Here is a 72,089-nt window from a genome sequence, read left to right as displayed (position 1 = left end):
ATGACGAGATTGGGAGGTGCATAATAACCCTGTCTTTTGACCCAATAGAAACAGTAGGCAAAAAACATCCTGTCATCTGGATTTCAGTAAAGGCCCTCAAGACATGCCAGAGGTCCTACTGATTACAGAACACTGTGGCATTTATCTGTATGGTATTACTGCCAGGTTCTCCATGCTGAGCACAGACAGACTATGTAGCCTGGTCACCAGCCAGGTCTGTGTGCTTTAGCCAGTTCTCCTGGCTTTATTTTCAGGCCATACATGTTGTGACAGCGTACCAACAAGACAGAGTGGACAAGTAAAAAGATACACATAGCATCTATCCCAGCTGTCAAATTCACTTGCAGGAAGGTGCTGTAAATGGCCAGTGTACTGTATAGGCAAAGTGTGATATATGATCCTTTACTCTCTCAGTGACTTCCCAGTGACTTTCTCTTCTTGAGAAGGGCCGGTCTAAGCTCCTTCATCTGTGTTATTGTGGTAGTCATGCCCATTTGATGCCCATTTGTTGGAAACCTTTTAACCAAACCCCTCCTCCAACCACAGCACAGTGAATACACACATGTTTTCTATGATAATACCCAGAATGCCCTTATGACTGATTGTAAAGGCTACTGAAACATAATAGGTTTGACTTTGCCCATATTTTGTTACGTTACAGCCTTATACTTTCTTTCCTCATCAATCTACAAACAACAAAAAAGCTGGCCCTTTACTCAGTACTTTGCTGAAGAACCTTTGGCAGAGATTACAGCATCGAGTCTTCTTGGGCATGACGCTACAAGCTTGGCACACCAGTGTTTGGGGAGTTTCTCCCATTTTTCTATGCAAATCTAGTCAAGCTTTGTCAGGTTGGATGGGGTGTGTTGCTGCACAGCTATTTTCAGGTCTTTCCAGAGATGTTCGATCGGTGTCTTGGCTCTGTGCTTAGGGTCGTTGTACTGTTGGAAGGTGAACCTTTGCTCCAGTCTGAGGTCCTGAGTGCTCTGGAACAGGTTTTCATCAAGGACCTCTCTGTGCTCCGTTCATCTTTGCCTCGATCCTGACTAGTCTCCCTGCCACTGAAAAACATTCCCACAGCATGATGCTGCCACCACCATGCTTCAACGTAGGGATGGTGCCAGGTTTACTCCAGATGTGACGCTTTGCATTCAGGCCAAAGAGTTCAATCTTGGTTTCATAAGACCAGAGAATCTTGTTTCTCATGTTCGGAGAGTCTTTAGGTGCCTTTTGGCAAACTCCATGTGGGCTATCATGTGCCTTTTACTGAGGAGTGGCTTCCGTCTGGCCACTCTACCACAAAGGCCTGATTGGTGGGGTGCTGCAGAGATGGTTGTTCTTCTGGAAGGTTCTCCCGTCTCCACGGAGGAACTTTAGAGCTCTGTCAGAGTGACCATCAGATTCTTGGTCACCTACCTGACCAAGGACCTTCTCCCCCGATTGCAAAGTTTGGCTGAGCGGCTAGCTCTAGGAAGAGTCTTGGTGGGTCCAAACTTATTCCATTTAAAAATGATGGAGGCCACTGTGTTCTTGAGGACCTTCAATGCTGCAAAAATGTTTTGGTACCGTTCCCCAGATCTGTACCTCGACACAATCCTGTCTCGGAGCTCTATGGGCAATTCCTTCGACCTCATGGCTTGATTTTTGCTCTGACATGCACTGTCAATTGTGGGATCTTATATAGACAGGTGTGTGCCTTTCCAAATCATGTACAATCAATTTAATTTACCACAGGTGTACTCCAAATCAATCAAACATCAAACAAAATGTGGAAAAAGTCAAGGGGTCTGAATGTTTTCCGAATGCACTATATATATAAAAGTATGTGGACACCCCTTCAAATGAGTGGATTTAGCTATTTCAGCCACACCCATTGCTGACAGGTGTATAAAATGAAGCACACCCCCATGCAATCTCCATAGACAAACATTGGCAGTGGAATGGCCTTAATGAAGAGCTCAGTGACTTTCAATGTGACACCGTCATAGGATGCCACCTTTCCAACAAGTCAGTTTGTCAAATTTCTGCCCTGCTAGAGCTGCACCGGTCAACTGTAACTGGGGTTATTGTGAAGTGGAAACGTCTAAGAGCAACAACGGATCAGCCAAGAAGTAGTAGGCCACACAAGATCACAGAACGGGACCGCCAAGTGCTGAAGCACATAGCGCGTAAAAATCGTCTTTCCTCGGTTGCAACACTCACTACCGAGTTCCAAACTGCCTCTGGAAACAACATCAGTACAATAATAGTTCGCTGGGAACTTCATAAAATGAGTTTCCATGGCTGAGCAGCCACACACAAGCCTAGGATCACCATGCGCAATGCCAAGCGTTGGCTGGAGTGGTGTAAAGCTTGCCACCAGTGAAAATGCGTTCTCTGGAGTGATGAATCACACTTCACCATCTGGTAGTCCGATGGACAAATCTGGGTTTGGCGGATGCCAAGAGAACACTACCTGCTTGAATGCATAGTGCCAACTGTAAAGTTTGGTGGAGGTGGAATAATCATTTCTGGGGCTGTTTTTCATAGTTGGGGCCCCTTAGTTCCAGTGAAGGGAAATCTTAATACTACAGAATACAATGACATGCTTGACAATTCTGTGGTTCCAACTTTGTAGAAACAGTTTGGGGAAGGCCCTTTCCTATTTCAGCATAACAATGCCCCTGTGCACAAAGTGAGGTCCATACAGAAATGGTTTGTCGAGATCGGTGTGGAAGAACTTGATTGGCCTGCACAGAGCCTTGACCTCAACCCCATCGAACACATTTGGGATGAATTGGACTGCCAACTGCGAGCCAGGCCTAATCCCCCAACATCAGTGCCCGACCTCACTAATATTAAATGGAAGCAAGTCCCTGCAGCAATGTTCCAACACCTAGTGGAATGCCTTCCCAGAAAAGTGGAGGCTGTTATAGCAGCAAAGGGAGGACCAACTCCATATTTATGTCCATGATTTTGGAATGAGATGTTCGATATGAGATTTACTTATGGTATGGTTACATAAGACAGAAGGTTATTTAAGACAACAAATGAAAGGTGGGTGGGCATATAATGCAAACATCTAGCAACCCAAAGGTTGTATTTTCGAATCTCATAACTAACAACTTTTGCATTTTAGTTAATTAGTAACTTTTCAACTGATCACTACTTTTTGATACTTTGCAAATACTTAACATATTTGCTAACCCTTCCCCTAACCATTTTAGTTAACCCTTTAACCTAACTCGTAACCTTAACCCTAACTCAGCTAATGTTAGCCAGCTAGCTAATATTAGTGTTAGCCACGAAATGAACGGTAGTCACAGCAAATTGGAATTCTTAACATATCATATGTTTTGAAGACTCGTAACATTTTGTACATTTGCACATTCGTAACATACTGTAGGTTTTGCAAATTCGTAACACATCATACGAATTGTAATTAATAACATATCATGTGAAATGGTTGACGGATATCCACAAATGAATACATGCCATACCAAACATAACATATCATGTGAATGTGCTTGTATATAAAGTATAAAGAGTAACACAAATATTGTGTTATTCTCTTGACAGTATTGTATCTAATTGATTTTGTTGAAATTAAGGCATCAATACATGTTGAACTATGTTCCTCTCTGATTAAAAAAAACACGTTTAATCACTCATGGAAACTTGGCTAACATGAAATTAAATAGTGTATTACATGCACTGTAGGTGAATTACAAAAGTGAACCTCCTTTCTGAAGGTACAATTATAACAACATCAGCAAGAACAACCCATTGTAGAGAGAATATTTTTCAACTGAACTGACAATGCAATCGAAATTCACATACATGAAATACTTACAATTTATAACAGTGAAAAGGAAAGCGAGGAGAGTGAGAGTCCGTGTCATTTTGACAGTGCCACGATATCCATCCGTGTCCTCATTCAGGAAGCCTAATAAGAATAGGATCTAACTTGCTTACCGAGCATTCCCAACTCCTAAAAAGCTCCATACACGTGCGCCTGTCCGGCTCTACAAATAACGACACCCGCATTAGTTAGAACAAATGTTTACTGAAAACGGTGTGTCTGTATCAGATCGAGATTTGCAGGTGAGTTGGGATAGAAACGAGACCCTTTCCCCAACATACACCGTTCCACCTTCCCCACTCGTTACGTATCGCTCTCACACACAAAATGATCTCCTGAGCGCAAATCTTAGATAGACTAATTGCTATTTCCATCCTTCCATCAGTGTTGATATTTAGTCATATGAGCTGTTTTAGGTTGTAAGCAGGTGTCTATGATACTACTTAGGCTATAAACAATAACATTTATGACAATAAAAATGATTTGTTTTCTTGATTTATTAACCAACAACAAAATCTATAAAATCTATATTAATTTGACCATATGTTACCATAGTGACATGGGTTGAATCTAGGCCACTATATGCATGCCAAAACACCAATATGGGTCACATGATAATCTAAGTGACCCTACATGAGGATTTCTCACTTAAATGATAATCAAGTATACTGGAGCCTTTTATTAAATGTTTTATTAGTGTCCATATTGTGTTAGATGACCAGAAGAGTGTCTGTCCCCTGTCCACTCAGATGAATGAGTGTGATTATTTATCTCTCGCTCCCTCTCTCCCTCCCTATCCCTATCCCTCTCTCCCTCCCTATACAAGCCCTAACACACACTCTAATCCAACACTGACACAGAATCTGACATCTCAGTTCAGTTGCTTCTACATCTGAATGCTCTGACCAGATAACCACAACTAATTAAACTTGTTTGTTTCCTGCCACACATCTTCTCTGGCTATCATGGCAGATGTATAATGAGTTGGGTGATTCAGTAACGTCACAGGTTTGGTGAGGACGTTTGCAATGTCCAGTGATATGTTGGGTGATAAACAACCCTGTGTTTCTGGATGGGACAGATTTACAGTAGTGGTCCCAAGTCAGTCCAATGGCAGAGCAATTTCAGCCCAGCAGATTTACGATCTGCCCACTGCTTAACCCCTCATTATTATGCCCAATGAAGGAGCTGTATCGGACAGAGAGAGCAAGTCCTCATTGTAATGAACAACAAACACACTGCATCTAACTTTCTGGTGTTGTTTTCCTTTTAAGGTTGCCTTGATTGTATTACTGTTGATGATATCTGGAAATGTGCATGTACACCCTGTTGCTAGCCCCAATTCTAATGTGTGCTCTGATATCTGTTTCACTGATTTCTGCTCTCCTAAAAGCCAGAGTTTTCTGCACGTTAACACTAGAAGCTTATTACCTAAAATGGATCAATTGAAAGTGTGGGTTCACAGCTCCAATCCAGATGTGTTGGTCATTACTGAGAAGTGGTTAAGAAAGAGTGTTTTCAATACCGGCTATAACCTTTTTCGGCAAGACAGATCTTCCAAAGGTGGGGGAGTGGCAATCTTTACCAAGGATCACCTTCAGTGCTCAGTTGTCTCCACCAAGTCTGTCCCCAAACAATTTGATTTGCTGGCATTACACTTTCAAATAGCTATTTGTTGACTATTGCTGGGTGTTATCGTCCTCCATCAGCACCAGCCTGTACCCTACCTGCCCTAAACTCTCTCCTGGCCCCTTACACTAAGTCTGAATTTGTCCTGATAGGTGACCTAAACTGGGATATGCTTAAACCACCTGACCAAGTCCTAAAGCAATGGGACTCCCTAAATCTTTCTCAGATTATTACCAATCCCACAAGGTATGACTCCAAACACCCAGAAAATGCTACTCTCCTTTGTTATCCTCACAAATAATCCTAATAGGTACCAGTCTGGTGTTTTCTGTAATGACCTTAGTGATCACTGTTTTACAGCCTTTGTTTCTATTGGCTGCTCAGTGAAACGTCCTGTCCTGATTTGTCCTAGATGCTTGCTAAAAAACTGTAATAAGCAAGCCTTTGTTCATGACTTGGGGCCTCATTTATAAACGTTGCATAAGCACAAACGACGGCTTACGCCACTTTCTAAGCAAACTTTGGGATTTATAAAAAATAAAAACTTGATGGGAGAATGTGCGGTCCTCCTTGGACACTTTGACCCATACCTATGCACATAAACTGGAGAAATGAGAAACTGCGACTCAGATGGCAGAAGGATGAAACTCAAGAAACACTTTAAAATTGATACCATTGTGTAAAATAAATCAAAATATTACCTCTCACGTATTATATATGAAGAATTCCGGACATATGAAGAACAAACGGACATCTGCATTTTGCAAAATAACCCCTCAAATGTTGTACTGTTTAATCGGGAATCATATTTAATTGGATCTGTAATTATTAACCTGTTTGGTTTAGGGGGCAGCATTTTCACGTTTGGATGAAAAGCATGCCCAGAGTAAACTGCCTGCTACTCAGTCCCAGTTGCTAATATATGCATGTTATTAGTATGTTTGGATAGAAAACACTCTGAAGTTTCTAAAACTGTTTGAATGATGTCTGTGAGTATAACAGAACTCATATGGCAGGCAAAAACCTGAGAAAAATCCAACCAGAAAGTGGGAAAACTGAGGTTTGCAGTTTTTCAACTCTTGGCCTATCGAATACACAGTGTCTATAGGGTCATATTGCACTTCCTAAGGCTTCCACTAGATGTCAACAGTCTTTAGAACCTTGTTTGATGCTTCTACTGTGAAGTGGGGGCGAATGAGAGGGGAATGAGTCAGAGGTCTGCTAGAGAGCCACAAGCTGGCCAAGCGCATTCATGTGAGAGTTAGCTTGAGTTCCATTGCAATTCTGAAGACAAAGGAATTCTCCGGTTGGAACATTATTGAAGATTTATGCTAAAAACACCCTAAAGATTGATTCTATACTTCGTTTGACATGAATTTGGATTACTGGGCTAAACGCGCGAACAAAAAGGAGGTATTTGGACATAAAGATTAACTTTATCAAACAAATAAAACATTTATTGTGGAACTGGGATTCCTGGGAGTGAATTCTGATGAAGATAGTCAAAGGTAAATGAATATTTATAATGCTATTTCTGACTTCTGTTGACTCCAACATGGCGGATATCTGTTTGGCTTGATTTGTTGTCCGAGCGCCGTACTCAGATTATTCCATGCTTTGCTTTTTCCGTAAAGTTTTTTTGAAATCTGACACAGTGGTTGCATTAAGGAGAAGTATATCTGTAAATTCTGTGAATAACACTTGTATCTTTTATCAATGTTTATTATGAGTATTTCTGTAAATTGATGTGGCTCTCTGCAAAATCACCGGATGTTTTGGAAGCAAAACATTACTGAACGTAACGCGCAAATGTAAACTGAGATTTTTGGATATAAATATGCACTTTATCGAACAAAACATACATGTATTGTGTAACATGATGTCACGTTCTGACCTTAGTTCCTTTTTTATGTCTTTGTGTTAGGTTGGTCAGGGCGTGAGTTGGGGTGGGTAGTCTATGTCCTTTTTCTAGGTTGTTATATTTCTATGTGTTTGGTTCTCAATCAGAGGCAGGTGTCGTTCATTGTCTCTGATTGAGAATCATACTTAGGTAGCCTGTTTTCCCCATTTTGGTTGTGGGTGTTTAATTTCTGTTTAGTGTCTATTCACCTGGCAGAACTGTTTCGTTTTCTCTTCGTTATTATTTTGTGTAGTGTTCAGTTTGTTCAATTAAAATATGACGAACACTTACCACGCTGAATTTTGGTCCTCCTCTCCTTCCACCAACGAGAAGCGTTACACATGAAGTCCTATGAGTGTCATCTGATGAAGATCATCAAAGGTTAGTGATTCATTTTATCTATATTTCTGCATTTTGTGACTCCTCTCTTTGGCTGGAAAATGGCTGTGTGTTTTTGTGACTCGGCTCTGACCTAACATAATCATATGTTGTGCTTTCGCTGTAAAGACTTTTTGAAATCGGTTATGATGGGTAGATTAATAAGAAGTTTATCTTTAGATAAATTTTATCTTTAGATAAACTTCTTGTTAATCTACCCATCGTGTCCGATTTCAAAAAGTATTTACAGCGAAAGCACAACATATTGCACTTGTTAATGTATGAAAGTTATATATTTCTAGAAAAATATTTTTGAATTTCGCGCACTGCCTTTTCAGAGGAATGTTGTCCAGGGGTGCCGCTATCAAAAATAAGTTTTAAACAATACTTGCATGTTATGAAATGTATTCTCATAAATAATAAGGTGAACAGTTGGACAAATTACGTATAAACTGATGCCGTTTTCGATGCCTCAGGCAGGCAGATACGAGTGCACAGTTTCATATAATGTTATCACATGTTCGTTGCGCAGATCTGTCAATGTGATAATGGCCCTGTCATTGTCAGTTACAATCAGGGTAATTATCACACCTGAAGGTGTTACGCAATTGGGTAGCTTTGATGATCAAATGGGTGGGTATAAAAAGGCATGCAATTACAATGCGTAATGACGCACAATGGCTGCTTTGGCACTGTTGGAAGATTTGGCAAATTTTTGAGAGGGTCCGACCTTCTGAATTTTCAGAGACCAGCAACATTTACTGGCCAATGATGATGAGTGGCTTATGAGCGGTTCCGATTACCAAGACCTTTTGGCCTCCACTTTTATGTCAGACCACATTTTTTCTCTGAGAGGGTCCGACCTTCTGAGCCAGCAGCATTCACAGCGTCCGCATCATGCTGCCACTCTAACACCTATTTGGCATTTGTAATGTTCGCCAAACAATATCAGTGTTCTTGCTTCAACCGCCCGTACAAGAACTTCCACATTTCTTTTTTTTAGCTTTTCTGTCGGGATTTGCAGTCATTGTTGTCACACAGTGATTATGGATGAATATTAATTAGGGGCGTTTCACTGACTATTTATAGGCAACTATGGGCATTAAATGGGTGGGACAAGACGCTCGCTCACGTGCGCCAAATTTCGAGTTGATTGTTATTTATAAAGTTAAACCGGCGTGGGGCGTGCATGCACACTGTGTTATAAATCAGAATACGTCCATATGCGTGAATCCTCCACACAGCTTTATAAATGAGGCCCTTGGCCTCTGTAAATTGATATAGAATCAGCTTGATCCCTGTCAAAGAAGCTAGGACCTAATGTTTTGATATCTTCAGTGATATTGTTAACAAACACGCTTCCATAAAGAAAATGAGAATTAAAAACAGGTTCAGCCCCTGGTTCGACTGTGATCTTGCAGAGTTACTCCACCTCAAGAATTGCATTTGGCGAAAGGCTCCACACAAGCATACACAGTGAGTGCACTCAGGCTATCCGGAAGGACAAAGTTAGATCATTTAAGGAGCAGTTCTCTCTCTGGGTCTAAACCCAAGAAGTTCTGGAAAATGGTTAAAGACCTGGAGAATAAACCCTCCTCACAGCTGCCCATGTCCCTTAAAGTTGATGATGTGGTTGTTACTGACAAGAAGCACATGGCTGAGCTCTTTAATCACCACTTCATTAAGTCAGGAATCCTATTTGACTCAGCCATGCCTCCTTGCCCATCCAACATTTCCTCATCTCCCACACCTTCTAATGCGACTAGCCCCGATGCGCATCCCTCTTTTTCACCTGCCCCACTACAAAGTTTCTCCCTGCAGGTGGTCACTGAGTCCGAGGTGCTAAAGGAGCTCCTTAAATGTGACCCCAAAAAAACATCTGGGTCAGATGGTTTAGACCCTTTCTTCTTTAAGGTTGCTGCCCCTATAATTGCCAAGCCTATCTCTGACCTTTTTGACAAGTCTCTCCTCTCTGAGGAGTTTCCCATTGCTTGGAAGGCAGCCACGGTTTGTCCTTTATTTAAAGGGAGAGATCAAGCTGATCCTAACTGTTATAGGCCTATTTCTATTTTGCCCTGTTTATCAAAAGTGTTGGAAAAACTTTCTTGATGTCTACAGTATTCTCTCTGGTATGCAATCTGGTTTCCGCTCAGGTTATGGATGTGTCACTGCAACCTTAACGGTCCTTAATGTTAGCATTGCTCTTGATTCTAAGCAATGTTGTGCTGCTATTTTTATTGACTTGGTCAAAGGTTTGATACGGTAGACCATTCCATTCGTGTGGGCCGGCTAAGGAGTATTGGTGTCTGAGGGGTCTTTGGCCTGGTTTGCTAACTACCAATCTCAGAGTGCAGTGTATAAAGTCAGAACATCTGCTCTCAGCCACTGCCTGTCAACAATGGTGTACCCCAAGGCTCAATCCGAGGCCCCACGCTCTTCTCAATTTACATCAACAACATAGCTCAAGCAGTTGGAAGCTCTCTCATCCATTTATATGCAGATGATACACTTAAACTCAACTGGCCCCTCCCCGGATTTCGTGTTAAACGCTTTACAACAAAGCTTTCTTAGTGTCCAACAAGCTTTCTCTGCCCTTAACCTTGTTCTGAACACCACCAAAACAAAGATCAGGTGGTTTGGTAAGAAGAATGCTCATCTCACACCCCACAGGTGTGATTACTACCCCTGAGGGTTTAGAGCTTGAGGTAGTCACCTCATACAAGCACTTGGGTATGGCTAGACGGTACACTGTCCTTCTCTCAGCATATATCAAAGATGCATGCTAAAGTTAAATCTAGACTTAGTTTCCTCTATCGTAATCACCGCTCTTTCACCCCAGCTGCCAAACAAACCCTGATTCAGATGCACATTCTACTCATGCTAGATTATGGAGACGTAATTTATAGATCGGCAGGTAAGGGTGCTCTTGAGAACTAGATGTTCTTTACCATTCGGCCATCAGATTTGCCACCAATGCTCCTTATAGGACAGATCACTGCACTCTATACTCGTCTGTAAACTGGTCATCTCTGTATACCCGTCGCAAGACCCACTAGTTGTTGCTTATTTATAAAACTATCTTAGGCCTCACTCCCCCCTGTCTGAGATATCTATTGCAGCCCTCATCCTCCACATTCCCGTTCTGCCAGTCACATTCTGTTAAAGGTCCCCAAAACACACACATCCCTTGCCCTTTGTGCTGTTGTCTGTGCCCAACTAGGTTTGCAAGGAGCCGTCAGTCAGCCAGGCGATGCCAGGATCGCCCTTCACTCCGGTGCTGCCGGAGTCTCCCGCCTGTCCGGCGCTGCCAGAGTCTCCCGCATGGCCGGCGCATGGCTGGCGAGGGTCGCCGCTCGTAAGAGGCTGGGGGCGGTTGAGGAGGCGGACAAAAACTGTGGTGAAGTGGGGTCCACGTCACGTCCACGCCAGAGCCGCCACCGCGGACAGACGCCCACCCAGACCCCCTATAGGTTCAGGTTTTGCGGCCGGAGTCCGCACCTTTGGGGGGGTTACTGTCACGTTCTGACCTTTATTCCTTTGTTTTGTCTTTATTTAGTATGGTCAGGGCGTGAGTTGGGGTGGGCAGTCTATGTTAGTTTTTCTATTTCTATTTCTGTGTTTGGCCTGATATGGTTCTCAATCAGAGGCAGCTGTCTATCGTTGTCCCTGATTGAGAACCATATTTAGGTAGCCTGTTTTCCTGTGTGTTTTGTGGGTGGTTATTTTCAGTCTTTGTGTGTCTGCACCAGATAGAACTGTTTCGGTTGTCACTTTGTTGTTTTGTATTTTTGAAGTTTAACACAGCGCGCATCCAACCCGGAAGCCAGCCGCACCAATGTGTCAGAGGAAACACCGTGCACCTGGCAACCTTGGTCAGAGCGCACTGCGCCACAGGAGTCGCTGGTGCGCGATGTGACAAGGATATCCCTACCGACCAAGCCCTCCCTAACCCGGACGACGCTAGGCCAATTGTGCGTCACCCCACGGACCTCCCGGGCACGGCCGGTTACGACAGAGCATGGGCGCGAACCCAGAGTCTCCGGTGGCACAGCTGGCACTCCAGTACAGCGCCCATAACCACTGCGCCACCCGGGAGGCCCACGAGGACATTTCTAAGTGACCCCAAACTTTTGAATGGTAGTTTACGTGGGTTCACTCTGTATTTCCCACTCTTTATCTGTCCCCACACCTTTCTATTGTCTACCAAGCCATCAGGTTAGTCCACTTGGGTCCTTTCATTACATTATGTTAGTATTCAATACTATTATGTGTGTGTATGTATTTCTGCGTGATTATTTCATTACTTAGTAAATAAATAATTCATGTAAGCTGATTCATCATGTAGACTAGGGTTCGTGCAGATTTTAAAGATATTACAACGTTCAGAACGAGACTGATAATTATTGATTGATTGATGATGGGTAGTATACCGAAATATTCTTGAGTTAATTTGGGAAATGGTCATTCATTAAACAAACATTTTCCGTAGTGCCCCAGATTACTAACTAATTCATTGTTACATGATTCATTTAATCAAGCACTAATTAAACGTGTTATGTAATCATTCGATGGATAACCAGTCACCATATTAAACGATAGTCACGTCACGACACCGCCCGGCCAAACTGAGCAATTGGGGGAGAAGGAGCTTGGTCAGGGAGGTGACCAATAATCCAATGGTCACTCTGACAGAGCTGTAGAGTTCCTCTGTGCAGATGGGAGAACCTTTCAGATGGACAACCATCTCTTCAGCATTCCACCAATCAGGCCTTTATGGTAGAGGGACCAGATTGTAGCCACTCCTCAGTAAAATGCACATGACTGCCCACTTGGAGTTTGCCAAAAGGAATCTAAAGACGATCAGACCATGAGAAACAAGATACTCTGGTCTGATGAAACCAAGATTGAACTCTTTAGCCTGAATGCCAAGCGTCACGTTTGGAGTAAACCTGGCACCATCCCTACGTTGAAGCATGGTGGTGGCAGCATCATGCTGTGGGAATGTTTTTCAGCGGCAGGTACTGGGAGACTAGTCAGGATCGAGGCAAAGATGAACGCAGCAAAGTACAGAGAGATCCTTGATGAAAACCTGTTCCAGAGCGCTCAGGACCTCAGACTGGGGCGAAGGTTCACCTTCCAACAGGACAACAATCCTAAGCACAGAGCCAAGACAACAAAGGAATGGGACAAGTCTCTGAATGTCCTTCAGTGGCTCAGCCAGAGCCCGTGTGTAGATTGATGAGGGACAAAAACTATGTAATGCATTTTAGAATAAAGCTGTAACCTAACAAAATGTCGAAAAAGTCAATGGGTCTGAATACTTTCCGCACTGTATTTCCCTGGTTTGTCAGAATATACTGTCGTATATAAGACGTTTGAGCATTTAAGTGGGTAAGACAAAAAAGGAGAGCACTGTTAACCGATAGTTACACCTCAGCATTGTGTGAAGGCATTACGATGTTCCGCCAAATAGGTCTACCCCAAAACGAGTTCATTTTACAAACGGATCCATCGTTAATTATGTTAAAGCTAGAATCCTTAGTGGCTACATAGAATTTTGAGCATAAATTAATCATAAATACCTATGGATTATTGAAGAATATAACTTAGAAATGCCCCCTGAACTGTTATACCCCATCAGAACCCAAAATATAGAATTGTTTTGTAAACAAACACTGTATAGCCTCAAAACGTGGTTAAAACCATACATTTGATATGGATGGTCAGTCATCCATACCTCAATCTATCCAATTGAAAATGGTTAGATTTCTCCAGCCCCATCCTTTTATTTATATAGCAAAACAGGGGCGAGGAAGACATTTTGTTATTGTTTCACTTAAAGATTTTAGCTTTTTTAGACTGTTTTAATTTAGATAAATATTCTCTCTCAGCAATATTTCACCAGGGAGGGATAAAAACTATCTGGGTTAGAGCCAAGGTACCCATCCCTAATCAATGTCATCAACCAGGCTGTACGAGGGATAAAAAACTATCTGGGTTAGAGCCAAGGTACCCATCCCTAATCAATGTCATCAACCAGGCTGTACGAGGGATAAAAAACTATCTGGGTTAGAGCCAAGGTACCCATCCCTAATCAAAGTCATCCACCAGGCTGTACACCACTCTCTCTCTCTCTCTCTCTCTCCTCTTCCCCCTCTCCCTGTGACAGGGAAGTCTACTGCCCTCATTTCCACTGGGCACGTTCTTCCTCTCAGTAATAACCATGTTGTGCACACCTTGGTAGTCGCTGTGTGACAGTGCTTCTCTCACTCAATATCCCAATACTCCAGGGCCAAGAGAATGTGTTCAATCTGATTTGCTATGTTCGTAGTTCCTGGGTCTAATTTCCATAAGCTTCCTGGAAGACCACAGCCTGTTTCATCTCAAGATCTGAATGGTGTCCAGTCAGGAATTCTCCTTTACATTCAGTCTCTCTCCTTCCCATACTTTCTGTTTCTGTGTTCACCTTTTTCCTGGATACCTTACTGTGATGTCCAACATCTTGTGAAAGTAATCCTCTATGATGTTCATTATATGTGATTGATTTCAACTTGTGGAAAGGTACAAGAGTCTGCTGGTTGGAATACATCACTGTCAGAGGGTGTAGTCATGCATAACACATATTCCTGCTGATGGATCATATTTCCCACACACAAAATGGTACCCACTGAGCACACTGGTTGAATCAACGCTGTTTCCACATAATTTCAATGAAATTACGTTGAACCAATGTGGAATAGACGTCTGTGCCCAGTGGGTAGGATGTTATGGACATTTAGAGGCAGTGTTATCTCTAGGTGAATTATAGTTTAGCAAGACTGCTTGGGATTCTGTTTTTCAAACCGTAGTAACAAGGCCCTTGGGAGAAATATTCTCTGCTCTTTCTGAATTACGTAACAGGTTCTTATCAAACTGCCCCAATATTTTAAACGCTTGAGTGCTTGTGAATAATGGCCTGACCACAAAAGGAAAGCTTTGACCATTGCAGGTGCCATTGTGTGCTAATGCGTTGACACAAAGCAGAATGAAACCATCACAGCCCATAACAAAAACATATCCCAGCTGAATAATGTAGATGTATGAAATATTTGTGTAAAACATTTCAAAGCACAAATGGAAGGAAAACACACGCTGAATGGGTTTTCATCCAGCATGACCTCAAATTATACAGCTCCTAATCACATGTCTTATGTTTCAGTAAAACATCAAATGAAAAACAACATTTCCTGATCAGATTTGCCTTTTGACAAAGAACAGGCATGGAGTTAATGAGATATACTGCTGATTATAGGATCTCTCTCTAACCTAGCTAAAATCTCTCTCTCTCTTCCCCCTACCACTCTCTCTCTCCCTTTCTCTTTCCCTCTCCCTCTCTCTCCACCTTCTCTATCCCCCCCCTCTCAGTCTACATTTATAATGTAGATCTATCTCTGATTCTTTATTTAGACCACTGTGGTCCAGCTCCCGAAACGGTTTGGATGGTAAATATGTAGATGGCTAGCCACTGATAACCCAGCACTCTGGGTTATCAGTGGCTCTCATCCTTACACTCTTTTAATCAAGCCCATGCTGGAGAACAGCCAGCATGCTAGGCTATCAAGGCACTAGAGGAGAATGCAAAACCTCAAGAGCCCAGCTAAAAGCACACACTTACTGGAAGCTCTCCTATAGTGTGAGTCAATCAGTTGAACAGATTCTCATTGTGAGTCAGTCACCCAGCCAGACAGTTTATTAGGTACACCCATCTTGTACCGGGTCAGACACACCTTTGCCACCTTAGCAGCCTGAATTCTTCGGGGCATTCTTCAAATGTGTCGGAAACGTTCCACAGGAATGTTGGTCCATGATGACCCGATGGCATCATGCAGTTGCTACAGATTGGACGGCGATACAGTCATGCTGCGAACAGCCCGTTCAAACTCATCTCAAAGATGTTCTTTTGGGCTGAGGTCTGGGGACTGTGCAGGCCACTCAAGTAATCTGAACACGCTGTCATGTTCCAGGCAATGTTATTCAACTCTTCAATTGTCCAATGTTTGTGATCGCGTGCCCACTGGAGCCGCTTCATCTTGTTTTTAGCCGATAGGAGTGGGCCCGGTGTGGTCGTCTGCTGCAATAGCCCGTCCATGACAAGGATCGACGAGTTGTGCATTCCGAGATGCCGTTCTGAGCACCACTGTTGTACTCTCTCATCAAAGAGTTGTTTTCACCCTCAGAACTGCCGCTGACTGGATGTTTTTGGATTGTTGCACCCTTCTTGGTAATCCATAGACACTGTATTGCGTGAAAAGCCCAGGTGGACGTGCTGTATATAATAAACTGGTAACTCAACAACAACAAAAAATATTGTCATTTTTTTATACCTTTATTTAACTAGGCAAGTCAGTTAAGAACAAATTCTTATTTTCAATGACGGCCTAGGAACAGTGGGTTAACTGCCTTTGTATAGGGGCAGAACGACATTGACTCAGAGGAAAGTAAAGTTGGGGAAGTGGAAGAGGGTGATGGGATGTGTGGATGGAGGTACAGTGAGGACAGGTGATTTGTCAGTATTTGTCAGTATGACTAATCAAAGAATTGCTGCTGTAGCACTACCGTGTTGTGCTGCTGCAGTCCCACCCTGCAACCAGGCAGTTCATTACCTGAAGTGCTTGGTTCCTATAGTGGAGCGTCTCAGCTTCATGTGAAGGTATTGATTGCCCCTCGTCCATTGCCTGCAGATGGCCGATTTCATAGCTTTCCTGGGTGTTGTAATGTTGCTGGGATCAGTGAATCCATTGTTACAATGTGTGTGTTTGTGTGTGCAAGTATGTGCGTGTTGAGATCACCTGCTCTCATCAATGTCTGTCTGATGTGATGAACATGGTCTCACTACAGTGAAAAAAACCAAATTTGAAATGTGTGTATTTTTACTGCCACACTCATTAACACTAAATCACTCGCAGGAGGCTGCTAAAGGGAGGACGGCTCATAATAATGGCCAGAACGGAGCAAATGGAATGGCATCAACCACATGGAAAACATGTGTTTGATGTATTTGATACCATTCCACTGATTCCGGTCCAGCCATTACCACGAGTCCATCCTCTACCAATTAAGGTGGCACCAACCTCCTGTGGCATCATTGTCTGTTACTAATGGCACCATGAGTGGAACCTTGTATTCATGTTGACTCACTCACAGCTGGAGTGAGTAAGATTTAGAAATCTATTCATTTCACACAGCAAATAAACTTGAAACTCGACACATTCTGCCATACATCCAGGTAAGCAGTAATGAAGAAAAGAAGACAGACCCTAAAGAAGACAGATAGACCAGCCTCATCATTAATGTGCCATGGTCCTTGTTGATAGACAGGCAGGTGGCCTGTATTTCACCCAGGGAGAGTTGGATGGATGGTGGGGCTGAGCGGGCCTGGGGGACACCTGCAGGGGGGACTGAACTCTCCATAACCTGATGACTGGTGATCCGCAGGGCCCTTCTTTACCGCTCAGCCTCAGCCCATAGACATATAACTGCACCTGCCTAGATGCACAGCCCACAAATCCCCCTGGGATCGATGGGAGCAGTCCATCCCTGAGCCTCTGTCATCAGGGAACCTGATTTAGAGGAGGTAGCCTCCTTGGGGGCCGGAGCCTGTCTTACACAATGTACATGGACCATTGTCATCTAAGGAGAGAGCTTAGGTCCCATGCAGCCATCAAATGCAGTGAAGGTGAATTCTGGAAGTTCGCTGGATTTAAACATGTGTTACGTTCCCCAGTTTCTGTTTTGTGGTTTGTTAGGTGTGTGTTTCAGGAGATGGCTTCCTGAATTCTCCCCAAGCAGCTGATTGGTCAGCCCCGTTGATGATTGGAGCTGACCCTGCCCCCTCGTCAAGAAGCAGCTGTCTCCAATTACCAATGCCTTCTGAAGCTATATAAAAGCCAGTGTTCTGTTCAGGAGAGAAAGATCATTGCTGAGAGAGGAGGCTGATGGCTATGGGTTATATACTGTGTTGGTTGATTCTCAGAAAGAGATTTGGTATGTACTATGTTAGTTGTTGCTGAGGGAGCTGATTGGTTGTGTGTCAATAGGATGCAGTGTTCTGATTATTGAAATAGTTTATTATTCTGTTTAATTTGTTCCCAGGGGGGAAGGGGAAGGCGCCAAGGGAGTGCTTAGGCAAGAGGCCCGCGGGCATACATATACCCGTAGTATATTCACTGTCTAGGCACACTAGGTAAGACCTGGACGGACCACCCCCTGTATTTTTGTTAGGGCACCAGGTGGTGCTAAATTAGGTAAGTAGTGGATAGGCAGGTAAGGTAGGAGAGGGGGCTTTGAGATTTTCTTTGCTCTGGTTCCGTCCAGCCCCTGGACCCTTGTAAACGGTACTACTCTCTGACTTTGTCATCCTTACTCGCACCTACAGTCCCATACCTCTTTCACTTCACGGAGTTGAGTTGTAGCAGGGTGTTGCGTTCCCTCTTCAGAGGCGTGCGTAAGTAATTGTAAAATATTGTATGTTTTTTTTCCCCTCTAGCTAATTATACTTATGTCAATGACACCCTTAGGGTCTTTGCGTTTTATAATGGTAAAGGCAAAAAATAGAGTAGAGGAAGTTGAAACTCTTACAGGTAGACTCACCCTCAAATACATAGGCCACATCAGGCTGACAGGCCGAGGAGAGAAATTCATTAAACTCATTTGGGAAAGCCTGATGATGGTTCCTCATTCAGCAGATGCATTTCAAGGACATTGACATTGTCAATGCAGTCATGGGTAAGGACATTGAACACTAATCACTTACGCAGCATTTTTATGTTGAATAAAATATCTTATTGTTAACTGCGAGATACTACAGTAGTAAACTGATCAGTTGTGCCTGTAGCTATATCGTCATGTGGGATAGCCTATTTCCCTTAAGTTTCTCTCCAGATGAACTCATTGTTTTCTAAAGTTTGTTTATGCTGCTAGTCATGCTAAAACATTGCGCTTTGTATCACAAAACAACAAACACCAGAGTCTGGTTGTCATATCATTTATTTTTCTCTGGTTTAGGGGTGTTTTCAGATTCTCTTGGAAATGCTCATGTTTATGCATAAGTGTATATGTAAAAGTATTGGCCATTGTGTGAATTGAGCAATAGTACCATATCACTGTTTATGTGAATCAGTCTGAGGTGTTAATGCAGCCAGGTCTCCACCAGATCAATGCGGTATTCAAACGTTCGTCCAGGTCCCCAGAACGTTGGGAGATGCCTTCAATACAGGCCACTAGGGGCACCGGTGAGCACTACTACCATCAAGTAGGCTCACAGCTTGCTAGGGCATTGTGGACGGGGATGGCGGCCGGGCGTAAGCCTTGAGCTCCAGCTCAGAGGATCACAAGTTCAATCCCAGTGCTAGGTACTAGTTTTTGTTTGAACCCTAACCTTAAGCCAAACCTTAACCATTTGGAATGAATGCCTAAACTTAACCATCAAAACTCAACGTTTATGGACAAATGTTGAATACTGCAGTCAAACCGTACATGAGATCTTGTTGGTTTATGGCTTATGGAGGTCCAGGTAGGGCAGGTCTTTTTTAAGATGCCCGGTCTCCTCATTCATGAAGAGCTGTTTGTCTAGATAACATGCTGTTACTATGGCTCTGCCATATATTCAGGTGTGTGAGTTTATTGATACTTTGTCAATTAAAGATGCATTTTGCATTTTTTTCCCCCTGTACATCTTGCTATTGGCCAAGTATTATCACAATTGTAAAAAAAAAAAAAATCTTTCAAAAATAATTGTGTATAGACCTATTATGTAAATACAATTCTGAATCTTGTCTTCTCATCACCTGCACCTCCCTTTCTTTCTTGCACTGACCCGCCGACCCTCACTCAACTGTTGTTGCTTCAAACTTACTAGGATGCTGGGTCATCTATCTTAATATCATTGTACAGGTTTAAGGGATATTCATGAAGCTCAGGGCATTGTTTAAATAATTCCTGTTTGGAATACATACTTTACTGACATTTCTGGTATGTTATTGAGTTGAATATGTGCTTTACTACTGTTGTCACCCTCTGGCTGTCCATGCATATACAGCTGAATGGGACGAAGGCAGACACAGCTCTTCATTGCTTAACCTCAGCTGTCTGAGGACGAACACACTGTTTTGATGAAATAAGAAATTACAGGCTATTGGCCTACCCATAACATCACAAGTTCTACAGTTCATTAACTTAGTTTATCGAGACAATGTAAAGATGAAAGAATGGAGAAAATGAGAGAGATATCAGGAGGAAGGCCTTCACAGGGCATGTTGCTAATGATGTGTGATGGAGTTCAAAACCATGGTGTGAATCTGAGGGGAAAAAAGTTTAAATGAGGTATGAGCCTGGTGCCAGAGTGATGTCACACTTTTCCCCCTCCCCTAACAAATACACAAGTTGATTATTTGACTCAGGTTAGCCGTGGCTGGGGTAAAAGTGTGCATGGGGGTCGGGGCTCTGCAAATCGAATAAATGCTGGACATGGAAAGGACCTTGCAAGGTCCTGACCCAAATCAAATCAAATTTTATTTGTCACATACACATGGTTAGCAGATGTTAATGCGAGTGTAGCGAAATGCTTGTGCTTCTAGTTCCGACAATGCAGTAATAACGAACAAGTAATCTAACTAACAATTCCAAAAAACTACTGTCTTATACACAGTGTAAGGGGATAAAGAATATGTACATAAGGATATATGAATGAGTGATGGTACAGAGCAGCATAGGCAAGATACAGTAGATGATATCGAGTACAGTATAACATGAGATGAGTATGTAAACAAAGTGGCATAGTTAAAGTGGCTAGTGATACATGTATTACATAAGGATGCAGTCGATGATATAGAGTACAGTATCTACGTATGCATATGAGATGAATAATGTAGGGTAAGTAACATTATATAAGGTAGCATTGTTTAAAGTGGCTAGTGATATATTTACATCATTTCCCATCAATTCCCATTATTAAAGTGGCTGGAGTTGTGGGTGAAGGGGTAACCCGGGGGCCATGGGGTCCCAGTGGAAACGTCTGTCTGGGGGGGGACAGGGCAGATGCCAAACAGATAAGACACAACTGGAGGAAAACATATACTGTGACTCATACACTCCAGGAAAGGATGTATACTATTACTGAGGTGTTAGGTGGTCTGGAGAACCAACGTTGCCTGAAGAAATAAAGTGCAGCAGTGCATATCATCTACTACCACAGAGCTACATTTCATCACTGACACCGCATCCACAACTGAGAGGAATAGGAGTCATTATAATGTGGGAGGAATCTGGCCTCCACAGTGTGTTTGGGTGAACCTTGACAGAAAGCTTTAAAACACAAAGCCAAGGCTTGGCGGATCGTTGGTGTGCTTGGCAAAGGAATATTGCTTACGAAGATCAAGATTGGGTTTTATGAAGTGCTGCTATCCCTTAATTGCTTTTTGGTTGTATTTGCACTTTCTCACCCACCATTATTCATGTTCCTGTGATGGAGAGAGAACAAAGAGTTGCTTAGAACAGTATGGGACAGCTGCAACTGGAGTCAGCTCTGCATCCATTTCATGGGGATCTATGAAAATATTTTGAACTGAAAAAATATATTTTAATTATCCAGATTTCTTTCATTTTATATTTTACTGTAGCACAGAATAATAGAGGATCTCTTATAATTTTCTTCAGCTCATTTTAATCACAGCACCCAACTTCTAGGTAGCACTATACCAGCTTTGTCATTTCAATCACTGACAGAGAACTTATGATGAAGTTGGGTGAACAGGTCAAAGTCATTATCCCAGTGTTATCTTACAAACAGATGGGTCTGGGTCTTTCTATATCCACATAGGAACTCTGGACCACTGGACCAAGAATCTGGAGTAACACAAACCTGAACTGAACTGAAACACAGATTGTAATATTCCCCCTTGACTGACCCACAGCAGCTGTCCATGATGCAACAGTATCTTTTTACCCCCTTGTTTACAGTTAACAAGGGAGTGTGGTTAGTAGGAGTCTATCCCTGACATCATCTGGACAGTGTTTCATCATCTTCGTGATTCAATTTGGTGTCCATGTTACCCTTCCCCAGGGAGGTGTGATTGGAGAGGTGAGGCCCTCTGTAAGCCACAGTAAGGGGGAGACCGCAGGCAGATTGATTAAATAAATGTTTTTCCTCATAAATTTACACACAATACCCCATAATGACAAAGCGAAAACAGGTTTTTAGAAATGTTAGCAAATGTATAAATACTTCAAAACAGATACCTTAGTTACATAAGTATTCAGATCTTTTGCTATGAAACTCGAAATTGAGCTCAGGTGCATCCTGTTTCCATTGATCATCCTTGAGATGTTTCTACACCTTGATTGGAGTCCACCTGTGGTAAATTCAATTGATTGTACATGATTTGGAAAGGCACACACCTGTCTATATAAGGTCCCACAGTTGACAGCGCATGTCAGAGAAAAAAACAAACCATGAGGTTAAAGGAATTGCCCGTAGAGCTCTGAGACAGGATTGTGTCGAGGCACAGATCTGGGAAAGGGTACCAAAACATTTCTGCATTATTAAAATCCCCAAGAACACAGTGGCCTCCATCATCCTTGAATAGAAGAAGTTTGGAATCACCAAAACTCTTCCTGGAGCTGGCCGCCCGGCCAAACTGAGCAATATGGGGAAGAAGGACCTTGGTCGGGGATGTGACCAAGAACCCAATGGTCACTGACAGAGCTCTAGAGTTCCTCTGTGGAGCTGGGAGAACCTTCCAGAAGGACAACCATCTCTGCATCTCCCCACCAATCAGGCCTTTATGGTAGAGTGGCCAGATGGAGCCCACTCCTCAGTAATAGGCATATGACAGCCCACTTGGAGTTTGCCAAAAGGCACCTAAAAAGTATCAGACCATGAGAAACAAGATTCTCTGGTCTGATGAAACCAATAACTTTTTGGCCTGAATGACAAGCATTACATCTGGAGGAAACCTGGCACCATTCCTACGGTGAAGTATGGTGGTGGTAACATCTTGCTGTGGGGATGTTTTTCAGCGGCAGGGACTGGGAGACTAGTCAGGATCGAGGGAAAGATGAACGGCGCAAAGTATAGAAAGATCCTTGATGAAAACCTGCTCCAGAGCACTCAGAACCAGAGATGAGGGCGAAAGTTCACCGACAACCAGGACAACGACCCTAAGCACACATCCAAGACAATGCAGGAGTGGCTTTGGGACAAGTCTCTGAAGGTCCTTGAGTGGCCCAGCCAGAGCCCGGACTTGAACCCAATCGAACATCTCTGGAGAGACCTGAAAATAGCTGTGCAGCGACACTTTCCATCCAACCTGACAGAGTTGAGAGGATCTGCATAGAATGAAGAGAAACTCCCCCAAAACAGGTGTGCCAAGCTTGTAGCTTCATACCCAAGAAGTCTCGAGGCTGTAGTTACTGCCAAAGGTGCTTCAACAAAGTACTGAATAAAGGGTCTGAATACTTATGTAAATGTGATATTTCAGTTTTAATTTTTTATACATTTGCAAAAATGTATTTTGCTTTGTCATTAGGGGGTATTGTGTGCAGAAAAAGTCAAGGGGTCTGAATACTTTCCGAATGCACTGTATGTGAGTGATAGCTGTGGATCTGGACTGATCTGGACTGACCACTAATGATGTATGTCAGAGATAATCAACTAACCATACAAAGCATGTGTAAGATGGCGCAGACATTTTAAGTGCTCCCAACCGATTGTGTTTTTTTGTTCATTTATCTGCGTTGTTTGTTATTTTTTTACTATTGTTGTACATAATGTTGCCGCTACCGTCTCTTTTGGCTGAAAGGAACTTCTGTACATCAGGACTGCGATTATTCACCATGGACTAGCAGAATCCTTTTTCTTCTTTCATGACTCTGACGAACCTGAGACGGAGGATATACGGCTCCCTCGGGAACAGGCCCCGACCCCAGTGATCTGCGAGAAGAAAGAGAGGCCTGAGGGCGGGCTGCCTTCTGAGGAGTTGGAGGCGATTGAATAAACCCAGACTCCCCTCAATTCTACTAGCAAACATGCAATCTTTGGACAATAAAATGGACGAGTTATTGGGAAGATTAAACTACCAACGGGACATCCAAAACTGTAACATCTTATGCTTCACGGAGTCGTGGCTGAACGATGACAATATCAACATACAGCTGGCTGGCTATACGATGTACCGGCAGGATAGAACAGCGGCGTCTGGTAAGACAGCTTGGGTATGAAGCTACAAGCTTGGCACACCTGTTTTTGTGGAGTTTCTCTTGGTCTATGTATTTTTGTAAACAACAGCTAGTGCACGATATCTAAGGGAATCTCGAGCTATTGCTTGCCTGAGGTAGAGTTTCTCATGATAAGCTGCAGACCACATTACCTACCGAGAGAGTTTTCATCTGTATTTTTTGTATCTGTTTACATACCACCACAGTTAGAGGCTGGCACTAAGATAGCATTGAATGAGCTATATTCCGCCATAAGAAAACAAGACAACGCTCACCCAGAGGCGGTGCTACTAGTAACCAGGGACTTTAATGCAGGGAAACTTAAATCAGTTTTACCAAATTTCTATCAGCATGTTAAATGTGCAACCAGAGGGAAAAGAACTCTGGACCACCTATACTCCACACAGAGATGCATACAAAGCTCTACCTCGCCCTCCATTTGGCAAATCTGACCATAATTCCATCCTCCTGATTCCTGCTTACAAGCAAAATTTAAAGCAGGAAGCACCAGTGACTAGATCAATAACAAAGTGGTCAGAAGAAGCAGATGCTAAGCTACAGGACTGTTTTGCTATCACAGACTGGAGTATGTTCTGGGATTCCTCCAATGGCATTGAGGAGTACACCACATCTGTCATTGGCTTCATCAATAAGTGCATCGATGATGTCGTCCCCACAGTGACCGTACATACATACCCCAACTAGAAGCCATGGATTACAGGCAGCATCCGCACTGAGCTAAAGGCTAGAGCTGCCACTTTCAAGGAGCAGGACTCTAACCCGGAAGCTTATAACAAATCCCGCTATGCCCTCCGACGAACCATCAAACATGCAAAGCATCAATACAGGACTAAGATCGAGTCGTACTACACCAGCTCTGACGCTCGTCGGATGTGGCAGGGCCTGCAAACCATTACATACTACAAAGGGAAGCACAGCCGAGAGCTGCCCAGTGACAGGAGCCTACCGGATGAGCTAAACTACTTCTATGTTCGCTTCGAGGCAAATAACACTGAAACAGGCATGAGAGCACCAGCTGTACCAGAAGACCGTGTGATCACACTCTCCGCAGCCGATGTGAGTAAGATCTTAAGACAGGTCAACATTCACAATGCCGCAGGGCGAGACGGATTACCAGGATGTGTACAGCAAACAAACAACTGCGAGCATGCACTGACCAAGTGTCTTCACTGACATTTTCAACCTCTCCCTGTCCGAGTCTGTAATACCAACATGTTTCAAGCAGACCACCATAGTGCCTGTGCCCATGAACACTAAGGTAACCGGTCTAAGTGACTACCGACCGTAGCACTCACATCTGTAACCATCAAGTGCTTTGAAAGGCTGGTCATAGCTCACATCAACACCATCCCAGAAACCCTAGACCCACTCCAATTTGCATACCGCCCCAACAGATCCACAGATGATGCAGTCTCTGTTGCACTCCACACTGCCCTTTCCCACCTAGACAAAAGAAACCCTTATGTGAGAATGCTATTCATTGACTACAGCTGAGCGTTCAACACCATAGTGCCCTCAAAGGCCATCAATAAGCTAAGGACACTGGGACTAAACACCTACCTCTGCAACTGGATCCTGGACTTCCTGATGGGCCGCCCCCAGGAGGTAAGGGTAGGTAACAACACATCCACCACGCTGATCCTCAACACAGGGGCCCCTCAGGGGTGCGTGCTCAGCCCCTCCTGTACTCTGTGTTCACTCATGACTGCATGGCCAGGCACAACTCCAACACCATCATTAAATTTGCCGATGACACAACAGTGGTAGGCCTGATCACCGACAACAACGAGACAGCCATGATCAATACAAAGGAGATGATTGTGGACTACAGGAAAAAGAGGATTGAGCATGCCCCCATTCTCATCAACGGGGCTGCAGTGGAGCAGGTTGAGAGTTTCAAGTTCCTTGGTGTCCACATGACCAACAAACTAACAAGCGGGCACAACCAAACCTATTCCCCCTATTCCCCCATCACTGGGGCCAAGCCCATCACTGGGGCTACTGCGAACTGCCCAGTACATCACTGGGCCCCCCCCCTCCACACCACTGCCACTCTGTGCATAGTCCCTTTAATTAACTCTACCTACATGTACATACTACTTCAACTAACCGGTGCCCCCACACATTGACTCTGTACCGGCACCCCCCCTGTATATATTGTTATTTTTTACTGCTGCTTTTTAATTACTTGTTACTTTTCTCTTATTCTGATCTGAAACTGCACTGTCGGTTAGGGGCTCGTAAGTAAGCATTTCACTGTAAGGTCTACACCTGTTAAATAAAATAAGATTTTAATTTGTCATCATGGGGTTTGGTTTTCCCCTAAACAACCACAGTCAACAACAAATTAAACAGAATTATGGTGAGTTTCTCCTTCTCATTTCTCATTATTCCACGGCTTTATGCTAATGTTGGCTGTTTACTCTCAAGTGCAGGTGGAAGTCATTCTCTTTAAATTTAATTGTATATGGTACATGTCCATGTACCTCAATTTATTGCTTTGATTCACCTCCCCATTTAATTCAGCTCGCGGTTGATTCCGTTTTTTTTTATCAAGTCCTTTTTTATTGCATTAGCATCCATTTATTTTTCCAATATGGAGACATTTGCCTCAAAGAATACTCATTCTGCCATCCTCAACTCATTATAGGTTGGACACATTTCCTCTATAAAATCTGTTTTTAATGTTCTCTGATTCCTTGAAAGTTCTAATATTTTATCCTGTGCTCATTGATCTGGCTGTGACATGGAATACAAACAGCCCAGTGTTGGCTCTTGACCAGAGAGATGGGCCAGGGATTCAGTAGCAGTCTCCTTGGCTGGGGTCATAATGTGTTCGATTCCAGTCACCTCTTAACCTGGTATGTCCTCCTGCCAATCAAGAGGTGAATTACCTGCTGGTTTGCTGATGTGGAGGACATCCAAGTCTATGTGGTTGTCTAATGTAAATAACAATGGTCCATCGGGAAGCAATGGAGCCATTTGGCCAGACTTTACTCAAAATAATAATGTTAGGAAATACCTGATGGCTTGACTATGTTTTTATCCATGTTGTGGTTACCGAGCTCCAGACAAAAGTTACCATTTAACAAAATTGCCGCAATAAGAAGGTACTGTAAGGTAACAATGAATAACTTGGGTCTTAGGATGAAGCAAAGTTCCAGAGTACAAAATAACCATACAGTAGGCAATACATATCAGAGCACATGCTGTATGGATTCTGTACAATGAGAGGACAGTGAGAGGCCATAACCATGAATCCTCTGCAGTAACACTGCCGAATGTTCTCCAGTGAGAGACTTGTGGCCTGAGGTCACTAAATCTACTCTGTTCCACTTTGAGGATTTTTTGGGGCCAAACTGACGAGTCCGTCTTGTCCTTTTTGACAGTGTCCGTGTTCCATAGTCCTTGGCCCTGCCTGTGTGCTGGGTGGAGAGGTGGAGCAGTGTCATACTGCTACGCAGTAGAGGTAAATTGGATGTGTCACACAGCTCTCTGGGCTCCAGATGGTGGAGTGATGCCCCTGGGACTGGCCTCTCCTCCTCACACCCTCCACTGAGATCTGAATTATAGGTGGAAAATACTGTCTGCCACATATTGTTTCCCAGCACAGTCACCATATGTTCCTGTCGTCCCTGTTACAATGCACTCAACACCATCCCGACCCCCTTAGACACTCTCTCACGTAAATGCAATAGCACACTAACACTGACTTACAAATACTCACACAGCTTTGTTTTGAAAAAAGTCATTGACTTTTGGTTCAAGTCAATGGCTTTCTTTCGAATATTTGTCAGCAAGGCTGTTCACTTGGAAATGGAAATCCAAAACAAAAGTTAGCATGACTCTTTGTGCAGGCCTAATGATGCATTCATTTGGACTGCAACACAGGGGATTGCACTTCCCCCAAAGAACACGTTCCTTTCAGTTTTGAAACTGCAGTTAAAGTGCAGTAACTGCAGTCGACTGTGGTATTTTGGACTTCAATCGTTTTTCAGATGGGTGAAACACTGATGATCTGGATGTATAATGAAAAGTAAGGCTTAGCTTTGCAAAATACAGTATTGCAGCAACACCTCTCGTCAATCCCCTGCTATTTTATTGCTTATTACTATCCCTATTAAGCTGTACTGCAGCAGACTTTAACATCACCTTGATTGACAGAGGGAAAGGTTTACATGAAGTTTGATCTCAGGGTTGGCTCCTGTCTTGCTCTCTGGTCTCTGCTGTTGTGATTTTCGTGTGAGTAGGTGGAAAGGTGGCTGTGTTTTAAATGTCAGCGCCCCAGTCATAACTCTCTGGCCAGGCCTGAGTAAGCTGCCTGCTCTTTTTATTTGCAGATATACTGCCTGGGGCCTAGCTGGGCCATGCAGGCTATGATTTAGATGATATTTGTGCTCTTAGCTAATTGATTTAGGCTGGGCCTCCTTCCCCTATCCTTCCCCTATTGTCAGGCTGTCGGGTCCTCTGCCTGGCCCTGTAAAACTGCATTAGCATTATAACTGATAGATTGGCAACACCGTACACACTCCTCTCTGTGCACTCCTATCCAGCAGCAGCCCATCTCTATAGCCGGGCCCAGTCACCACTGCCCGGCAAGAGAGTAAATGGACTTTGGCGGGAATCTGATTAGGCAGCAGTTTACTTGGTTAGAGATAGAGGATAAGGAGCAGCAGAGAGAGCCCATTAAACAATGCTGATCCTTAGATAACCCTTATCCAATTAGAGCTACAGAACACAGTCCATTTATCCATTACACTGGTGGTGGTGTCATGAAAAATGCAATATGCATGTTTTAACCAGGGTTTATACTCCTAATATTTACTCTCTGACATTGTATCAGGTTGGATAACAATAATATGTACATACATTTTTGTTCTCTAGTTTTTCATAGGGTTTATCATCTTTATTTAGCCTACTAATGGACTCACCATACAGATTACTGATCTGTTTTTATTTACCATGTACAAATAAAAGTTGGCTTACCAGAGCTATAAGCTAGCTAGCTCACCAACAGCTCTCCTTCACCCCTGAAATGTTCAGCATGCATAAAACAGTCTAACTGCTGCTCTGAAGAGGTGCCTGGCGGTTGGCAACAGCTGTAGTGCCCCTGCAGTTCAAGGTGACATAGTCTTTGGTTATGTACTTTAACAGAGTAACGGTCCTCTGGGGGGCCATTTGAGGAAGCACTTAAGCCGACCGGGTGATACTTGGAATGATTAGTGGGTTTTTATTCTAATTGTATTTTTTTGTTGCAATGCTTATCAGCAGTTTGAGTCATCTCTTTAAAACGTTATTTACCATTTTAATGCAACGAGGATGATATTCTCAGTGCCAAATCACTGCAATAACCTCATAGAGAGATAGCATAGTACTTTATTTCTTGTGTATTTGTTGCCTGCGAGCACTTTGAATAGTTGGGATGTAGCTTTTCTCTCTGTAGCTAGGTCTAACCCGTGTTTACTTACCCAATAAGAAGAAAAAGGGGGATTCAGGTCAATGAACAATTACTTATGTAGACAGAAGGCATAACTTACTATCTCCTCCATGTCCTGTGCACCGAAGACATGGATGTTGATTATGGCAGCCCCCCGCACCTCTCTGATTAGGTATCCTCCTTTCCTATGTAGTGCTTCCAGACAGAGAAGGGCAAAGATGGCCACTCTTTGTTGTTGTTTCACATTGTGGAGAAAGAAGAAATGCCGTTGCAATTAAACTTTTAAAATATTTTCACTGGGGGGGGGGGTGTAAATAGTCTGGGTGGCCATTTGATTAATTGTTCAGCAGTCCTATGGCTCGATGGTAGTAGCTGTTAAGGAGCCTTTTGGTCCTAGACTTGGTGCTCCGGTACCGCTTGCCATGCGGTAGCAGAGAGAACAGTTTATGAGTTGGGTGACTGGTCTTTGAAACATTTTTGGGCCTACCTCTGACACGCCTAGTATATAGGTCTTGGATGGCAGGAAGCTTGGCCCCAGTGATGTACTGGGCCATACGCACTACATTCTGAAGTGCCTTACGGACAGATGCTGAGCAGTTGCCATACCAGGCGGTGATGCAACCGGTCAGGATGCTCTCGATGGTGCAGCAGTATAAATCCTTTTAAGGATCTGGGGACCCATGCCAAATATTTTCAGTCTCGTGAGGGGGAATAAGTTGTTGTAGTGCCCCCTTCACGACTGTCTTGGTGTGCTTGGACCATGATAGTTTGTTGGTGATGTTGACACCAAGGCACTTGAAACTCTCGACCGGCTGCACTACAGCCCCATCAATGTTAATGGGGGCCTGTTCTACCCACCTTTTCCTGTAGTCCATGATCAGCTCCTTTGTCTTGCTCACATTGAGGGAGAGGTTGTTGTCCTGGCACCACACCGCCAGGTCTCTGATGTCCTCCTTATAGGCTGTCTCATCATTGTCAGTGATCAGGCCACAACCACTGTTGTGTCGTCAGCAAACGAAATGATGGTGTTGGAGTTGTGTTTGACCATGCAGTTGTGGGTGAACAGGGAGTACAGAAGGGGACTAAGCACAGCACTCCTGAGGGGCCCCATTGTTGAGGGTCAGCATGGCAGATGTTGTTGCCTACTCTTACCACCTGGGGGTGGCCTGTCAGGAAGTCCAGGATCCAGTATTAGAGGGAGGTGTTTAGTGCCAGGGTCCTTAGCTTAGCTTTCCATCTTTTCTTCATTTAAATGACGGGGATTTAGTCCTGGTCTCAAGAAAGCAGTATATCCTTTGAGTCGGACTCGTTAAAGAAAAAATCTTCATCCAGTTCGAGGTGAGTAATCGCTGTTCTGATGTCCAGAAGCTCTTTTCGGTCATAAGAGACAGTAGCAGCAACATCATGGACACTGTGGCCCCATATCATCGGATGGGGCCACAGTGTCTCCTGACCCCTCCTGTCTCAGCCTCCAGTATTTATGCTGCAGTAGTTTATGTGTCGGGGGGCTAGGGTTAGTTTGTTGAATCTGGAGTACTTTTCCTGTCTTATCTTCTCCTGTCTTCTCTCTTTCTTTCTCTCTCTCGGAGGACCTGAGCCCTAGGACCATGCCTCAGGACTACCTGGCATGATGACTCCTTGCTGTCCCCAGTCCACCCGGCAGTGCTGCTACTCCAGTTTCAACTGTTCTGGCTGCGGCTATGGAACCCTGACCTGTTCACCGGATGTGCTACCTGTCCCACACCTGCTGTTTTCAACTCTCTAGAGCAGGAGCAGTAGAGATACTCTTAATGATCGGCTATGAAAAGCCAACTGACATTTACTCCTGAGGTGCTGACCTGTTGCATCCTCGACAACCACTGTGATTATTATTATTTGACCATGCTGGTCATCTATGAACATTTGAACATCTTGGCCATGTTCTGTTATAATCTCCACCCGGCACAGCCAGAAGAGGACTGGCCACCCCTCATAGCCTGGTTCCTCTAAGTTTCTTCCTAGGTTTTGGCCTTTCTAGGGAGTTTTTCCTAGCCACCGTGCTTCTACACCTGCCTTGCTTGCTGTTTGGGGTTTTAGACTGGGTTTCTGTACAGCACTTTGAGATATCAGCTGATGTAAGAAGGGCTATATAAATACATTTGATTTGATGTACAAAACGAGTTACAAACAATGTGGAAAAAACTAACAAAATAGCACAGTTGGTTAGGAGCCCGTAAAATGGCAGCCATTCCCTCTGGCACCATTAGGTATCAGGTGAAGTGGATCATGGTTCAGAAGGTCGGGTACTGTGCCGTTACAGCTGGCTCTATATCCGTCACTGTTGGCCAAGTGATCTGGGTGTTTTCCTGAGACATGCTGAAGGCCTGAAGATAATGGGTTGGTTGAGCTTCTCTATGACCACTGCTCTCTCACAAGCCTCTCTCATCCAGCTCTGGAGAGCTCATCACAAACACAGGGCCCTCCAAGGGACTGAATGATTGTCTATGAAAAGCCAACTGACATTTACTCCTGAGGTGCTGACCTGTTGCACCCTCGACAACCACTGTTTGAGTTAGAGTTTATTTTATTTGTACAGGGACAGTGCACATTAATCAACGTTTCAGTAAAAGTGCCGGTTTTAGCCAGCCGGCTAATTTTCAACCGCAGTCCCTGGGAAGGTTATTAAAAACAATTACAATATAGACAATAGCAACATAGGACAAGTAAGACATAGCATACAGACAGAGCAATATAGGACAAGCAAGACGTAGCATACAGACAGAGCAACATAGAACAAAAAGCAACAAGACAAAATTCATAAAAGCAAAGTGTTTCCACACCTCACAAGTTACAGACAACAGACATGGAAAGTGGCAACACACAGCTAGGGACCATGTTCACAGATCTGATTGACCTTTAGCCATGTCTTCAAGCATTTTGTGAAAGTGTAATATGTGGTGCAGTTATGTGTGTCTGATGGCAGTGTATTCCAGACATGGGAAGCTCTCACAGAGAAAACGGATTTACTAAAGGTGCTTTTCCTTAAGGGAACTATACAGTCACCTCTCATGGCAGACCTTGTGGATCTGCTGCCATATGTTTGGGTTTTCTGTTTAACAAAAATACTGAGTGGAGGGGGAGCCAGGCCATTTAGGATCTTGAATACAAGACATGTATTGCACATCGGTGTATTGCACAAGATTTTCCCAACTCAGGAGCTCATGCTTTCTGAGGATGTAACAGTGATGATGGCTATTGGGCTTCCTATCAAGCACTTTGAGAGCCTGTTTGTAGACAGACTGAATAGGTCTTAATGTTGTACAGCAAGCTTGGGCCCAACTAGTCAAGCAGTATGTTAAGTGGGGGAGTATCATAGATTTAGTACAGTTTTGCTACCTCTGTAGTCAAACAATTTCGTATAAAACGGTAATTAGCTAGGTTGAATTTGGTTATTTAAATTAACTTTTTCACATGCTTTTTAAAAGAGAGGTTGGAATCAAATATGATGCCACGGTACTTAAAAATCAGATACCACCTGGAGCTTCTCCCCTGACACATAGACATCTGGCTCAGTAGCATCTGTTGCCCTCTTTGTGAAGAACATGCAAACAGTTTTTTTCACATTGAGATGCAAACGCGAGTCACTGAGCCACTTTGTAACCTGGACCATTACAGTAGTGAGTTCTTGTGCAGCTTGTTGTTTGCTCTTTCCATGCACATATATCACTGTATCATCTGCATACGTTTGAACTTCAGACCCAGTACAGACAGAAGGCAGATCATTAATGTACAGGTTGAACAGGAGGGGCCCCAGTATAGACCCTTGGGGCACGCCCACATCATAGCTAAGAGTGGGCGACAGCTCATTGTGATTATTATTATTTGACCCTGCTGGTCATCTATGAACATTTGAACATCTTGGCCATGTTCTGTTCTAATCTCCACCCGGTACAGCCAGAAGAGGACTGGCCACCAGTCTAGGTTTCTCTAGGTTTCTTCCTAGGTTCTGGCCTTTCTAAGGAGTTTATCCTAGCCACTGTGCTTCTACACCTGCATTGCTTGCTGTTTGGGGTTTTAGGCTGGGTTTCTCTACAGCACTCTGAGATATCAGCTGATGTAAGAATGGCTTTATAAATACATTTGATTTGATTTGACCCTGAGTGGATTTTGAGTGAGATACTTTGTGCTTTGAGTATAAGGGGACATTGTGATACTCCCTGGAAAACAGTTGCAATTGTTACTGAGTGGACTATTCTGGCTAAATAAATAGAAAAACATACAGGGTACAAGAGGTAAGTTGTCGTTGCATGGACAAGCAGCAGGTCATCTGGAGTTCCACACTCCACAGAGGGACAGTTAGTGTTAGAATGTAGTCAAAGTAGAACTAACACGCTCAGGAGTCTACTATGTCAGGGCATGTCAGATCTCAGGAACAAAGACTTGTTCTGTATTTACAGGGGTAGGTGAAATACATTATCATGGTAAAAAAGGTGTCTGAAATGCCTGACAGTTCTGGGTCGTGTTAAACTATATTTCAAAATAATTTGAAGTCCCTGGCACAAGATATACAACAGAGGCTAAGGCAGTTAACCCACTGTTCCCCGGGCACCGAAGACGTAGACGTCGATTTAAGGCAGCCCCCCCGCACCTCTCTGATTCAGAGGAGTTGGGTTAAATGTGGAAGACACATTTCAGTTGAATGCATTCAGTTGTACAACTGACTAGGTATCCCCCTTTCCCTTTCTCTTACAACCTGCATTGCTGTATTCACATATAATCGCATTTACTGCGAGAAACCTTAACTCGTTCAAGGTCAGGTTTCTTGCAGAGTAACATGACAGCAAGACAGGCTGTGTCCATTCTGCCAATATGAGAGGCTGCATGCCTTCTCTCTAAATCTTGCTAGTTCATTTCCATCAATCTTATTGCCTAGTGATGTACAGCCCTAATGAAGCCAGACAGCGATGCCTGGTGGTCCTCCCGTACTGAGAGTGAGAGATTGAGAGCCTCTCTGTAAATGAGCTGCCATCTCTATCACCAGGCTGATGCACAGTGCAGGCAGCAGCACCACGCCAAGCCTGGGATACAGCAGGGGCGTGTGTCCTGGATGCCGCTGCGTGCTCTCTCTTGGTCTCTCCCTGGGAGATGTATTCTCACTGTTCCCCCAAAGAAAAGTGGATATTGCTCTTCCTTGTTGTTAGGAATGGGGCTGCCTCCTGTAACAAACTGCTCTAGAATATGCAGTCATCAGGACAGGCCACAGTAATTAAGACTGAAGTTTGAGGAATAGCCTTTGTGATCCACAGTCAGACCTCGAAACACCTCCGGTGATAGGAAATCATATCTTTCCCCACGGGTGTTTAACTTTGTGTGATAGAACAGATTTTTTGTCTGAATGATGATCTTTAATCCTTTAGATGTGGCAGATCCTGTTGATGAAAGTGGGCCATGGTAGACAAATGGCAATCAATACAGTATCCCGAGGGTTGCACTGTAGACTCAAAGTGCCAAATGGATGAACAGGGCAGTTTTTCCATGTTATCAATTCCACTTACTGAGACTGAGCCAGGTCATTAGCTATTAATCAAGAACGATGCTGGCACCTACTTCAAAAAGAGCATTTTAATTACTACACACAAATGAAGGGATTTTGTGGTACCAAAAAGAGTAGGCCAGCACTAACTGTGTTTTCATCCGTCTCTTACAGGCTGGTGGTGAGGAAAAGACCTAAGCAGGAATCGCAGACCCTCAATAACCATTTTTTTAAAGCAAGCAGTGCTGGGCTTTGTCGTAAAAAAATAATAAAGACTGTAAATGCTGTGGTTGTGATTTGCTCGGCCTGTCCAGGCCGAAATGAGGAGACGAGTGTTTGTGTTTTAATTAACTTTTCTCTCCTCCGGTACACACAGAGGACAAAAGTCCAGTATAAATCACCAGCGACAACACCAATCTGCCACTTTATTAGAGCACACCACGCACACCCTTTGACAAACTACACATCAGCTCCTCAATCATAAAGAAAGACAATCGTTTTTTTTGTCTGCACTTTGATGGTGACACAAGATATTTTTATATTTTCTGCTGGCTCGAATTGCCTAAAGATGATGTGCTGATCTGGAGATCTGCTCTTGTTGGGAAAGAGATGATAGCTTTATGTTAAACACCACAGGAAAAATAATACACAAACAGCATATAAACCAACACAGCCATACATATAAACTCAGCAAAAAAACAAATGTCCTCTCACTGTAAAATGTGTTATTTTCACAAACTTAACATGTGTAAATATTTGTATGAACATAACAAGATTCAACAACTGAGACATAAACTGAACAAGTTCCACAGACATGTGACTAACATAAATTGAATAATATGTCCATGAACAAAGGGGAGGTCAAAATCAAAAGTAACAGTCAGTGTCTGGTGTGCCCACCAGCTGCATTAAGTACTGCAGTGCATCTCCTCCTCATGGACTGCAACAGATTTGCCCGTTCTTGCTATGAGATGTTACCCCACTCTTCCACCAAGGCACCTGCAAGTTCCGGGACATTTCTGGGGGGAATGGCCCTAGCCCTCACCTTCTGATCGAACAGGTCCCGGACGTGAGATCCGGGCTCTTCGCTGGCCATGGCAGAACACTGATGCACAGAACGAGCAATATGGCTGGTGGCATTGTCATGCTGGAGGGTCCTGTCAGGATGAGCCTGCAGGAAGGGTACCACATGAGGGAGGAGGATGTCTTCCCTGTAACGCACAGCGTTGAGATTGCCTGCACTGACAACAAGCTCAGTCCGATGATGCTGTGACCCACCGCCCCAGACCATTACAGACCCTCCACCTCCAAATCGATCCCGCTCCAGAGTACAGGCCTCAATGTAACGCTCATTCCTTCGACGATAAACGCGAATCCGACCATCACCCCTGGTGAGACAAAACTGCGACTCGTCAATGAAGAGCACTTTTTGCCAGTCCTGTCTTGTCCAGCAACGGTGGGTTTGTGCCCATAGGCGACGTTGTTGCCGGTGATGTCTGGTGAGGACCTGCCTTACAATAGGCCTACAAGCCCTCAGTCCAGCCTCTCTCAGCCTATTGCGGACAGTCTGAGCACTGATGGAGGGATTGTGCGTTCCTGGTGTAACTCGGGCAGTTGTTGTTGCCATCCTGTACCTGTCCCGCAGGTGTGATGTTCGAATGTACCGATCCTGTGCAGGTGTTGTTACACGTGGTCTGCCACTGCGAGGACGATCAGCTGTGTGTCCTGTCTCCCTGTAGCACTGTCTTAGGTGTCTCACAGTACGGACATTGCAATTTATTGCCCTGGCCACATCTGCAGTCCTCATGCCTCCTTGCAGCATGCCTAAGGCACGTTCATGCAGATGAGCAGGGAACCTGGGCATCTTTCTTTTGGTGTTTTTCAGTCAGTAGAAAGGCCTCTTTAGTGTCCTAAGTTTTCATAACTGTGACCTTAATTACCTACCGCCTGTAAGCTGTTAGTGTTTTAACGACCTATTCCACAGGTGCATGTTCATGCATTGTTTATGGTTCATTGAACAAGCAGGGGAAACCGTGTTTAAACCCTTTACAATGAAGATCTGTGAAGTTATTTGGATTTTTACAAATTATCTTTGAAAGACAGGGTCCTGAAAAAGGGACGTTTCTTTTTTTGCTGAGTTTATTCTAACAATGAATTGTTCAGTGGTTTCATGGTGGTCACATGCAATTACGGTGTGCTCAAGAGAGGGAAATATATTACTATCATAAAAGCTGTCTTTTAGTATAGGCTGGGTGGTGGTATACTCAGTGTATAACGATTGCCTTTTCTATAAAAGAGGATAAGGTCAGGATCATAATTTAGTTTTTGTGGTTAATAATACTTGGCATTATCCTCTCGGTTGATGGTACTGTTATTGGGGTCTGGGCCAATCCTTAGAATGTCACGAGGAGTGACTTTAGCTCCGTTCTCACTCATTTAAAGTGAGAAATGTGATGACCTTAAATACCACCAAAAGAGTACATATTTTTGTAACCTTTTCTGACATCAATGATGCCTTGCAGTACTGTATATTGTGTCATAATATCAGGGTTCAGATGGACCTAAAAACTGTATTGTTCGGTGATCTGAAAACCCACGATCAGTCAATGGAAAATATCATTATACTCTTGGGTAATGTATTTATTTTTAGGGCAATATCGGTAATGTTACAAATAGGGAGGTTCAAGACAATCGTAAGAAATTACAGTAAAACGGAGGGATGTATTGAGAAAATAGCAAATGGCATTATACTAGGAAAGGTGGGTTCATCTGTGGACATCGGAGGGTTGGATTTAAAATGAGAATGAATGGTGGATTGGCCACTGTAGGTGAAAATCCATCACTTGCAGAAAGAGGAAATTAGGAATATATGTATAATTTGTTATTACATGTACAAGTGAGTGAAAATAGCTGTAAGTAGCAGCAGAAGTTTTGCTGTTAATTAGTTTACTCCAATCAGGGAAGGGTGGTAGGGTTGGGCAAATACAAAAAATAAGGGGGATTAGAAATTATGCAAACTATTAAATTGATAAAACCACAAATCTACCTGCAATAATAAATCTGAGATTCTCTTGAAATGCATCAATATTATTTTGTGAATAGAGATTAAACTAAAGGAAAATACAAACCCTTACTTCAACTGACCGATAAGCCAATGTATAATTCTGGGACCTACTCAAAATGAATTATTATTTAGCCCGTTCATCTCTCTCTCTCACACACACACACACACACACACACAGCTTTTTTATGTGAATTTTCTGGACTTTTTGGGGAATAAAAATGAATTCCCATTCAAAATCCTATTTTCCCCTAACCCCTAAACCTAACCTTTAAGTCTAAAATATAATTTTAACAAATTCTTGTTTTCCTACCTTTTCAGGACATTCTGGTGATCTGTCATGACATTCTGTTCCTAATAATGTAGGAAAACATGTACACACACGACAAGGACCACTACCAGCCCCATTCCCTGCCCAAAGCCACAAAAATAAATGACCCTGTGCACAGGGCTGGAACCCTGGCTTTTGCAGAGCCTCCCGAGTGACCTGCCAGATGGGTTGTGGAGTTCAGGCAACCTTTACATACCTTCTATTGACCCTACTTGGTGTTCTGTGGTATAAGAATTGGGGCCTTATGTGGCTTTTGGATCCACAGACTTACCCACACGTTACCTAATGTCAACACAATCAAAAGTCTTACCATGATTGGGTTAATGCACAGGTACAAAGTGTTAGTTAGAAAGGTTAACAGAGAGATGTTAATCACAAAAGTGTAATGGCCAATTCAAAAATTGCTATTCCGATCAATAGGAAAGCACCAATTGAGTAGTAGGTAATGAAATGTAGGAATGGGACCAAGTGTATTCATGCTAATTCTCATCCCCTGCCAGCCACATCCACTCCAGTCCCATTCAGTCCCTCTCCAAATGAATCAAGAGCAATTCAATCTGTCCAGTGATTCAGGAAGTGTGACTTTGGACACGATATAACATATTTACGATAGGGTTGATTTGTCTCTATGGATGGAAGTAACTTTGTAAATACATTACACACAAAGTCACTAATGAACATACAGTGGTAGCGGTTCAAACACTTAAGAGACACACCCTTGTCCACTTATCCTGGCCTTATGCCCTTGGGGGAATCCCCGTCGCCATCTAGGTGAGCGGTACAAATGATTAGCCAAGCAAGGGAAGTTTGCAACGTAAGCACTTGTTTTAAGTCGACTTTGCAAGTGTACAATTATGTTCAATCCGGGACCTGAAACTCCCCATAATTAAATTTGTGACGATTGTTCATCCGCTAAGAAAAGTCCGCCAAAACTTAAAAACAACATCAACGGAGAAGTCAACAACGTAAGTTAAGACGAATGTAAAAAGTTTAATTGTGCTACTAATGCACATGACGGCACAAACACGTCCTGTAAAAGTAATGATGTTTTTGTTTGGTTATCTTTTCGAAATGGTAGAAATAGAACATTTTCCTTCTTTAGAAGTTCCGGCTTTTTAGCTAATTAATTCGCTAGCTATCATACAGTAGGCGTATATTAAAAATTATATAGTTAACGTAAGTAGACATGCAATCATAATTGAATGTAGCGCATATAAAGCATACACATGCTTCTGGTGGCTGAAAACACAATAATTACGGGATGAACGAGTGATGAATTTCCGGGCAAGTGCGGTCCATTGAAAAATCATTCCTTTCTCCCTTGCGCCTTTTTAAAATGATTTTTATTAATTTTTTATTTTATTTAGGAATGATTTGTTTATTCATAATACAAAAATGTACTTACATTGCTACATCAAACATGTCTAACAAAACACAGGTATTAACAAGAAAATACTCAAACATACAAAAAATATCAATAAAATAATACAAAAAATAAACAATTTTAGTGCAATTGTATTCACTCTGAAAAAATCTTATTATAATGATTCAGGAAGATGTTATTCTTTTTGTTATTCACCAGGGCTAATGTTTTAATAAGATAGTTGAATTCAATCAAAAAAATTGGTAATTTTGGTATAGAATTTTGGAATTTCTGTTTGTGTATCAAGTATTTGCCCCGCAAGCGTATACTCATCAGACGTCATGATACATCATCAGAAGTGTCCACTTAATTTGAGGGATGAGGGGCTAGGGTGTGTCTTTGAAGTGTTTGGACCACTACCAGTATGTCAGCACAAGCCAGTATGTCAGCACACTCGCACACAACCGAAGCCTATGATTCTCAATGACCATGGGTGACAAATGACGCAGCACCAGTTCAGAGCACACATGGGAGGTGCTACAGTGACAGATGTTTTTAATAATGCTTGCATGCATTCAAGCCACTATTTATATGAATGATGCAACTGCAGAGTTGCCACAACCCCAATCACACAGCCATCCCTCACTGGCAGACATGAGGTTGTAGCTATTTCTAAAAATGCAATCTCCCTAAATCCCAATCTGCATCTGAGGATGAAGATGGATCATGGTGTCAATGAGCACTGACTCCAGACAGAAGAGGAGCCACAACAGGCTGGGGATAGTGGCATGTGGAGAACAACAATTCAGACAGCCTCTCCTCGGGGTCACCTCCATCCACTCCTGCCTCTCTGGAGAGAAAAAGAGGACGTGTCATCGTCCCCTTAAGCTGCTAATGACTAAAGCAGTGTGGACTGCCTTAGTTTTGTAGGCTTCCTGTGCATGTGATTTGGCAGGTATTTGGCAGAGAGCCTGCTCCTTCTCTAGTGATGGCCATTTGCCTTTCCTATTACAGCATCTTGAAAAATACAATTGGTCAATTTGAGGTTTATGGAATATAATGTTGGTGTCTACTACCATCTGGTGGCCAATATACTCTAGTTTGGTAGTGGCAAAATGAATGCCGACGTACACTGTGTGTACAAAACATTAAGAACACTTGAATCCTGCACTGCAGTGCTCATGTACTCACACGTTCTGCCTGGGTTGTTGTTTGGGGTTTGAAGAAGGGCCACAGGGAAGTTTCTTTCTCTTGAGCTGCAGGGCAGGCCTTGTGATGGTGTGATTGGAGCTGACAGCACTGCATTCTCCTCGTTCAGTCAGCTGCACTCACTCATCTCTCGGTAACAGGCTTACCCCTCAGGGGTTGCCTTGATTGTTTACTTTTAACGTTTGGCATGCTCAATGAATCCCATTCTGGTTGTCCAGTTGAATTTGAGGCCTTTCTCATCTTCCTCTCCTCTGACTGGACCCCCCTCTGTTCAGCCTCATCTCCCCACACAGCTGCCATTCTTAGATGAACTGAGAGGGGCTCGCTGCATCGTGATAGTTCCAAAGATTCCATCCATTAGAAAGACATTTTTTTTTAGTAATTTAGCAGACACTCTTATCCAGAGCAACTTACAGCATCAATTAGGGTTAAGTGCCTTGCTCAAGGGCACATTGAATGATTTGTCACCTAGTTGACTTGGGGAATCCAACCAGCAACCTTTCAGTTACTGGCCAAATGCTCTTAACCGCTAGGCTACCTGCCGCCCCATCCAAATCTTCAGTAGACAATTCACATATCATATAACTTGTGAACTTGCACCTGTCACAAGCATATTTACTATTATATTGACTGTAAGACATAATTAGCTGATGATCAGACTACCATCACCCAATGATTAAGTCCTGGTTCATCATTCTTTCACTGTCCATTTAAGTGAGGAGTTGGTGTGACTAAATGGAGAATTACAATGCAGAGAGTGCTGTGTAATGATCATCATCACATCATGATTCTTTGTTAAGTTGAGAAGCTACTGTTTGAGTTCAGTTTTTTTTATAAAACATTTAACAGAAAAAAGAGTAGTACACTGACATCTTCTGGTGCAAGGGCATATAGCTACAATAATGTAGGACAGACATCTGTAGTGTGTTCTCAACAAGTCAGTCTTCAACAAAAATGATGGCTAAAGGTGAATTAAAGACCCCCTAAAAAGTCAGACAGCTCTCTCATCAGCAAGCCAATCCAATTAGATTAGTTTGCCTTGTCATCAATTAAATTATAAATATTGTTTTATTGGCATACACTTCCACCTGGAAAATGACTACCTTTGGCCAGCTACACGTTTATAATTTTAGTAACAATATGCTCCAAGTAAGGACGGTTTACTTCACTCAGTCACCACACAAAAAGACTGCGGTGACAAAATGTTTCAAAGTTGTCTAAGTGATTTATATATTTCTATATTTTGGTGTTCTAACCTCCGCCCCTCAACTGAGCACGCACTGGATGCTGGGATTCTGCAGGCTCGGGAAAACGCCATCTTTAAACCCCAGACGAAATCACAATTGAGCGCCGGGGATCAATGACACACTGTGACTGCGTTGGGTTACAATTTTGCGGGCATTATCATGATCAGTTTGTTGACCGGCGAAACAAATACGCAACTAATTGAAAGAACTGTGAATACTCAACCAAGTCACATTGTATGGTCTTGAAATTGTACTATCAGAAGGCTAACATCAACAACAATACTAGCTAAACGGAAAGACAACGGACGAGTAATCACGGCGTTGTTATTGAGCTAGCGAACCTGTGTTGAAGGCGCTTTGACTTTACGTTGTTTTAAAAGGCTTGATTTGGGACTCGACTGTGTGGCAGCAGTTTTAGTCCCGACTTCACTCCTCCCCAGCAGCCCAGCCGGAGATGCGTGGAAGATGTCGGTTTCGGGGCTGAAGGCCGAACTGAAGTTTCTGGAGTCCATTTTTGATCCAAACCACGAACGATTCAGAATTATTGACTGGAAACCCGATGAGCTAAACTGTCAGTTTAATGTGACTGGAGAAAAACTGTTGATTATACATTGCAACATTACGGTAAGCAGGGAAACGAGGCGACATGTCTAACGCGGTAACTAGTTACAGTAGATTAGCTCAGAACACGCAGTTATTTTGCCTGGCGGTGCGGGACAGGCGAACGGACAGATGGTTAAAGAAACACTCAGCAAATTGTGGCCAGTCGAACGTTAGCCAGCTATCATTTAGCTACTTTAGCCATGCAATGTTTTTGTTTGACTTGTTTCTACTTCCAGTGGGAGTCTAAATATTTGCATGTTAGCAAGCTAGCTAACGGTAGCTGACTTGTTTCTAGTATAGTGACTTGGTATGAGTAAAAATACTTGCATATTACTATTGTAGGCTACGTACTTAACGTTAGCAAGCTAAAATACTGAAATACAAGCAAGTCTGTTGATTTTAGCCTAAGAGTTATCCTGAAACTGGCATGACATTATGCTAGGGCCTAGGCTAGGCACGCTTTCTGCGTCACTGATGAACATTGTTAACGTTAGCTATCTACACTTCAGTATTTTCTAACGTTAACTTGTTTGACAATCAACTAACTAGCTAGCTAACGTAGTGGTGGTTATATTTTCATGGTCATGATCAACACAGTAAGTACTAAGTTAGCTATACTAATTACGTCAGTAAATAATTGCTAGCTAGCATGATTCAAAAGCATCACTTGTAAAATAAACAGCTTCTGGTGTTGTGAACAGACGGTGATCTGCTAGCTGTAACGTTATGCTATTGGTTTGTATTTTCCAATTTGCTACGTTCGTTTGACCAGCATACTGATTGAATTCAGTGCTCTTAACGTTTACTTGGCTTGTTAACATTCTATAAGGAATGTGAAATGGCCACCATCACACAACACATAAATTTAGCTTCAGGTAATGTAAAGTAGTAATAAGATATTTTTTCTGTTTAAAATGACTTGAGATTTCCCAGGTTTGATTGACACGTCAATGTCACACGTTTAATTTCAATGTTCCAAACAATTATCAAATTTCCCAGTCGTATAATGCTGATTTATTTGTTTGCTTCGCTCATCCTCATTGAAACCCATGTCTTACAGGAGTCGTACCCCTCCACACCTCCAATCTGGTTTGTGGACTCTGATGACCCGAGCCTGACACAAGTGTTGGAACGCCTGGAGGATGTCAGAAAGGGCAGCACCCTGGTAAGATCCATTTCAATCCCAGCCTTTGATCTAGTATGTGGATGATTAGGAAGGAGATTTCCCAGTGTTTAAATAATGAAACTGGATTACGACAATATATTTGAAGTATTTGTTTACAATTACAATTTTGTTGTTTAGCAGATGCTTGTATCCAAACTTAAACAACCATATTATACAACATGAATATTAATCGAATCAACTTCAACTGTGTTATGCGGAGCAATTAAAAATAGGTTGATTTTCGAACCATCGCATCTCTTATGACTAATTAACCATACCTGTTTTGGTGTTGTTGGGTAAAGCATTTCTGATAGCCTAGCTGTCACCCAACTCCACTATTTCATACTGCTGTTCCAACTGGTATTGGAGGTTAAAGGGAGATGCATGTCAGACCAATTCAGGGCTGTTCTCTGCCTCTTTCTTCTTGTCTTAGTTCTAGCTGTTAGACAGAGGAGGCTTTTGAAATCACCCTCATGTCACTCAAACATCATAGAACAGCCCTCTGTCATGTTTGGTGTGAGTGTCGAGAGTGCCTCTGATGTGGAATCAGAGGGATGGGTCTTTTTGACAGGCACACTGCCACAGTGACAGTTTCAGCAGGCCAAAGGGCCTTGTCATGTGAATATTTGAGATCAAATCATTTGTTACCTGCACTGAATACAACACCTGTTGGCCTTACTGTGAAATGCTTACTTACAAGCCCTTAACCAACAGTGCAGTTCCAGAAAGAGTTAAGAAAATATTTGCCAAATAAAGTAAAACAAAAAATGAATAAAATAACACAATAAAATTACAATAATGAGGCTATATACAGGGGGTACCGGTACAGAGTCAATGTGCGGGGTTACATGTTCGTCGAGGAAATTTGTACATGTAGGTAGGGGTGAAGTGACTATGAACAGATGATAAACTGCGAGTAGCAGCAGTGTAAAAAACAAAAACAAATGGAGGGGTGGGGGTGTCAATGTAAATAATCCGGTGGCCAGTTTTATGGCTTGGTTGTTAAAGGTGCCTTTGGGTACTAGACTTGATGCTCTGGTACCGCTTGCAGTGCGGGGAGCAGAGAAAAGTCAATGACTTGGGTGACTGTAGTCTTTGACAATTTTGAGACTTTCCACTGACACCGCATAGTATATAGGTCCTGGATGGCAGGAAGCTTGGCCCCAGTGATGTACTGGGCCTTACGCACTACCCTCTGTAGCGCCTTACGGTCAGATGCCGAGCAGTTACTATACCAGGCGGTGATGCAACCGGTCAGGATTCTCTCGATGGTGCAGCTGTAGAACCTTTTGGGGATGTTGAGGATCTGTTGTCATGCCCCTTCACGACTGTCTTGGTGTGTTTGGACCATGATAGAAACTCTCGACCCGCTCCGCTACAGCCCCGCGATGTTAATGGGGTTCTGTTCGGCCGCCTTTTCCTGTAGTCCACGATCAGCTCCTTTGTCTTGCTCAATTTGAGGGAGAGGTTGTTGTCCTGGCACCACACTGCCAGGTTTCTGACCACCTCTCTATAGGCATAGGCGGTCTTATCGTTGTCGGTGACCAGGCCTACCACTGTTGTGTCATCAGCAAACTTAATGATGGTGTTTGAGTCGTGTATGGCCACACACTTGTGGGTGAACAGGGAGTACAGGAGGGGACTAAGCACACACCCCCGAGGGGCCCCAGTGTTGAGGATCAGCATAGCAGAAGTTTTGTTGCCTACCTTTACCACCTGGGGGTGGTCTGTCAAGGATCCAGTTGCAGAGGGAGGTGTTTAGGTCCAGGGTCCTTAGCTTAGTGATGAGCTTTGTGGGCACTATGGTGTTGAATGCTGAGCTGTAGTTAATGAGCAGCATTCTCACAGGTTTTCCATTTGTCCAGGTGGGAAAGGGCAGTGTCCAGTGCGATTGATATTGTGTCATCTGTGGATTTTCGGGGTGATGGTGTTGATGTGAGCCATGACCAGTCTTTCAAAGCACTTAATGGCTTACGACGTGAGTGCTACGGGGCAGTAGTCATTTAGGCAGTTTACCTTCACTTTCTTGGGCACAGGGACTATGGTGGTCTGCTTGAAACATGTAGCTATTACGGACTCGGTCAGGGAGAGGTTGAAAATGTCAGTGAAGACACTTGCCAGTTGGTCCACACATGCTTTGGGTGCATGTCCTGGTAATCCGTTTGCCCCTGCGGCTTTGTGAATGTTGACCTGTTTAAAGGTCTTGCTCACATCGGCTACCGAGGAGTGTTATCACACAGTCATCCAGAACAGCTGGTGCTCTTATGCATGCTCTCATGCAGTGTTGCTTGACTCGAAGCGTGCATAAAAGGCATTTAGCTTGTCTGGGAGGCTCGCGTCACTGGGCAGCTCGCGGCTGTTTTTTCATCTGTAGTCTAATAGTTTTCATGCCCTGCCACTTCCGACGAGCATCAGAGCCAGTGTAATAGGATTCAATATTAGTCCTGTATTGACGCTTTGCTTGTTTGATGGTTCGTCTGAGGTCTTTCGGGATTTCTTATTAGCGTCCGGATTAGTGTCCCGCTTCTTGAAAGCAGTAGCTCTATCCTTTAGCTCGACGCGGATGTTGCCTGTAATCCATGGCTTCTGGTTGGGATATGTACGTACACTCACTGTGGGGACGATGTCGTCAATGCACTTATTGATGAAGCCGAACATATTCCAGTCTCTGCTAGCAAAACAAAATTACCTTTGAAATTACAGTTTTTGTGCCAAGCACTGTTTCCCCTATATTTATTTAGCAGCGGAGACTTGGCAATTAAGCCCTTTTCTACATACCCAGAGTCGGATGAGTTCATGGATACCATTTTTTTTTTTTTGTATCTCTACATGCAGTTTGAAGGAAGTTGCCAACTTGTGTTAGTGCAAATGCTAGTTAGCAGTGGTTTGCGACACTACCTTCAAACTGCACATGAGTTCATCTGACTCTGGGTAAGTAGAAAAGTGCAAGATTCGGCAATTAAGCCCTGTCCCGTTAAAGACCCGCTCTGATTAGCCTACTAAGTAATTTTTTATAACTCTCTGGGCTAGATGTGTCAATGTGCAGTTCATACATGCATAATTTGAGAGAAATTACTGTCTTACCTCAATTAGCCTACATTTTGTGTGTTGCTGGGATGGAGGTATCTTTGGGCTAGTTTTGCGAGCACGGGGTAGCCTAGTCTTTTTTTTAAATTTTTTTTATTTTTTTTTACTTGCAATAGGCTCACTATCCTTTATCGATAACCCTTTTCAGACATACTGGAATGTGGTCGCTTGAAAGCGCTATGGCTGGTTTGTCTGTCTATTAGGGTAGGCTACACCACGTATTTTTAAATGCCGACACGAAACCTTCTCTGGAGATATGATCGGGTGTTTTACTTAAAGGAATGAGGCTTCTGAAGCGGTACTAACGTCCATTACTAGACAACCGGAACTCTCAATCAAACTATTTTGAGCTGCTGCCAGCACGGAGACCAATCTCTCCTAAAAAAAAAAAGTACTTTAAGGTGAAGGGAAAAAATACAGAACATTTTATGCCGGAGCAGAATTCTGGCGCTTTTTTTCAAATTTTCTTAAAAGTTACCAATTGTCACTATTTATGTGTTACTGAAGCTGCGTTATAATTCTGTAAAGGGTTGTGGTACGCAACTTTCAGGAACCGCTTGTGGCTTGGTAGTGCTACTTTGTGTATTCAAAAGTACTGGAGAATCCCTTTTAAGATCAGCATTACAAGGTATATTTGTAGCAAATGGAGTGAGCAGTGGTGCGAATGAGAGCCAGGAGCACACAGCCACTGCCTGCTCCTCATCTCCCTACAATGCAGTGGCACAATCCCTTCTATTTCAAATAGTGTCAACATTTTCATTTATTTTGGAATATAATGTATTTTTAAAGTCATCACAAGTGACCTTTTTATTTGGGTATGCAAGTCAGTTAAGAACAACTTCTTATTTTACAATGACGGCCAAACCCTCACCTAACCCGTGATACAGCCTGGGATTGAACCAGGGTCTGTAGTGACGCCTCTAGCACTGAGATGCAGTGCTTCAGACCGCTGCGCCACTCAGGAGCCCTTCTCAGTTGTTCTACCAAAAAAAATCTCTCGGGGGGACAAGCCCTCACCCCCTATCTTTTGCTGCTGCTGAAAGAAATCCAAGGGGAAACGCTGAGTTCTCTGTAGGCTATATCTTGCTTATGTAGCTACATTCTTTGACTTGGCCTACTTACTCACACTGCATGCTCTGATTGTAGCCCACCAGATCTGCATTTTATAGCACTCTTATTAAAGTTATCTGTGGTGATTATATTTTCTCTGTTGCACCATGCATTATACAATATTTTCACCATGTATTGGCCAGGCCTACATTCAGTAGAATACACTTCTTCTATAGCAATACTGAAACGTTTGAGGTACACATTTCTGCACTAAGTTACTGTTGCTAAGGTGTCTGACATTCCCTGACGTAATCTTACCTTTCACGTGGTCTCTGAGGGTGTGCTGTGGTGGAGGTACAATGCAGTGAAAAAGTATATGCCCCCTTTCTAATGTTCTGTTTTTGCATATTTTCTTACTGAATGTTATCAGATCTTCAACCAAAACCTAATATAAGATCAAGGGAAGTTGAGTGTACAAATAAAAACATATGTAATAAAGTTATTCCACATCCAATGGAAAAGTTCATTTTCTCCTTCCACAAAGTACCTGGTTGTTCCACCTGCAATGACTGTAACCAACAACTACAGGAAGCAGTTGATCAGAACTGCTTTAACTCAGAGACTTTCGTGGGTTTAGGTCTGAACTATGACTAGGCCATTCCAAAATTGACAATTTGTTGCTAATGGACAATTTGTCAGCAATTCTGATGTAGACTTTATTTTTCTGGTGAAAACCAGATACTGTGTTCCACATTAAGAATGTCATACCAATGGTCAAGTGTGGTGGTAGTGTGATGGTTTGGGGATACTTTGCTGCATCAGGACCTGGATGACTTGCATTCATTGAAGTGAATTTTACTGTGTATCAGCAAATTCTACTTGAGAATATCAGGCTGTCTGAGCTTAAGCTGAAGTGCTGCTGGTTCATGCAGGAAGACTGATGGAAAAAACGCAATCAAGTCTACATCGGAACGGCTGAAAAACACACTGTTTTGGAACGGCCTAGTCAAAGTCCAGATCTGATTTTGAGATGTTGTGGCAAGTCCTGAAACGAGCAGTTCATGCTCGAAAACCCACATGTGGCTAAGTTAAATCAGTTTTGCATGGTGGAGTGGGTGAAAACTGATCAACAACGACTACAGGAAGTGTTCGGTTGCAGTCAATGCAGCTAAATGTGGCACAACCAGTTGAGCGTAAGCGGTTAATTACTTTTTCACAAAGCGTCATTGGGTGTTGCATAACTTTTTTGATTAAATAAATGAAACAAGTTTTATCATTTTTATTTGTTTGCTCAGGTTCCCTTTATCTAATATTAGATATTGGTTGAAGATCTGATAGCATTTGTTGTAAAATATCCCTTTTCACGGCAATGTATCTGTGACATGTCTGTGCTGTGTTATCTAGTGCTGCCTGACCTCCCTAACTCTTAACTGTCCCCCAGCTCCTGCAGCAGCTAAAGCGGCTCATCTGTGACCTCTGTCGGCTGTACAACCTGCCCCAGCACCCAGATGTAGAGATGCTGGACCAGCCCCTCCCTGCTGGCCCTGTAGGACAAGACCGAAAGGTAAGGACGGCTAATGACCGCTCAAAATGTTTTCTGGTTTTCAAATACTACTAGGCCTATATATTTTCCATTGGATGGCATTGAAGTATGGGTCTCCCGAGTGGCGCAGCGGTCTAAGGTTCAGTGCAAGAGGTGTCACTATAGTACCTGGTTCGAATCCAGGCTGTATCACACCCGGCCGTGATTGGGAGTCCTATAGGGCGGCGCACAATTGGCCCAGTGTTGTCCGGATTTGGCCGGAGCAGGCCGTCAATGTAAATAAGAATTTGTTCTTATCTGACTTTCCTAGTTAAATAAAAATATTTGTTAAAAATAAAAAAAGAGGCTTTTTCATGAAGACCATCTCCTTTCACATACATAAAGTGAGTCATGTGCCTAATCCTTTTGTTTAGTTTTATTGTCAAAGCTACCAAGGAGATTGAAGACACTTAACTAATGAAAGGGTTTAAAAACCTGCATGAAGAACCTAATACTGTCCTGAAACCATCCATCAGCACAGACATGAATGATTATTCCAGAGTCCTGGAGATGGAATCAATAGACTCTTCCTGTGCTCGTGGTCAGTGGGAGGTGCTAGCATATTTTACCTCGAAACCAATGAAGACAACCTTAGCCTCATATAGTCTACTTGAGAAATTAGAATGACCGAAGAAGAGGATGAATGTTAAGCAGTAGCAGCCTGTGCAGCTGTGCTTTAAACGCAAACATTGATTCTTGGGCTGAAAGAAAGGGGACGGGAGGCGCTGTTGTGCTATGCAAGACGAGGAATGTTGTTTCTGACAACCCAGAAACTTGCTTACTGGTTTTTGCACATTTCAGAGCATTCCTACAAATATCTGTTTTTTTGTTACCAGACTTCAGATGTGACAGTGGCATGTTAGGAATGAGATTGAACTGTCTATGAACTCACCTTTCTCTGTTTTTTATCTTTAGCATGGGGTCACAGACGAGGTCACGTCCGAAGAGGAGGAAGAAGAGGAAATGGGAGAGGTCCTTTTCAAATAAATGTCATTCCATGTAGCACTGCACATTACCATGCTGATATGAGCTGAGCTATGCTGGATGTCAAGCTCGACTAGATAGTCAATACCAATCACACATATTTGCAAGTGTTAACTTGAAGTAAAATGTCTTCTAATGCTCTTTATCTTGTTGTGTGTTGTGCCAGCAGGACATTGAAGACCTGGACCACTATGAGATGAAAGAGGAGGAGCCAGTGGATGGGAAGAAGTCTGAGGATGACGGCATCGAGAAGGAGAACCTGGCCATCCTGGAGAAGATCCGCAAGAACCAGAGGCAGGACCACTTGAACGTAAGTGCTCATTCGGTAAGGTGACATTTTATACGCTTTTGGGGGATGCATGGGGAATATCTGTCAGGCTTAGAACAGTTTACTGGACCCAGCACTGTTACACTGGGATGTCTAGTGACCTTTTATGATATAGCCAATATGCATGCATCTAACCAGTTTCAGGTGGTTCTGAATGCATGTGTTTTTCGATCAGTGTTTTAATGATGGAATTTCTTACCATTGCAATACACCGAGATTATGCTGTTTAGGACTCCAATTTGTAAACAAGGATATAATCAACATGGATTGCGTAGGCTAAATTACAGTACTTATTCATTCTGATAGTAATCATATGATCTAACATTTACACACAGCTTTCTTAATTGTTGCTTTGGAATACAGCCGTTTCCCCTAAGGTCTGTGAGCAGCTCTGAGAGACTTAGAACTGAGACTCTTCTTTCATCCTCCACAGTCCCTACTGCATTCAATGGCTCAGCTCTTCAAATCTATCATTATCACAGATGAGAGCGTTGCTATGGAACCTGTGAAATTCTCCCCATATACTGTAGCGAACTGTATACTGCCAGTTAGTTCTGAAGCCATTTGTCTCTATGCTGATCAATAACTGTTCATTTATAGGAGTTTGTAGATGTTTTATCTAAATGCAGAGCTTTTAGCATATTTGAACTGAGCCTGTAAACATTTGATTTAATCGTGGTAGAGTCTCAGTGCATTATTATCATTGAATGTGCTGCATGTTTGTGTGTCGGTGTATTACCCTGTGTGTTGTGTGTTGCAGGGTGCAGTGTCTGGTTCAGTGCAGGCTTCAGACCGCCTCATGAAGGAGCTCCGGGAGATATACCGGTCCCAGAGTTACAAGATGGGTACGTACTTCACTGCAGCAGCACTAGAAAGCTCTAAGAATACGGCGCAAAAAATAAATACAAAAATGACAGTTTGATTCAGAATGTCACTTACCAGACTATGCATTCTCTTCCAGGTATCTATTCAGTGGAGCTGGTCAATGACAGCTTGTATGAATGGCATGTCAAGCTGAGGACGTAAGTAACTGTTTACCATAGGAGTTGACAGTACTGTATAATTCTAGCATGTGATGTATTATATGACGTATTATGATGCGTTCCATTTGCTCAACAGCGTAGATCCAGACAGTCCCCTACACAGTGACCTGCAGGTTTTAAAGGAAAAGGAGGGAATGGATTACATTCTGCTCAACTTCTCATATAAAGTAAGTACCAATGCTGATACTAGAAAGCAGAGACCGTTTGTTAGCGTTGACTGTTCTCGTTTTAATGCTATTTTGTGCTCTACCTGCAGGATAATTTCCCCTTTGATCCACCATTTGTACGGGTGGCTTCTCCTGTGCTGTCTGGAGGGTGAGTTCAGTTCACTGCGTATGAGTGGAATGGCTTTGTATTTCTGCAGTGTTTCCGCTGTGACTGAGTTGCTCCCCTCACTTAACCGTGAAGGAAGGGTGGGCTCTTCTGGTCTAAACTAATTGTCAACAGCCAGTGAAAGGCTAGCAGTTTAGCTAAAAGGAGATCATCTGTGCTTGTGGATAAGAGATTTATTGTGGTCTTTTGATCACTTAATGTCTACATATTCTAATGTTTTCCTTTCACCTGCTGTCTTCTAAGTTATGTTCTTGGAGGGGGTGCCCTGTGCATGGAGCTTCTCACAAAACAGGTATGTTTTTATGCCTCTGAATGTCAGTTAACTTATGTTATTTCACAGTGGAGGTAAATGCTAGTGCATTGATGTATCGCCACTTGATTTCAGGGCTGGAGCAGTGCCTATTCCATAGAGTCTGTAATCATGCAGATCAACGCCACTTTAGTCAAGGGAAAAGCCAGAGTGCAGTTTGGAGCCAATAAGGTAAGCATTGTTTAAGGGGGCAGAGAGCTTTTAAATGTGTTAACATGGTGTATACTACAGGGTGTATTGACACTGTTCTGACATGGATAAAGGGGTGAGCTGTGTGTGTGGCCAGCTGGTCCATGCTGCTCTATGGAAATGAGGTGTCTAAGCCCCCAGCACTTCATTTAAACAGGACGTTGTTACTTAGCGCCGCTGGGACAGTGCGATGCTGCTGATCTCTTAATGCTGACGCTTCACACGGGTCCACTTCATGCTGTCATTTCTCTCTTCTCTCAGCACAGTCACACTAATCTGGCTCTGGGATCCCAGTAGACTTCGGAGCAAACCAAATGACAGGGATATTTATAGACGAGCTGTAGTTTCAAGGAATCTTGGGCCCTCTTGCTTGATAACCTCTGTTCTTTAAAAGTTAGGATCTAACTATGTACACCAAAGAAAGACTTGATACTTAGCTATATTGTCATATCCTGTCTAATGAAAGTGTTAATCATATTTGTCCTGAGGTTACTAATGTTGGGTAGGTAAAATGGTTAATAGAATGCCAGAAATGTACCTAATTAATCAAAAACATAAGAATACCAATGTTTCTGTCACTGGGTTGATAGGACTCTGGCCTTATAAGAGCCAGTTCCTCTTATGCTGAATTTTAATAAACCCGCATCGGAGGGTGCGAACGCAGCATGATATCAGTACGAGTGGCCAAATTCTTTCGGGGAAGCTGATAGAAAGGCCTCCACCGTACGGTCAGACTTCACCAAACTAATTTACTTGTACGTGATGATGCTTAGCCCTGTGTCTCCCCAATATATAAATGAACCTTTACACTTCTTGGGGCATTCATAAGCACAAGTTCAATAGATGTGCTGTTTTTGTTTCAGAACCAATACAATCTTGCCAGAGCACAGCAGTCATACAAATCCCTGGTCCAGATCCATGAAAAGAACGGTGAGTGTTACCATGTTCACTTACACATCTTGTATCGTATTTGACCTTGAGATTACATCCCTCCATACATCAGTCAGTGGTTGTGAAAATACAGTGTGTGTATGTACAGTTGAAGTCGGAACGTTACATACACCACTCCACAAATTTCTTGTTAACAAACTAGTTTTGGCAAGTTGGTTAGGACATCTACTTTGTGCATGACACACACAATTTTTCCAGCAATTGTTTACAGACAGATTATTTCACTTATAATTAATTCACTGTATCACAATTCCAGCGGGTCAGAAGTTTACATGCACTAAGTTGACAGTGCCTTTAAACGGCTTGGACAATTCCAGAAAATGATGTCATGGCTTTAGAAGCTTCTGACAGGCTAATTGACATAATTGGAGGTGTACCTGTGGATGTATTTCAAGGCCTACCTTCAAACTCAGTGCCTCTTTGCTTGACATCATGGGAAAATCAAAAGAAACCAGCAAAGACCTCAAACATTGTAGACCTCCAAGTCTGGTTCATCCTTGGGAGCAAATTCCAAACGCCTGAAGGTACCACGTTCATCTGTAATAACAATAGTATGTCCTTTTTGGAGAAATGTCCTCTGGTCTGATGAAACAAAGAACTGTTTTGCCATAGTGAGCATCGTTGTGTTTGGAGGAAAAAGGGTGAGGCTTGCAAGCTGAAGAAAACCATCCCAAGCTGCCACCACCGTGCATCATGTTGTGGGGGTGCTTTGCTGCAGGAGGGACTGGTGCCCTTAACATAATAGATGGCATCATGTGGTAGGATAATTATGTGGATATATTGAAGCAACATCTCAAGCTTGATCAAAAATGGGTCTTCCAAATGGACAATGACCCCAAGCATACTTCCAAAGTTGTGGCAAAATGGCTGAAGGACAACAAAGTCAAGGTATTGGAGTGGCCATCACAAAGCCCTGACCTCAATCCCACAGAATTTGTGGGCAGAACTGAAAAAGCGTGTGCGAGCAAGGAGGCCTACAAACTTGACTCAGTTACACCAGCTCTGTCAGAAGGAATGGGCCCCAATTTATCGTGGGAAGCTTGTGGTAGGCTACCTGAAATGTTTGACCCAAGTTAAACAATTTAAAGGCAATGCTACCAAATACAAATTGAGTGCATGTAAACTTCTGACCCACTGGGAATGTGATGAAAGAAATAAAAGATCTCTACTATTATTCTGACATTTCACATTCTTAAAATAAAGTGGTGATCCTAACTTACCTAAAACGGAATTTTTACTAAGATGTCTGGAATTGTGAAAAACTGAGTTTAAATGTATTTGGCCATGGTGTATGTAAACTTCTGACTTCAACTAATATATATATATATATATCTCCTCACACACACCAAAGTATGTTGACACCCCTTCAAATTAGTGGATTCAGCTAGTTCAGCCACACCCGTTGCTGACAGGTGTGTAAAATAAAGCACACAGCCAAGCAATCACCATAGACCAACATTGTTACTGAAAAGCTTTGTGACTTTCAACGTGGCACTGTTACAGGATGCCAGTTTGTCAAATTTCTCCCCTGTTAGAGCTGCCCCAGGCCAACTGTATGTGCTGTTATTTTGAAGTGGAATCATCTAGCAGCAACAACGGCACAGCTGCCAAGTGGTATGCCACACAAACAGAACGAGACCACCGAGTGCTGAAGCGCGTAACGTCTTTCCTCGGTTGCAACACACTACCCAGTTCCAAACTGTCTCTGGAAGCAACGTTGGCACAAGAACTGTTCGTCGGGAGCTTCATGAAATGGATTACCATAGCCGAGCACCCACACACAATCCTAAGATCACCATGTGCAATGCCAAGCGTCGACTGGCGTGGTGTAAACCTAACCACAATTGAACTCTGGAGCAGTGGAAATGCGTTCTCTGGAGTGATAAGTCACACTTAACCATCTGGCAGTCCAATGGACGAATCTGGGTATGGCGGATGCCAGAAGAACGCTGCCTGCCGAATGCATATAGCCAACTTAAGTTTGGTGGAGATATAATGGTCTCTCTTTTTCATGGTTTGGGCTAGGCCCCTTTGGTTACAGTGAAGGGAAATCTTAACGATACAGCATACAATGACATTCTAGACGATTCTGTGCTTTGAACTTTGGCAACAGTTTGGGGAAGGCCCTTTACTGTTTCAGCATGACAATGCCCCTGAGCGAGGTCCATACAGAAATGGTTTGTCGAGATTGGTGTGGAAGAATTTGACTGGCCTTCACCGAGCACTGACCTCATCAAACACCTTTTGGGATTAATTGGAACGCCGACTGCAAGCCAGGCAGCATCGCCCAACACCAGTGCCCGACCCCACTAATGCTTTTGTGGCTGAATGAAAGCAAGTCCACGCAGCAATGTTCCAAAGCCTTCCCAGAAGAGTGGAGGCTGTTATCGTAGCAAAGAGGGGACCTACTTCATATTAATGCTCAATATTTTGTAATGAGATGTTCAACGAGCAGGTGTCTACATACTTTTGGTAGTGTATTACCAGCACCAAGAGGGTTTCATATGGCAGCTATAGTGATTGTTCTTAGGTCAAGATAAAATACAGCTAACTCTTTGCTCATTCTTACTGTCTAGGATGAACTGACTGTTTTGTCCAGTATAACTGAGTGCACTGTCTCTTGTCTGATCCTTGTAGGCTGGTACACTCCCCCTAAGGAGGATGGGTAAGAGGACTGTTGCCATGCCTCCACTGGGACCACATGTCTTAGGGTCAACACCTTTCCCTCCCCATACTTTTCTTTTCCCTCTAACTGGAGTTGTTTTCATTGGGAGTTTGTTCCCCAGCCAGTTCCACCCATTCTGTTAAAACCCCCCCACTGACCAACCACCTCACTGACCATATCCACTTCTCAATAGTGGATTCACCCTCTAGCTATTTATCTTTCTCACACTTGTGCAATCGCTTCCTTTGTTACAATCTCACCCCTAATCCCTTGAGCATTGAATGAACTCCATATCTTGTGCAACTCCCTTAAATCCTACTCTGGGCAAGCAAAGAAGAGCTTACTTACTGCCTGTGATTTCTGGTTGAGGCATGGCTTTTGCTAGTGACTGAAGCTGTCTGTTACGTGACTGGGGTTGATATTCTCCGGCCACAGACTGGAACAGAGAATGACGGTTGACATTCCCCTTGTGACATTGGAGGCTGGGATAGACAATGAAACACTGGTAGTGGGAATGAGCACCACCTCACTCGCCATTGATGGCCTCTTATGTCTGTGCTTGTGTATCTGTATATTGCCAAGATTCCTCCTTCTGGAATAACATGTCCTCCTGAGGCTTATTTCCTTAAAAATGCCTGGTCTACAAAAGCCAAAGGCCCTGAATGGAGAAAGGAGAGCTATAGACTCCTTACCAAAAGTGGGACTGAGACAGCTTAATGGAGGCTATCCTGTTGAGCACAAGAGGTGTTTGCTGCCTCCACCACCCAGCCCAATCTCCTCTCAGGCTGCTTTTGGAAATATGACCAGGCTTAGCAAAGGCAGGTTGGATTTAATCACTGTAATGTAGTTGAATTTAACTCCATGTAAAACTTGTAAAGTTGTATTTCTGAGAATTGATTTAATTGTTTTTAATGTAACCATGTGTGGGTCTTGGGGTTCGAGATGGCCGAGACTGCGTTACTATACCCTTGGCTATAGCAGGGGCATCAATCAAGGTGCATTTTCAGGCGTAGGATAACAAAGCATTTGCTTCATGGATACTCTTGCAGAATTTAAAAGGAACACCTTTAAACCATGTTTTTATGTAAGCATAATGACTACTATTGTTTTCCTGTATAAATTGAAATACTTGTATTTTTTTGTTAGTGGTTTGATATGTTCAAAAGTGACACCATTCCTTTTACGCAATGCGACAGTGGTGCTTTTTGGGCATTCCAGATATGCTGGCTAATTTCCCCGGTGACACAAACTTGATGAACCTTTCAGTAAGGCTATGCACACAATCGTTAGGAAGTTATCTGTACACGCAATAATTTGAAAACGGCTCAGTGCCGTCCCCTGCTTCATTTGAATCCATGGTCTAACTAGCTTGTTCACACACTCAGATCGCCCATCCATGGTCTAACTAGCTTGTTCACACACTCAGATCGCCCATCCATGGTCTAACTAGCTTGTTCACACACTCAGATCGCCCATCCATGGTCTAACTAGCTTGTTCACACACTCAGATCGCCCATCCATGGTCTAACTAGCTTGTTCACACACTCAGATCGCCCATCCATGGTCTAACTAGCTTGTTCACACACTCAGATCGCCCATCCATGGTCTAACTAGCTTGTTCACACACTCAGATCGCCCATCCATGGTCTAACTAGCTTGTTCACACACTCAGATCGCCCATCCATGCCCCTCATTGCTACAGTGGACTTCACTTCATACCACATGCTCAATAATAAAATATTTGTTGATTTTTAAAGATATTTTCAGGTCTGACTATAAGGTGTGTGTGTGTGTGTGTGTGTGTGTGTAGTAATGCCTTCAACAAAAGACTGAGCACCAGTGATTTCCATCCTTTGCCTCCCCTCTCTAGTACCTTATTTTGTATCTGATTATTCACTTATGACCTGACCACCTCATGATCTTGGTTGTCAGTGATGGAAGGAACCTTTTCAGTGGGGTCATGAACCCCTAACTCATGACCATCCTCAGCACTGTCAAACCTGGAGCATGCCAAGTCTTAGCTATATGAATAATATGCAGAATATTGTGTGACTCATTTGATTTAATGTTATTACACACATTAAAAGGTGTTTTTTTTTGTGTGGGTGTTATCCACTTTGTTAGACATCTGTCTCAAAAACCAGCATAGGAACCAACTTGTTCCTAGTAAATATTCCTATTTTTTTGTTTGTTCAACGCTGTTGGTCAGCCCAGCACACTAACCTCATCCATAACTATGTCGCCTTTGTAAAAAATACTAATGGGCATCTAATGTATAATTAAGCTCCATCTACCTTGTATTTGTTGTAATGTCAGCCACCCCACCTGTATAACACAATGCATCACGTTCTGTAAAAATGGTGGCACTGAAGACTCATTTAGAGGTTTATTACTATTCAACCCAATATGGTGATTGACTACATTACCAAATATGTCTACTACACATAGATAACCGATGATCAGTGTCATAGACTTTACGTATTGGTACCAAGTGTGCCACTGCTTTCTCACATGGCTGACCTCATCGTAAACATGCCCTGGCTAGAAACTCCCTCCCTGTGTTCTCTGGAGAAGCAAACTCAGGGATACATGGCTACTGCACACTTGACTTAGCAAGGGATTGCTTCACAAATGTCACGATGCAATTATTTTTGTTACTATTTTTTTCTTCCAAATTGTTTTCCCCTCCTATAATTGCAGTAACCATTGGCCTGCTCACTCTCCATTTGGCTTGTCTGAATATCTTTAAAGTAGTGACTGGTAAGACTGTAGTGGTAAGCAGGGTGTGGTGGAGTGATGAGGGAGGGGCATGTTTGCGCTCTCTCATATTCAATACCTCCAGATCAATTTTGTGACACTGAAAGGTGAACCAATGCTTTACCTCACCCATTTAACCTCATTGTCTTGGGTCTTTGTTTTTCTAGTCTAGGACCTCTTCCTCGTGATCCTGTACCTCCTGGTTTTGTAGTCTTTTGCATGTAGATATCTCATCAAGTACTTTCCCTCTAGGGACTAAGGTGTGTGTGTGGACTAGAGTTTTGGTTTATCTGGTTGGATCATCTATATTAGTTTTCACAGGTCGGTAGATGCGGTCTCTGTAAACCCCATTTCTGGGAACGGATTCCTTTTTTTTTTTATCGATTCGTGTAGGTCTGACACCAGATCAGGTTAGTTCTAAAGGATAAAAATTGCAAAACGTCTGTCTCCAACACTTATGGGCGTCCCACCCGTGTCTTAAAGTATGAGATTGGAAACGAATGACCTATACTATTCTGTCCAGAGCGGGACTCCACCTCTTACTATTTTAAAGCCCTGTGTCATCAGAGCAGACGTCAAATGGGCATTTAACGCCGTGGAAGGCCCCATGTCTGTTCTAATGTCAGGTGTGCAGTGAATTACAGCTCTTATACAGATCCAGACCAGTTGTCTAACAACCCAGTGCTTTGGGAGATTTTGGTTTGAGACCTGAAACTAATTATTGGTTCCTTTTCTGGCTTAATTTTGTGATTGGCGACTGAGCGGGCTATAACGTTATGCACTGTTCGCATGTGATTGGCGACTGAGCGGGCTATAACGTTATGCACTGTTCGCATGTGATTGGCGACTGAGCGGGCTATAACGTTATGCACTGTTCGCATGTGATTGGCGACTGAGCGGGCTATAACGTTATGCACTGTTCGCATGTGATTGGCGACTGAGCGGGCTATAACGTTATGCACTGTTCGCATGTGATTGGCGACTGAGCGGGCTATAACGTTATGCACTGTTCGCATGTGATTGGCGACTGAGCGGGCTATAACGTTATGCACTGTTCGCATGTGATTGGCGACTGAGCGGGCTATAACGTTATGCACTGTTCGCATGCTTTGCTTTTATTGTGTGTTTTTTCCATTGCAAGGGTTATTTTGACCATGTACAGTAATTTGTAAACTTGCATCAAGTTTATGAATAAAGAATTTTCTTAAATACTCCTGTGTACTATTTGAGATGTGATACAGAGCTGTATTAGTATTTTATATAGGACCCTCTGCTTAAGGCTGAAACCATGAATGGTGATAAATATGCCCTTGTAGTGGACACTAATGGAAGAGCAATGCAATCACACTGGATCTGGAACACTGAGTTGAGCTTGAATGGCTAGTATGGTGATACCACTTCAATAGATGGTTTGACTTCTTCAATACATATCAGGGATATTTTGGGCAGAAAATCCATACAAATAGTTTATCTCTGGTTGCAGCAGATTCCACTAGAGGGTGCTGGAACATTGTTACAGAAATGTATTGAAATGGTTCATTTGGAAAATAGAGGAATCTTAGAACTCTTGTTACGGGTTCTTGGTCACCTCCCTGACCAAGACCCTTCTTCGCCGAATGCTCAGTTTGGCCCGGGCGGCCAGCTCTAGGAAGAGTCTCGGTGGTTCCAAACCTTTTCCATTTAAGAATGGAGGCCACTGTGTTCTTGGAACTTCAATGCTGTATTTTGTCCATACCATACATTTGGAACCTTCTCCCTCAGTAGCTGTTTTCATGAGTATCACAAGTCAAGTCTGGTCGCCTCATATTCCCTCATCAATACTTTGGAGCCACAGTGGTGGAGTGAGTTTTCAGGGTTTGAGCAATCCCATAGATGACGTCTGATGTAAAAGCCAAATTAATACCTGGGTTATTACAAGGAGCATTGCTGTAGTCGTAAACACACAGTTCCTTTTCAGACAGTCAAACAACATGTCCTCCTTCAAATCCCTCTATACTGGTCGCTGTTCTCATCTCTGCATGAACAGTTATGGTTATAAACCAATCAAATCAAGTACAGACATTGTGCATTTGGAAAGCCTTTTGAAGTCCACTGGCCAATCACAAGGTAGAGTGGACCCAGTCAAACATTGCAACCTCTAACTTAAAAGGTCTGCCCACAACGGTCTCAGGGCATGCCAAAGACAAACTACATTTTCCATTGTAAAACATTCATCGCTTTAATCATATTTCTGGATAATTTGTATGCAGGGCAAGCAGTTCTCTGACTGAAAGGATGAGGGAGGAAAGAGAGCGAGACAGGCGGGAAGTGGAGCTCCACGGTTAGCAAGGCTAATTGCCTATTATTTAAATGTATTTTTATTTCAGTATTTTTTTTGTTGATCTGAAGTCTTGGCTGACTGACCTCTGGCTGCAGGGGACCAAACCTCATTACCTGGCTCTGGCCATAATCTGTGGCTCCTCAGCCTGTCTCCTGACTGCCTGCCCGGCTCCAGGTCTGACAGGCCAGTCTGGAGAGTGACAGCGAGGATGGCTTCGGGGGGGTGGAAGGAGAGCGTGTCACTGTGATTACCTCTACAGAGCCCATAGTGAGACTGGGATCATGCTGGCTATTCCTTCAACCCAAGGCCAGATCCTAGTACACGCTGCAGTTTGCGTTGCACACAGAATCAGCTGAAGTTGATTGATAGCCTGAAGCTTAACAGTCGTTGTCCATCAGAACTCGACATGCACCAGCAGCCTTCCATCAGCCAAATACACAAGCATCACCCAGAGTCAGGGACTACATCAAAGCCATAGTGAGGATTTCATCTGACATACTTTTACGTGTTCTCTGATAACTTTAGTCTACTCGCTGTTCAGCATCCTAACTATACAGATTGGGCTGTCAACATGTTCCTCTAAATAGAGTCTGGAAAGAGATGCCTTCACAGGTTCTCTGACATCAGAAGCTGCCTGTGTTGAGCATTAATCATAATACATTCTCCTCCTAGTATCATGCCCATGCTAATCTTTAAAAAAAATAAAAAATTATTGAGCCTTTAGGCAAGTCTGTTAAGAACAAATTCTTATTTACAATGACGGCCTGGCAAAAGGCCTCCTGCGGGGATGGGGGCTGGGATTAAAAATAGAAATATAGGACAAAACACACAGCACGACGAGGCACCACAACACTACATAGAGACATAAGACAACACAGCATAGTAGCAACACAATCGTCTGGTTTGATGAACTATGAACCTGCTACAGAATATTGTGCACTAATTTGCAGTGGTCTTGTGGTATGTACGAATGTCTCACTGTTCGAGTAAATTGGGGAGGAAAGCAGACCAAATGCCAGTTGTAATAACCTCTTCCTCTAAGGTGAAGCAACAGGGTCAAGGAGCCAATCACAGTGGCCCTGAGTGACCTGCTTCTGCAGTGGAAGAGCTGAGCACCAATCAGACACAGACAGGTGTCACGATCAGCCCCAGTTAACTGGACACATGTTCTAGTGTAAAAGCCTGAGGTACCTATAAAACAATTGTAACATTTCTTGACTAAACCATCCCTGTCACATAAACAGGGGATGGAGGAGAAAACGAGACAAGTGATGAGTTTAAGATGGCTAATTGAAGTAAACTTTATCAGAGATTATTTGGTCATTTTGTCTTTATTCTCTGAATACCGATGTCCCTGCAAGGTGGACATCTATAATCATTCACAGCCTAGAGATATACTGTATATTAGTGTCTTTTAATACTGCTAGTTGACAAAGATGATGCATTCCTATGTATATCTATGTGCAGAATGCATATTGTATTTCTAGGGACAAGCACTTGAATCGTTGCGTTGGATGGCATAAACTCATGTTTAGTCTGGTACATTTGTCATGAGAGAACGGATCAGATTGTTTAAATACATTTAAAGTCAGGTCAGCCTGACCTAACCGGGGGGGTGGTCTCTGCTTCTTTCTGTCACCAGGAGCACTGTCCTAGTGACTGAATGTCTCAATGCACTGCTGATGACAGACCCCCCCCCAAGGGCTTGGAAATAAATCCCAAGAGAATATTGGACAGATGCCTGGGGCACAACGCTGAATTTCAATTGAATTGTAAAGCATGTCCTTTCTCTCTTTCACTCTCAAACAGCATAGGCTGTTTATATTCTCTATAATGCTGATTATTTGGCCTGGAGAACACAGTGGGGCTGCTTATTTTCAGTGATGAGAGGCAGTACTACACAATGTACGAGATGTATATTCATATTACATGCTTTCACACTACAAAGGAAGAGAGCTCATTTTACTTCATTACAAGTATCCAAATCAGCATTTTAGGGGCATGTAATTGCAGGCAGCGCCACGGTGAGAATGACCTTCACAAGCGTTTTCCATGTTGCTTTTCATAAATGTACTTCAAATGTATTCACGGTCTGCCTTTCAGACTACCACAGTCACAATCAGGAGATAGGATGCATATATTACAGTAAAAGGCCAGCCTGAAAATCCAATTCTTTCCGGCTTGAAGTCATTGGTAAATGTTAACGGTGCATCCACCTGCATTTCACTCTGCCTTCTGGAAGTTTCAAAGTTATCATTACCGACCAGTTAACCCTTTCAGGGAATGTATCCAGCCAGAGACATATTGGTCCATTCTCTTTCCACTTCCCTTCCACAGAACAGAATGCAATGTGTCTTGCTAATAATGAACCACTTGCCTCTTTTTAACTGTCTAGCAATGCAAATGTTTCACGTCAAGACCATGCGACATTTCCAGAAAGATCTGAAATAAAATGAACCGAAATATCAAAGATTGTTTACACTGCTGTAGTTACCCAGATGACCGCACCATCATCTTGGGTGATATTTGGTTTCTCTGAGGTGGTCTTGCATGTCAGATCAGAGATAGAAAGCAGTTTGTCACAGTGATGATGTGCCTCCCTGCACAGGCTTATATGGACCCTAAACTAAATGGATATCCATTATAGGGGGTTATGATTCATTCTAGAAGCTTACTCAATATTGTGGGGTGGACATTGTAGCAGAATGTCCCCCTCAGACAGAACAAACTAATGGACAGTAATAATGTACATCCCTTCAGGTTTGGGTCCAACGTATCTTTGGGATTTAGAGGAAGCACAATATAAATCTCATGTATCCTGTGTGGCTCAGTTAGTAGCGCATGTTGCTTGCAATGCCAGGGTTGTGTTTTCGATTCCCGTGGGGGATTAGTATGAAAATATATGAATTCATTACTGTAAGATGCTCTGGAAATAAGAGTGTCTGCTAAAAAACATTTTTTATCCCCGAACACTAAGTTACTGGCCGCACCATTGTTTGTATAAGAGAGCAGAATTCAACTAGTGGTGAGTGAAGGTTATTTACGTCTGCTATGATGAATCAGTGCCCTGCCTGGACTCGGACTACAATTGAACTAGCAGATCAATGAGGAAAGCAGTGATCTCACTGAAACAGACCATCTATCGTATTGTGATTCTTAATGTGCCTAAACTACAGAGCAGGGCGATGGAACTGACTTATCGTCCTGACATTGATTTTAACTGGAGATACGGTCTCCTATTCTCTTACACAAAGCGTCTTGTCGTGATAATTTGTAAGAGACGAGCAGTAACGAAACCCTTCTTTCCTTCCAGATTAACACTAGAATTGTGTGCCATTTTTTCCTAAGGAACAGTTATTTAATGTTGTTTTTGTCTTCTTTTATTGACTTTTCTATCCATGTTTAGTGATGATAAGGTTTTTAAAGAAGTACATTGATGGAACAGCCTGGTCCTAAGGGAGCACCGTCCCTGTGTTTCCCTAATGAAGCACAGCATCTGGACCCTGGGCTGCTTGATGGCTCTATCAGGCGGAGGTAACATAGGAGGGGAGCAGAAGGAGGAAGCAGGTGAAGGTTGGAGGGAGAGTAGGGGTAGATGGAGCCCATGGGTTCATTTTCTTCCCTGGGCTGCTTGATGGCTCTATCAGGCAGAGGTAACATAGGAGGGGAGCAGAAGGAGGAAGCAGGTGGAGAGATGAGGAGCAGGAGAGAGATGAGGAGCAGGAGAGAGATGAGGAGCAGGAGAGAGATGAGGAGCAGGAGAGAGATGAGGAGGAGCAGGAGAGAGATGAGGAGGAGCAGGAGAGAGATGAGGAGGAGCAGGAGAGAGATGAGGAGGAGCAGGAGAGAGATGAGGAGGAGCAGGAGAGAGATGAGGAGGAGCAGGAGAGAGATGAGGAGTAGCAGGAGAGAGATGAGGAGTAGCAGGAGAGAGATGAGGAGCAGCAGGAGAGAGATGAGGAGCAGCAGGAGAGAGATGAGCAGCAGGAGAGAGATGAGCAGCAGGAGAGAGATGAGGAGCAGGAGAGATGTTCAGGTCTGCTGACAGATTGCCTGCAGTGAGGTGCACTTCCAGGGCTGATGAATGGGATGGCTACATTGGTTAAATTGCCTCTGTAACACCACCAGAGGGAAGAAGGTATAAAAAAAAATAGGAGTGCAGTATTCTCCATCACCTACAAAGATGAATGATCTTTAAATGAGTGGATTACAGTGAAAAGAAGATGGACATTTTGACAGGAAGTAATGAGTATTGTGACACATGAGGCAGGTGTTATTGGCACAAAGGTGTTCTTTGCAATGAATACTAACTACTGGACAGCCTGGATTTCCTGGATCATATTATATAGAAACCATCTTATTCAGATACAGTTGTTTTATATCTAGGAAATCATTTAACAAAAGGCAAAGTGTTACAGTATGGACACAAGACTATGTCACATAACTGTTGACCGGGGATGAATGTCACACATGTATTGGACACCGAGCGACACATCACAGCACTGTAAAGAAAGGACAAAGTAAAACTAAGCAGAGTTATCTTTCTTACTCTCTCTCCTCTCCGCAGTGAGATTACTTTTTAAAGGATCATTGTCTTGTCTGGCTGAAGCCAGAGGGTAACAGCACTCTGGAGAGATAAGCCCATGTGCCATCAGCAGGTTGCCTGTGATAAGCATCTTGTCAGTGTCTGCAGGAACTTCCTGAGGAGGATACATGTTGTATTACAGAATGTTGGACAACCTCTGTTACCTGCAGATAAAGGCCCCATTCTATTCCTCCCATTCCGTCACACTGGCCGGAAGAAAAAGCAGTTTGACAGTCTTTCAATTAAGCCTGTTATCATTTCTCACAGCCAGAAGGCTAGAGCGGGAGACGGATATGCTGAACGTTTCTGCTGTACCATTTGTTATTGTACAGACTGTAGACACATAAGACATTCTTAGTATTTTCCATATCCAATATTATCATGGTTTCAGTGCCTGGTAATGCAATATGCCCACAACACAGAGAGAAGACATTCATTACCTTGTGTTTCCCCCGGCACCACAAGATAGAGATTCTCCAGGCTGTGTTAGTTGAGCATGAAATATGTTCGCATTATATTGTTTTTTCCGACAACCCAGCAGAGACACTTCATTTTCAAATACATATGAATTATGCCCCTAAATAGACTTGTGCTTTGAAGCCTTGGGCGAGTTAGAAGGAGATGGGGTTGGGACAACTTCCTTAGAGCCAGGAGTCATCAATCTCAGAGTTCATTCTGTTCACAAAGGGGTCCTCCTTTGCTGGTGAAAGCAGTCAATAGAGTGTCGCTCCCCGAACAAGAGCAATCCCATTAAGAAGGCCCTCCACCTCGCCTCTCACGATGGGGGCCATCCAGGGAGGGGAGCTAGGCAGCCATCCATCCTAAAAGCAGTCAGGGAGGAGGGGTAGAAACACTGCAGGCAATCTCTCCTTCCTTCTCCTCAGAAAGATAGCACAGGACCATCACCACATCTACCATAACCTTTGCTCCATCCTCTCCATCCTTCTCCTCAGAAAGATAGGCTGCACTGCACATGCTCACCGTCACCACATCTACCATAACCTTTGCTCCATCCTCTCTCCATCCTTCTCAGAAAGATAGGCTGCACTGCACATGCTCACCATCACCACATCTACCATAACCTTTGCTCCATCCTCTCTCCATCCTTCTCAGAAAGATAGGCTGCACTGCACATGCTCACCATCACCACATCTACCATAACCTTTGCTCCATCCTCTCTCCATCCTTCTCAGAAAGATAGGCTGCACTGCACATGCTCACCATCACCACAACTACCATAACCTTTGCTCCATCCTCTCCCAAAGACAGCTGTTGGAGTTGTTACTTGAGTGATATTTTGGAAGTGGCTTTTGGAATGTCTTGTTGATTGAAGTTGCAATAGTTGTGCAATGGTGGAGGCATTCTAATGGCTGAATTGTTGAACGAACGCACGCGCACATATTGTACTGGATGACGAGTGAGAACACGTGTCACTGTTAGAGCACCTTGAATTTGCCTGCTGTTACACGAATGTGCTATTTTCACACCTTGACATCTCACTGACTAAAAATGTTCCTTCACCAGCAGCCTTGCATGGCCTTCAGGGGAAAGCAACAGGACAGAAGTCATGCATGTCGGAGCCATAGATGGATGATATATGACTCTGATGCATGTGTGCCTGATCCTCTCGAATCCATCTGTCAGTCATGACACATTTTCAAGTCACTGGGCTTGTCGAATCCGCCTACAAGTCATGCTATCCAAGAGATGGCGAAATCATCCAAGGCAGTCCGGTAACATGTGCGGTAGAGTAGACGCGTTCGCTTTACGCCACAGGGACCTTTATTTAAGGTTCTGTGTCCTGTGGTGAATGTATCACAGATGCTGAAGAGATCTGTGGTGAGACACATTGCATGGCTTATTTTGCAATGTGTCATCTATCATACAGTTTATATGCCATCTTATCTTCATAATTGGTGTCCCCGGTTACTCCATTTTCAGGATTCTACTTCCAGTAGGTGGTGGATGTAACGGGATGAATAGATAGAGCCATATAGAACACCCCTTGGTGTTAAAACCAGCAGGTTTCTGAGCATTAACATCCCTAACAAGCCACTGTTTCCATGACAACCCAGTTAGCTAATGTCAAAGAGATGCACTCGACAGCTGGAGATTTTAAGTGGGCTGCTACAGCAGTTTGGAAACTGTATGAGTGAGTGAGCCAGCTACATCCATTCAATGCCTGCTACTGGCCATTATTTACTGATTAACTCACAGTGTATCAAACTCTATGAACTAAGGGCATCCCTGCCATCTTATAAAACCCAACTCCCCCATTGTTGTGAGATGGGAAAATCTATGGTTTCCCATGGATCTGCCTGAGTTCCACCCTGCTGAAGGGAGAGGGGATGGCAGGGGCCTGATGGATGACAGAGTAACGCACATGATGTTTGATTTATCCCATATTTAATGACCCGCTCATAGTGATTCATATAATTAGCTGAGTGCGGGCTAATTCCTGTCTCTGCCGGCCAGGGATTGGCAGATCATCTGTCTTCCGACAGAGCCCTGTGGGTGCTGAGGTGATTTAGTTTCAGAGCTGGCGTCTCCCCTCTCTCGCCTGCCTGCCTGTTTGGACACAAAGCAAAGTGCTCTTATTGGTGGATACAGCATGTAGCCTCATCTATACCTCAGAATGCAGTGGTTCTCTGGACCCACTGGGTCTATGTTAGTCTGTGGTTTGATCTTTGACATCCATACAGACAGAACCAGACAAGGCGGCAGGGCGTCTAGTGGTTAGAGCGTTGGGCCAGTAACCAAAAGGTCACTGTTTCGAATACCTGAGCTGAAAAGGTGAAAAACCTGTCGATGTGCCCTTGAGCGATGTGTAACAATCAAACATTATCATTTTTTTTATTTTTTTTTATGACCACCTGACAGATCCAGCTTGTTGCCCACTATGGCTCGGTTGTTGATGTCTCACATCCTGGGTCGTGCCCTCTCTGACTGCTACCATTCCATCCATGATTAATGGATGGCCTGCTGGATACCCAGGCTGGATACCCAGGCCTGCTGGATACCCAGGCCTGCTGGATGTCTGGTGCTCAAAGCGGGCGAGGTGAGGGGTGTGTGCCCACCATCCCGCTGCCACCATGGCCTCCCTCTTGGCGTGGCAGGAAGAAGGAAGGGCAGGATGAGAGCCAGTCAAATGACTTGCCACTCCCCCCCACTGCAGGTTGTGTTAATGACCAGTTCCTTCTTAAGTAGGCTATCTATATGCAAAGTCTGTCCTAATGGATTTCCACATTATTTATAGATAATGTATTAATGTGCTGCACTGATGAGGAGAAAGTGCCACTGACACCACCATGCTGAATGACTGGTGTAGACAGAGAGGTACAGAGGTGACTGGCTGTACATGTGTAACAGAGGTATAGGAAACCAATTAGCGCACATAGCAAAGCACTGTAGTAACTCTCTTTAAAACGTGCTGTAATCCCATCCTGGATATGGAGTTCTCTCTGTTGCTGTTTTCAGCCATGACTTTACTGCATACACAGTGTCGTTATTGCAGTTCTCTGTCATCTCTTTCACCTTGAGGTTGCCCTCTGGACACAGCATATGTCCCCCTGAGAGTAGAGCTGGGTTGTGGTGAGTGGAGCACCTACAGTATGAGCTTCCACTATGCAGCTTTCCCTCTCTCTCCTCCATCACATAGAGAACCTGATCCACTGGCCATGCACTCCATTTCCTGTCATGACCCATTCGGGCTATCAGTGGATGTGAGTGTGTGCGTGCGTGCGTGGACTGGGGGACAGACACACACGCGCACACACAGGAATGAATGGTAGTGGGAGGCACAGATAGTGAAAGCAGCTCTATAGCTCTATCTAGATGACACTGATTATTGACCATGCTTCCACCATCCTGCACCCCTCCCCTCTCTCTCAGACCTGATATGTGAGGATACGCGGTGAACGGAGATAAATGTATCCTGCTCCAGGTTCGATTACAGCCATATTGTTTCATCTCACCCCATTAAGTGTATTTGATTTCAAGGGGGTGGGGGACAGGGTGGGCCTGGGATGCGCCATGGCAGTGATGGGGGCAAGAGGGCACCTCCGGTGGGCAGCCGTTATGCTGATGGTGACTGGGAAGAGTGGTGAAGTGGGGAATGCGTACACAATTACAGAGGGGACTTTGTTAAACCTCATTTGTGGAAGAGGTTCCAGTGTAATGCTCAGAGAGTACTATTAATTCAGTGATCTGGCCTGTCGAGATTACACCACCTAGCATGACAGTGACACCACTGACAGAGAGGCTTTGTAGCATCGGGCCACTTATTAGGAAAATACATTCCCTCCACTGTCCTCTGATGGTTGAGGTGGTTGAGGTTAAGAGGGTCACTGTTTGGATGTTAAGTGAAAATAGCAGGGAAACTCACCCATCACTTGTAGATGGTACAGTGCCTTCAGAAAGTATTCATACCCCACGACTTTTTCAAAATTTTATTGTGCTACCGCCTGAATTTAAAATGAATTAAATTGAGATTTTCTGTCACTGGTCTACAGAACAATACCCCATAATGTCAAAGTGGAATTAGGTTTTCTGAAATTTGTACAAATGAAATACAAATGAAAAGCTGACTTGAGTCCAATAAGTATTCCATCCTTTGTAATGGCAAGCCTAAAGTTCAGGAGTAAAAAGTGTCTTAACAAGTCACATAATAAATTGCATGGACTCAATCTGTGCTATAATAGTGTTTAAAATGATTTTGTAATAACTACCTCATCGCTGTACCCCACACATACAATTATCTGTAAGGTCCCTCAGTCGAGCAGTGAATTTCAAACACAGATTCAACCACAAAGACCAGGGAGGTTTTCCAATGCCTTGCAAAGACGGGCACCTATTGGTAGAAGGGTATAAATGACAACAAAAAAATCAGACACTGAATATCCCTTTGCGCATGGTGAAGTTATTAATTACACTTTGGATGGTGTATCAATGCACCCAGTCACTACAAAGATACAGGTGTCCATTGTAACTATGTTGCCGGAAAGGAAGGAAACCGCTCAGGGATTTCACAATGAGATCAATGGTGATTTTAAAAAAGTCAGAGTTTAATGGCTGTGATAGGGGAAAACTGCGGATGGATCAACAACATTGTAGTTACTCCACAATACCAACCTAATGGACAGAGTGAAAAGAAGGAAGTCTGTACAGAACTAAAATATTCTAAAACATGCATCCTGTTTGCAAGAAGGCACTAATGTAATACTGCTAAAATACAAAAATCAACAAACTGAAAACAGACTCATTCTGGGCATCACTCAGGTTTGTCATGTTCAATTTACTGAGCATCAAACAGACAAACTAGCAATATGCACTATCCTGTCAGTCATAAATGACCTTCTCTGTAATGGGAAGCTGGAGGGCATTTTATGATTGATCTTTAAATACCTCGAGCAGGTCTCTTTCAGAGAGACATTTTGTTTCAGAGTTTACATTGTGGAGTATGGGAGGAAAAAGAAAGAATGAAGCATCAGGCCTTTCAATTAGCTATATTTCATGTGTCTGTTTGTATGTGTGTGTGTTCAGTGGAGAGAAAGACTTTTGAATAAATTAGGGCCATGGGACTCACGCCCACACACACACACTGGCTCAGACCTCCTGACGAGACGATGGGCAGCTCTGATTGGCCAAACACAGGGCTCACTCTATGTACAGGGAGCATGTCTGAGAAAGAGTGATGACTGGACACAGCCCCACCAGCGACGGTTGCACGCACAGGAAAAAGGGTGGGAGTGTGTGTGAAAAGATCTATTAGTAGTTGTTTCTGTGGCCTGGCCTCACACGCTAACAGTTAACATGGGTTCTTCATGTAGAGAAGTGAGTGTATGTGCCTGTGCATGCAAGTTGCATGCAGTGTATCATGTATGCCTTTGTGAGAGGGTGAGAAAAGGAAACTGTTTGTGTTGTGTAGACCAATCTCCCAGTGTTGCATTTTATATAAA

At 43.4% G+C, this 72,089-nt stretch overlaps 2 protein-coding genes across 3 annotated transcripts in view; one reads left to right on the top strand and one right to left on the bottom strand.

Annotated features, from left to right (window-relative positions):
- Window positions 1–4,159, bottom strand: part of LOC109895005 (neuronal acetylcholine receptor subunit beta-4-like) — a 12,023-nt gene extending 7,864 nt beyond the window's left edge. Inside the window, exon 1 of the mRNA XM_031830826.1 lies at window positions 3,833–4,159. Coding sequence (XP_031686686.1) covers window positions 3,833–3,881 — 49 coding nt within the window. The 5' untranslated portion in view covers window positions 3,882–4,159. The remainder of the gene's footprint in view (window positions 1–3,832) is intronic.
- Window positions 4,160–42,205: 38,046 nt separating this feature from the next.
- On the top strand, window positions 42,206–60,435 carry LOC109895432 (ubiquitin-conjugating enzyme E2 Q2). Of its 2 annotated transcripts, none has more exons than XM_020489102.2 (13): window positions 42,206–42,804; window positions 43,844–43,948; window positions 49,527–49,649; window positions 50,583–50,639; window positions 50,821–50,961; window positions 51,740–51,824; window positions 51,941–52,001; window positions 52,099–52,189; window positions 52,279–52,337; window positions 52,599–52,647; window positions 52,741–52,836; window positions 53,718–53,784; window positions 56,443–60,435. In XM_020489102.2, the coding sequence occupies exons 1-13, from the start codon at window positions 42,646–42,648 to the stop codon at window positions 56,472–56,474; spliced, it is 1,125 nt and encodes a 374-aa protein (XP_020344691.1). In that variant the 5' UTR covers window positions 42,206–42,645; the 3' UTR covers window positions 56,475–60,435. The 2 variants fall into 2 exon arrangements, with proteins under 2 accessions (XP_020344691.1, XP_020344690.1); XM_020489101.2 differs by having other exon boundaries at window positions 42,207–42,804; window positions 50,821–50,976.
- The last annotated feature ends 11,654 nt before the right edge of the window (window positions 60,436–72,089 follow it).

The sequence above is a fragment of the Oncorhynchus kisutch genome, linkage group LG8, assembly GCF_002021735.2.
Source record: "Oncorhynchus kisutch isolate 150728-3 linkage group LG8, Okis_V2, whole genome shotgun sequence".
Lineage (NCBI taxonomy): Eukaryota > Metazoa > Chordata > Actinopteri > Salmoniformes > Salmonidae > Oncorhynchus > Oncorhynchus kisutch.
The sequence above is the reverse complement of the archived record's forward strand: the minus strand, read 5'-3'. Positions and strand labels throughout refer to the sequence as shown.

Coding starts and splice junctions, on each gene's coding strand:
- LOC109895432 (XM_020489101.2), top strand. CDS start 42,646: ATGTCGGTTTCGGGGCTGAAGGCCGAACTGAAGTTTCTGGAGTCCATT. Junction 43,949..49,526: donor TCAGAAAGGGCAGCACCCTG/GTAAGATCCATT, acceptor ACTGTCCCCCAG/CTCCTGCAGCAGCTAAAGCG. Junction 52,837..53,717: donor TGCAGTTTGGAGCCAATAAG/GTAAGCATTGTT, acceptor TTTTTGTTTCAG/AACCAATACAATCTTGCCAG.